Source organism: Astatotilapia calliptera, chromosome 22, assembly GCF_964374335.1.
Source record: "Astatotilapia calliptera chromosome 22, fAstCal68.1, whole genome shotgun sequence".
NCBI lineage: Eukaryota > Metazoa > Chordata > Actinopteri > Cichliformes > Cichlidae > Astatotilapia > Astatotilapia calliptera.
The window spans coordinates 35,730,289-35,802,377 of record NC_137442.1 but is presented as its reverse complement, the minus strand read 5'-3'; the positions used below and the strand labels follow the sequence as shown (position 1 = coordinate 35,802,377).

Sequence of the window (72,089 nt, the reverse complement as noted above, 5' to 3'; positions counted from 1 at the left end):
AAGGTTAGTGGTAAGGGATGGCATCCTGTACCGCTGCATGCAAGACAGCCAAAGGGGAGTAGTTGAGCAATTGGTGCTACCAGAGGATTTGCGTATATCAGTCAAGACTGCTCTCCACGATGACTCAGGCCACCTTGGTTTTGAGAGGACATTGCACATGATAAGGGAGAGATTTTATTGGCCACGGATGTTTCAGGAAATCAAGGCTTGGTGCGAGCAATGTGAGAGGTGCTGCCTTAGAAAATCTACAACCGCAGGGGTCAGGGCCCCCCTGGTCAGTATCCACAGCAGTGCCCCCTTGGAGCTAGTTTGTGTAGATTTTTTTAACTGTTGAGAAATCAAAAGGTGGTATCGAAAATGTCCTCGTTGTCACTGACCATCTCTCATGCTATGCGCAAGCACACCCCACTAAAGACCAAAGAGCCAGCACAGTGGCTAAGGTGCTGTATAGAAACTTTTTCTGTCGATTTGGCTTCCCAGCAAAATTGCATGCAGACCAAGGGCGCAATTTTGAAAGTGCTGTGGTGAAGGCACATGGTAAATGCACCGGAATCACTAAGACCCACACCACGCCCTATCACCCACAGGGCAACGGGACAACTGAATGGTTTAACCGCACCCTCATGAACATGCTGGGGACGCTAGAAGCTCACCTGAAGCCCCGGTGGCATAATATGTGGATGCAATGACATACGCCTACAACTGCACCCGCCATGATTCGACAGGGTACACACCATACTACTTAATGTTTGGCAGGCATCCCCGGCTCCTTGTCGACTTGGTTTTTGGGCTGTCAACCACTAATGGGTCGGGTGGATATAGCGAGTATGTCCAGACCCTGCATGACTGCCTGTCACAGGCTTATGCACAGGCTAATCAGGCCTCTCGCCAGGCTAAGGGTCACCAGAAAATATACTATGACCGACAAGCAAAGATTCAAAGCTTCAGCCCGGGTGACAGAGTCCTTGTTAAAGTGTGTCATGTGGAGGGGCGAAGCAAACTAGGAGATAAGTGGGAGTCACGTCCATACATTGTGGTGAAGAAACAGCCAGACATGCCAGTGTATGTGGTGCAATCGGAAAATGGTGATACGGAAAGAGTGGTCCACCGCAACTTACTCACACAGTGTATGTTTCTTCCCGTGGAGCAGGTGGGAGAGGAGACAAGGGAGGAAATGGAGCTCGACATGGAGGAGAGCTGGGAGATTGAGGACATAGAGGACAGTGGAGAGCAGGCTGGTGAAGTAATCAGACAGGGGGAAGAGTTGGACACAATCGAGGACGGGGAGGCTGATAGCCTGGAAGGCGGTGTGGAGGGAGTTTCACCTGAAACAGCAAATGGATCACTTGCCCCCACAGGACCAGAGGAAAGGGACACAGGGGCAGGACAAGAGAGTGAAGAATGGAGGGTAAATGAAATTGCCAGGGGCACCCACTCACCTCCCAGACCCAGTGAACCAAGGAGGAACTTGCCGAGGAGTCTGCATCCCCCAAGAGACTGACATGGGTCGAGAGTTAACAAACCAGTGGAGGATCAGAAGAAAATAGAAAGGGGATGGAAGCTGTGGCAGAGGGCCAAAGCAAGAAGGGCTGCAGGACACACGTAGGATGACACAGCCAATGTACCCATACTAATAGGATACACACATAGACATTTTCGCATTACACTGCACATCTTCCCACACCGTTATTCTTTTATACATAGTGAGACTGTTTTGTTTTGTTTTATTTTGTTTTGTTTGATGACTGGGACGCCATCACTTAAAGGAGGGGCGGATGTAAGGTAGTGACTGGAATAAGTCACAAGGTGTCGCTGTTGAGCTCCATATGTATGGTAGATCTAAGCAATTTTCACCATTTGTCCTCTGCAGGACACAGTAGTTCAGATTTCTTGTTCGCGCGGGCGCCATCTTGGTTCAGTGTTTACTGTGATTTGCGAAGGTAAGCACTGTCAGTGGTGTACTGCATTGGTTTTGTTGAAAATGAAGTGTTCCACTGTGTAAAATAGTGGTTTGTCATTTAAGCCAAGCATATATTTTGTTTATTGAGAGGTTCATGTACTGTCTGATGAGAGTATGAGCAGTTTGTGTGCATGTTCCATTTTGTAATATCTGCCGCAATTTCGGGCTACATTCCCGCTTGTTAGCAGAGCACTGTAATGCAAGATGAAGCATTAGCTTTTCAGCTACAGTTTGCTGGTAGTCCTGCTATGTTAGTTTTGTGTCATGCGCATTCCTGAGCCCGAGGAATTTTGACATGATTATTTTTGTTTAGTGTGTTTTTTTTATATATTTGTTGTTGGCTTTCACTATGTGTTGATAATCACGCAGTTTTTACTGTGATTTGCGAAGGGCCAGCAGCAGAGTTGGAGTGGTGTTTGCCCCAGCATCTGAATAAACAGCGCGGTCCGAGCCACAAATTGAACGCCTGTGTCCGACTGGTCTCTCTACTGTGCACCCCAATCCAACACAAACTTACACAACGCAGAGTCCGGGGTGTAGGGAGGCCCTGCACTGGTTGGGTTACATTTCCATCTCCTGTTTTAACCCTAGGCTCTCCTCTAATCATTTCTTTTAATTCTGCCATTTTTATTTCACAAATGTAATACTTACCGCCGTCCACCAGATGTCACCCTTGTTCTCTTCTGTCCTCCTCAATGCTCCTCCTCTGTTACGCCCTCACGCTCAACTCCACCCCTCTGAGTTGGGCTGCTCGCTCCTCCTTCTTCTGTCAGTCTGCTTCACCCCGCTCTGGGAGACACTTCCTTCTCACACACCATACAGAGCATGTGTCGAGCTCTGCAAAACCCAAACACACATTTTTAGACGCAAATTCACTTTAAGCCTAATTTCTAACCCAACTTTAACCCAAACAGTCTATAGGCGCTACAGCGGCCAACGAACCCAGCTACGGAATCTAACCAGCGAAAGAACTCAGCCCCACTGTCAGGCAGACTGTCAACTGCAACAAATTATTTTAACTTTTTATACACACTCACAATCTAAAGACACTGTAGCAGGATTCCACAATCCCTTACTCGGAATCTAACCAGCTAAAGAACTTGGGCCCACACTCATACAGGCTGTAAACTGAATTTACCCACTCGATTTCAATCAAGACACGAGATGCAACCTCTCGCGCTTCACACACACAGCTTAGAAGCGCTGCTACAGAGACTCTGCCTCACTCCCCTCCGTGGCCCATACGTCCATAGCAGAGTACGTGGGGGGGCCTATTCTCATACACACTTCAGCTGTGGCAGGATCCCCAACCCTGACTGGTTCTTTAAGATGCCCTCAAGTCCAGGTTACAACCCTAGTCCTCCCGTCCCATGGGTCTCGCCCTTGCATCCGCGAGCGAGTGGGGCAGCCAAGCCCAGAGCAATTACTCTTACTCTATCACTTTCAGCCGTCATCCACAACAACCAGTTCATTTACTCAGCTTATTACACCCCAATTTAGTTGCTGTAATGCACTGAGACGGATGATGCTCACACACACCCTCTTTGTCTACTGTAGCAAATTGACACTGAGAATTCGATCAACTTAGCGAACAGACAATTTAAATAAACTCCAATATGCACACTTACAGGCGGTGACTACCTTTATTTAAGATGACCCGGGTCGCTGTTCGCTTCGCTGGTCGAACCCTCAGACCACCCAATCCATCTTCCTTAGCCTCCTATTGGAATCCCGGACGAGCCCCCAATTATTAAGGTCAACAATTCACCGAGTTCTTTTGATTCCTCAGAGGCATCCAATGGAAGACAAAACACTGCTCAGTAGACCATTTAACACTTTATTTTACTTTCACAATACTTCTAGAAGGGAGATGTATCCTGCAAGACACACTGCCGCAGATCTCAAAATGGTGACGGGCACCTGACAGTTTTATTACCGGGCACCCTATTCTAGTCTAAACAACAGTATTTTTCAGTATTTGATCAAAAACTCATTTATTTAGCCTAGCCTTCCCGGCTTCCTAAAGTAAGTGTACTATAATTTATCTTTTTGCTCTGATTAATATTTATAATGATTTAACCTTCAGCCTTTTGGATTGTGCCTACTATGCCTGGTGTATTATTGGTTAGTTATGTCTCACACCTGTCAGCTTATCAGTATTTGTATCTGCTATTGCTCTTAATTGTTTCCTTGAAACACTTTGGCATACCTCTGGTTTTTAAATGTGCTATATAAATTGTATTGTATTGTATTGTACTACAAGAAGGCTTATGACTCAATGCCCCACACCAGGATCCTGGAATGCCTAGAACTGTACAAGATCAACAGCACCCTAAGAGCCTTCATCAGGAACTCAACGGAGATGTTGGATGTGGCAGTCAACACTAGAGGCCAACTTCAAGCCCATAGCACAAGTCACCATCAAGTGTGGGATCTACCAAGGAGATGCTCTGTCCCCACTGCTGTTCTGCATAAGCCTGAACCCCCTCGGTGAGATCATTGAGAAGACTGCCTACGGAATGGAGCATTTGTCAGCCACCTCCTGTACACGGATGACATCAAGATGTATGCCAAGGGTGCATGAAAGATTGATTCACTGATCCACACCACCAGTATATACAGCAACAACATCGGAATGTTGTTTGGATTGGAGAGGGAGAGGGAAGGACAGAGGGAATCTAACTACTACAAGGCAACATAGCAGACATTGAGGACAGCTACAAGTACCTGGGGATCCCACAGGCAAACGGAAACCATGAAGAGGCTGCTAGCAAAGCTGCAACCACCAAGTACCTGCAGAGGGTCAGGAAAGTGCTGAAGAGTCAGCTGAATGGTAAGAACAAGATCTGGCTATCAACATCTACGCCTGCCCGTGATCAGGTACCCTGCTGGAATAAAAAGCTGGCCAAAGAAGGAGAAAGGTGAGCATGCATTGGGGGTTTCACCTTTAGTCCAGCACCCTGAGGCTGTACACTAAGTGGAAAGAAGGAGGCCGGGGGACTAGTGAGTGTCAGTACCACGGTCTAGGATTAGACAACAAACATCCACAAATACATCAGGAAGATGGCCACAACTGACCGCGCGCTCAGTGAATACCTCAGGCAGCAGAAACCCAAGAAAGAGGAGGAAGAGGGGGAACCATCATGGAAGGACAGGCCTCTGCACGGTATGTTCCACCAGCAGATAGCGGAGGTGGCTGACATCCGGAAGTCCTAGCATTGGCTGGACAAAGCTGGATGGATAGACAACACAGAAGCACTAATCATGGCATAACAGGAATGAGCTCTGAGGACAAGATCCATAGAGGCTGGGGTCTATCACACCAGGCAAGACCCCAGGTGCAGTCTGTGTAAAGAAGCCCTTGAGACAATCCAGCACATAACAGCAGGGTGCAAGATGCTAGCAGGCAGGCAGGCATGGAACACCATAACTGAGTGGCCAACATAGTATACAGAAACATCTGTGCCGAATATGGAAAAAAAATGGAAGACGCCCCCTAGGGTGGTGGAGAATGACAAGCTAAGATCCTGTGGGACTTCCAGATACAGATGGACAAAATGGTGATGGCTAAATAACCGGACATAGTGGTGGTAGACAAACAGAAGAAGACGGCCGTAGTTATAGATGTAGCGGTTCCCGGTGACAGCAACATCAGGAAGAAGGAAGCCAGAGAAGTACCAAGGGCTCAGAGAAGAGCTCAAGAAGATGTGGAGTGTGAAGGTAACAGGGGTCCCAGTGGTAATCGAAGTGCTTGGCACAGTTCTAGGAACAGCTAAGATACTGTGCAGGACCCTCAATCTCCCAGGTCTCTGGTAGAGGACCTGAGCTTGAAGGATCGACCGCCCACAGGGGCGTGGATATTTAATGGTAAAAAACAACAGAGAAAATTATTATCTCATTTATCAAAAGATAGAGAGCAATAACACATCAGAAAATCTCTCAAGAAATTTCAACAAATTAAATAAAGAGTAGAAAAACACTTGAAACATATTTACGTATACCACTTAAAACAGGCTTAGGATCTTATTTTCCAGTGTCATCTCATATTGATTCTACAGTAATACAGAGAAAACATCAAAATCAGACAATGGCCTATGAGCAAGCACATGCCAAGAGTAAGAATGGAAAAACTCCCTTTTAGCAGGAAGAAACCTCTGCCAGAACCAGACTCAGAGAGTCACATCTGATGGGGGTGATGGGGTTGTCACATATTGTTGGCCATTTGGGATTTGGGCCCACATTTCCAATTGCCCCTACACCTAGAAGCTCAGGTGGTTGGACAGCTTTCCCAATGTAAACTTCAAAATTTGATCCTGTTGTGATTTGGCACAAAACAAATAAAGCTGGATTGGTCCAGCAAGGACTAATATCTTGAAACCCCATTTTCTTGGTGTACTGGGTAGCTATTCTTGTCCATAAATGGCACAATTTGCTCATCCACAATTTCTCTTGCATAGAAGGAGAAATAGTCTCATCATAGTCACCCATATTGAGATTGAGCAACTGTTGTTGCTGAAATGGAGAAATTTTTAATGCCCTCTCACTGTGCAAGAAGTATCACATCAGTATCAGCATGCGAAATGTGCACAAATCAACGTCTCCTTCAATATTGCACAGCAGGGCCCTGAGGCAATGAAGAGAAAAACTGAATTGCTTAACACGCAAAATAAAAAAAACAAAAAATCATGAAAACATCTCTACAGCTTCATATGCTCACGCTTGTTTTTTATTTACAGGTTATGTCATTTTAAATATCATTACTAGGGCAAATATTCTTACTTCAGTCTCACACCATATGTTCCTCCAACCATGTGTCAGAAAAAGGTGTCCCATCTTCAAATCATGCTTGATAGTGACTCCCACATTTTTTCTATTGGACTTTTTCAAACACTGATTGGTTGGCATCATACATTCACATGTAATATAGACATGTAATAGGCATGAGGCTTAAATAAACTTTCTGTTGCCCAACAGCAATGCTGTAAAGTCTATTTAAACGTAAATGAAACTTATAGTTGGACATTTTAGGATAATTTGTCCAATTGAAAGAAAATAATAAAATAAATACATCTCTTTTTAAAAATATTTATCCTTTTTGATTTACTTAAGCTTCTTAAGTCAAAAATATTCAACGTATTATTTGTTAAAATTATTCTTTTTCTTTTTAGTTCTAAATTAGTTTTCTCCACAGAAAGTGTCTGATTCTGTTGCTACTTTATGAAGGCCAAGTACATAGTTGCTAACTTAAAAATGATAAAATCTTTATTGAAATCAGTCCACATTTATCTATTTTAACTATTTTTCAATTTTATTTAACAACAAAGACAACATACATCACATAAAACTACAAAAAAGTATTTTTGGTTGCCCAACATTTTGTAATTTTGGGTAACAAAGAGTATATTTAAGCATCATGCCTCAAATTACTTTTGTAATTTTGTTATAGCAAGTTTCAAAATAGAGATATTGTGGTATAAAAACCACACACTCATCAAGGAAGGCATGAAAAGCTGACTTCAGAAATTCATGTCCGTCTTTTATACTGTCTTTGACTTAATCAGAATTTATTTGGAACAAAGAGGAGGTATGCCAACGTGGAAGCAGAGAACGCTTGTTATTTTTCTCACAGAAGCTGTGTCTGAATTCAGCGGCTGTTAAATTCGATGGTCTAGCCTAGCAACTGTGACAGCAGCAGCTACAAAGGTTAATTCTAAATTATAATTATAATATATATGATATCTATATTTTATATTTATTTATAAGAAAGGTCAGTGGTTGAATTTAACTCAGCTGTCTCAAATATTGGATCATGTTTCAGATAAAATGAAGGGTAAACCGATGTGGCGGGTCTAACAGGAGAGAGGTTATACATGACACGTGACATTCTTACAAAATATTATGCAATGTTGTATATTAACCCAGAAATATATCAAGCATATACCAATCTACAGCAGTAATATGCAACACCCACATACAAGTAGCAGCAATATACATCCAAAAAACACCATGTTTCACTTAACTGGAGAAAGACAACACTGTTTTCCCTGACATTTATATTTTAAGTACATTTTGGTGCTAATACCCGCACAGTTTAAGTTTTTGAATTTACAACTTTTTGCTGTCCTTGAAAGACCTCAGTACTCATTCTGCTGAAACCACTACAATCCCACTTTGATAATAAAATATTGTAATATGAGCTAAAATTACTATTACTATAATATAAATTAAACCCTCATTGAAGCTGTCCACAGTTCCCTTTATTATTTCGTCTTTCTATAAACATCCTGTCCTGCAGGATAAACCTTAGTGATTCAGGTTGAGCAGAGAGGTCTTGACAGTCTCTTGGAGCTTCCCAGCAGGCACAGGGACATGGACAGGAGGGCTTTGTATGTATAGTAGCACCAGGGAGTCACTGCTCTGTTAGAAAAATAAAAGGATTCATTTTCCAAAATAAAAATTACTTTCTTTTTCAGCTGCTCAGCTAAAATAGATTTCCAGAAAAATGAATGTGAATGCACAGGCATTTGTGGGCCGCAACTGAAGGTGCCTTTAAATGTAGACAGCCTTCATCACCTCACTGTAATGTAATCAACCTTCACATTCAACCTTGGGATTCAGAGGGTTCAGGGACATGGGAAAGATGCAAGAATATGTGGAAACTCACCCATTTAAAAGGAAATGAACTGCTTTCTCAGAGAAAAAAAGGGGTTGAACAAGAAGAGTGACAGAAGATAAAGGAGGAATTAAAACTGGATATTAGTAACAGACAGCAAGCTATTATATACTATATATTTCTACTCAGTGAGTTAAAAAAAAAACCTCTGCATTTATAAATGCAACAGTAATTTCTTATTTTTGTTTCATGCTGCTTAGATATAGGATTGTAATTCAAATTGGCATTCTTAGGACTTTTATTTCTTGGCACAACCTTGGTGGCTACCTGTAGACATGATGAACTGTCTCCTTTGAACAACCACCAACTCTGCCGTGAGTGCAGTTTGTTTATCTTCACCGAGACGTGGCTAACCGAGCTCACGCCCCAGACTAACGTAGACCTATGTGGATTTACATCCGTGAGACGCACAGGCCAGCGGGAAAAATCAGAGGTGGGGGACTCATTGTCTACATTAACAACAGATATTGTAACCCTGGACACGTCTCCGTTAAAGTTTCGGTATGCCGTCTGGACCTGGAGCTGCTAGCTGTTAGCTTGCGGCCATATTATCTATCTCGGGAGTTCAGTCATGTGATCTGTGTGTGTGTTTACATCCCTCCGAGGGCTGACACAACAGCTGCCTGTGAGGAAATACACACAGTTACAGCAAGACTTCAGACACAACACCCCAAGGCTTTCATTATTATATCTGGAGACTTTAATCATGTCATACTGAATTCTACTCTGGCTGCTGTTCACTGTCCCACACGGCACAACAGGACAATTGATTTGATGTATGCTAATGTGACAGATGCATGCAGAGCTACCCCCCTCCCCCCACTAGGGAAGTCAGAACACAACCTGGTCTACTTACAGCCACAGTACACACCCCTCGTCCAAAGGCAGCCTTTGACAACGCGTTCCATTAGGAGATGGACCCCAGAAAAGGAGGAAGCTCTGAGAGACTGCTATGACACCACAGACTGGGATGTTCTTCTGAGCCCACATGGCGAGGATATAGAGGGGGCAACACACTGTCTATCTCAACTTTTGTGTGGATGTGGTCGCCCTGCTAAGACGGCATGGTGCTATCCTAATAACAAACTGTGGGTAACACAGGAAGTCAAAGCTGTCCTCAACATGAAGAAGAAGGCCTTCAGAAGCAAAGTGAAGGAGGAGATGAAAGCAGCACAGCGAGAGGTGAAAGGCTGCCTAAGGGAAGCAGAAGACACCTACAAGAGGAAGGTGGAGCAAAAGTTGGAGAGGAGGTCTGGAATGGTGTGAAAACCATCACACAGGCCACAACATCAAGAACAGCACAGTGGGGGGGCTGTGGATAAGGCAAACGAACTCAACAACTTCTTCAACCGGCTTGACCCCCCCTTTACAGAGCCCTCTCCCTACTTTCCTATGTCCCTCAATTCTCCCCCTGACACTATGGTAAATAATAAATTGACTGATTCTTATATAGTGCTTTTCTACTCTCCCGGAGTACTCAAAGCTCTAAGCTGTATACAACATGCCACATTCACCCAGACTGGAGGAGCCAGGGATCAAACCACCAACCTTCCAATCAGTAACTGATCAGCTCTACCTCCTGAGCCACAGCCACCCCCTCCTCCAACCACTCTCTCAACAGCATGACAGCCCCCCCCCCCCAAAGTGTCACAGTGGACCAGGTCAGGAGACAACTGAGGAAGCTTCGCCCCAGAAAGGCAGCAGGCCCAGACAAGGTCTGTCCTAGGATGTTAAAGGTGTGTGCTGCTGAACTTGGGGAGCCGCTACAACGAGTCTTCAACCTCAGTCTGCGACTGGGGAGAGTGCCCACCCTATGGAAGACATCCTGCATCGTCCCGGTCCCCAAAAGGAACCGGCCCAATGAGCTGAAACACTTCCGACTGATGGCACTGACGTCACATCTTATGAAGACTCTAGAGCGGCTCTTCCTCAACCTCCTCCGACCACAGGTACAACATGCCCAGGACCCACTACAGTTCGCCTACAAGGCGGATGTCGGAGTGGAGGATGCCATCCTGTACCCCCTACATAGATCCCACTCACACCTGGACAAGGGAAAAGGCACGGTCAGGATCCTGTTTCTTGACTTATCTAGTGCCTTTAATACAATCCGGCCCCGTCTGCTTCAGGAAAAACTGAACAGGATGCAGGTGGACCCCTGGCTCGTCGCTTGGATCTCCGACTACCTCACTGACAGACCACAGTACGTCAGGCTGAAGGACATCACGTTTGACACTGTGGTAGTTTGCAGACGACACGGCCATCATGGGGTGTATCTGGGATGATCAGTAAGAGTACAGGAGACTGGTGAGGAACTTTGTCACATGGAGTCACACAAACCACCTGCAACTCAACACCTCAAAGACCAAGGGACTGGTTGTGGACTTCGGGAAGTTTAGAGCAGGGCCACTGCCAGTTCAGATAGAGGGAGAGGAGGTGGAGGTAGTCAACATGTACAAGTACCTCTGGCTGTGGGTGGACAACAAACTGGACTGGTCATGCAACATGCAGCACCTGTATAAAAAAGGCCAAAGCCAACTGTACTTCCTCAGGAGGCTGAGGTCTTTTAACATCTGCAGGAAGCTCCTGAGGATGTTTTACCAGTCGGTGGTTGTAGGAGTCCTGTTCTATGCTGTGGTGTGCTGGGGGAGCAGCACAACAAAGGACTCATCCAGGCTGGAAAAACGAATCAGGAAGGCTGGCTCTGTGGTCGGCATGAAGCCGGACACTCTGGTGACAGTGGCAGAGAAAAGGACATTAAAGAAACTGCTGGACATTATGGACAATGCTGGGCATCCTCTGCACATGGTCGTAAACAATCTGAGGAGCCTATTCAGCGACAGGTTGCTTCTCCCAGAGTCCAGAACCAACAGACTTAAAAACTCCTTTGTCCCACACGCCATCAGACTGTTTATCTCCTCGTTGGAGGAGAGAGGGAGGGGAGACAGGAGGACAAATGAGGGGGGAACAACTAAGCTGAAGTGATTTTTTTCACTGTGCAATATTTGCAATATTTTTTCTTATATTCGACTGTGCAATAATCACTGGACAATAGACTCACTCAAATGTGCAATCCACTGGTATTCCCATTTATCCCTATTATATATTTTTTATTTATATATGTGTATATATCGTATATTTATGCTCATATCCTTGCTCTCATTCCCCTTGTTTTATCTTTAACATGCAACTTCTGTCGGTGCTGTGCTACTGGAAACTAAATTTCCTGGAGCAACCCACCCGAGGGATTAATAAAGTTTCATCTAATCTAATCTAAAATCTTTTTGGTCATTTATTTAAATAGCCTTCAGGGATCAAAGCTCTTTGGATGTTGTCTGTTCTCTGTTGATGATACCACACTGTTTCAGTAAAACTGAGGTCTGGGCTCTTGGGAGGCATATGATAGCATGTTTGGGATCATTGCCATGCTGACAAATTTAGATTTTTCCAATCAAACGCATTCCAGATATTATTGCATCGTGTATCAAAAACTGACAGGACTTTTCTTTGTTCATAATTCCATCAGTTTTGACCTGACGTCCAATTCCGCTGGTGGAAACATAATAAACTTATAAACTTTATTTATAAAGTTTCCCCATATCCCCAAACTATCACAGAGCCTTCATCCTGTTTTACAGATAAACACTCAGGACTGAACCTGTCTCCTCACCTCCTCTGTACACAATGAGCCAAAAAGGTCAAATTTGAGTCATCACTCCATCAGCTGTGCTACCCCTGATTTTCAGTACAGTTCTTATGTACCTTGGCAGCCTTTTCTCCTAGTTTTTTTCTTTAAGAATGGCTTCTTGATAGTCACCATTCCAGTAAATGTACTTCTAATGAGGTTCTGGTAAATACTGTATGGATCAACTGAAGGGCTAGATGCATTTCTCAGTTCTTTGCTGCATTTTTCCCCCATGCTACTTAAGGATACACTACATACCATGCTGACATATGCCAACTTTTTCCAATGGCTCTTTGCGAGTACTCCTTGTTGCAAAAACAATGTTATTCCTGTTATAATGACATATTTATCTTTAGCATTTTTTGCAGATTCAGCTAAAGAAATTAGAAAAAATTATGTGTTTTTGATACAGCCTGCCAGTAACAAAGTAACTGAAGATATAGTTCTTTGCTAGGTTGTCAGATTAATTCCTTATGTTTGGTGCCATTTTTTATCTTTGAAAGATTAAAGCTGCTTAACAGAAAAAAAAGAAAAGAAAGAAAAACAAAAAGGACTCTGAGAAGTCCAAGGACTGAAGAACTGGACTGTAAATGAGTGAAAAAGTCCATGTCCAAAGAAAACGATTGAAATACTTTTAGAAAGTCCTGATAACTATTACCACTTTAATAAATTGGTTCCTTGGAAGCAGAATATTAAAAAATGAGTGGTGGCTCAAAAGCATAATGTAAATGACAAAAGTTAAGTGAAGAACATTGCAGTCCAGGCCTTGAACTGTCAACAAGCCTCTTCCAAGTAGAGGATCCCCCAAAATCTTGAGAAACATTTTATAGGCAGTACATAAAACATCACCTTATGCAGGTCCAACTTCCAATATACTATCACATACTATCTCACATACGCATAGACTTCCAAGGTTAAAGTGATCAGGATGCGCTTAACTTTGAATGACTTAAGTACCTGGGTAGCCTTGGATTCAGAATCCAACCTGAACACACTTATGCATCAGCTGTATGCGTGTTGCTCCCATTGTTATCCATCAGACCTCACAAGTAATTTTTACCAGCTCACTCAGCTTACATCATCCAATATAAAGGCTTCTATTAGAGAAATGAATAATATCAAATGAGCAAAGGTGACCTCGGTCTGCTCACGTGCTATCATGGCTCAGACACAATTGGCTGAGCTCAGCTTGTATCCGTGCTACCAAGTGTGCTGCTTGGTACTTGACAGATGCTTGAGTCTGAAGCAAGATGGGCAACAGAGACTGCAGTTTCAATCCTGTGATCTAATTTCTAACCCATCATCATCCCACTTCCCTAATGAAAGGAAATGCAAGCTCCCATCTGTCACAGGGAGATATTGCAAATGGAACCTCTCCATAGTGAAGGAAGTTCCTGAGGCAGAAATGCCTTCAACCATGTGCAAAAGGATTTGGATGATGTATAAAAATCATTTTAAGAGTTAAATTAATATCTGCAGACTAGGATATTGAAGACTCTTACTTTCTTTAGTTGCATCCCTGCTTTTTGCCACTCTGCATCAAAACAAACGTGTTCCTAAACCTGCTGTTGTGTCCCAGATCTTTCTGAGGATATGAATCATCTTCCTTATTGCTTTCCTTTAAGGGGGCAGTCCAGTGTGCATGCAGCATCATTCAACATGATTAAAAATCGTGCTCTCTCCTTTAGTTTGTGTTTTGTCCCATCTCCCTTTGCTCTCATCTTCCTGCCTCTTGTTTTCTTTTCCCCTCACACCCAATTGGTTGCCTTCCAATTGGGTTCAAACGCTCACTTTTAAAATTTTCTGTATGGAGGTTGCATGTTCTCTTTGTGCTTGGATGGGTCACTTGGTTAAATTTGGCACTAAAGTGTTCTGACTGATGAAGACACAGATGTTGGTCCACTTTCAAACTATCCACAGATTGTATTTATTTATTTTTCTCCATGCAAGGTAGAAGACGCTCTCAAACACACAACTTCAGAAACCAAAGTTTTTCAAAATTTCCAAATCCTACATGTTTTTAAAATTTGAGTTCCTTGCAATGGATCATGTAGACTGTAAAACAGTTTAGATTTTGACAGGTCACTAATTTGTAGTCAGTGTTGGGGAGTAACAGAGTACATGTACCGGCGTTACGTATTTAAAAAACAAAAAATGAGTAACTGCATTCCCTTACAGTTACCGTTTGAAAAGGTGGTATTCAGAATACAGTTACTTTGCTGAAATAAATGGTTTACACGGCGGTCTTTTCCTGTTTCATATGTTAGGCTAGGCCCTCTCTGTTTTTGGTAATTCCACGCTGGTGGAAACCCAAACAAAACACACATTAAGAGGCTCTAATGCCTGTGTCTCATCTCTACTTGTGGCCCGCAAAATGACGTGAAGAAATATTTTTAAAAATTATTATTCACAAAAATGATTTAATATGAAGGCAATATCAGAGTGTTACAAGCTTCACCCTAAACAATGTAGCCTCATGGGCAGTGTTGTCCGTGCTGCAGGGAGAATGGACTGCCATACCCGTGATGTGTCTGTGAGAGGGAGGGAGAAAAAGAAGAGTAGAAAAGTGCGAGTATTCACCAACCAGAAATGGGAGCTGGAAGCATGTAAATATAATAATTAGGGATTCACCGATACCGATACTGGTATCGGGTATCGGGGCCGATACTGTAAAATGTGTGTGTACTCATACTCGTAAAAGTTAACCAATACCATGAACCGATACTAACTTATTTCATTAATCAGAGGGAGGCTTGTGATTTTTGTTGTAGTTTTTTAGATTGGCCACTAGGGGGACATCCCGTGCTAAACAGGCACAGGGTTAGGCGAGTCAGACTGGCAGCTCCAGATAAAAAAAGAGAAACTGGAGGCTGCTGTAGCTAGGCTAAACAAAATGTCAGCAGTGTGGACCGGAACAGCCGACTTTAACTCAGGTTTTGGAAAAGCGATGAAAAATGTCAAGAGAAAATCCACGGGCAGTTAAAACAACAGAGGCTCTGACTCATTTTATCGCTCTGGATGACCAGCCAATGCCAGTCGTGGAAAACATAGGATTCTTCTCAGCACACTCGAGCTGCGATATGAAATTCCCAGCCGCCCACACATCAGGGAGATAATGGTGCCAAAACTTCCTAAAGAGGTAAAGACAAGCAGTGTGTGCGCGATGTCAGTCCTTGGTTTAACGGCACAGTGGACTGATGATCCACGGGCAGATGGGGAGTTCGTTCGTCAATGCCAAATACTTTCGTTATTTTGTTTGTTTGTTTACAATATGGACACTCTGCACTCTGCATTTAAAAGTTTATTTTATTCTCAAACCTAATTTGTATTTATTTTATTCCAAACAGAAGTGTTTATTTATTATTCCGAAAGCTCGAGACAGTGCCAATAGTTCAGTGATATTTTGTTAAATTACAACGTGGAGACTCTGCAATAATTTAACAGAAGTGCTTATTTTTCACTTGAAATTTTTTTGTGGTCATTTTTATTAAGATATTATTTATTATCGTCAGAGAATAAAATAAAACCTGTCTTCCAATTCATTGCATTTGTGTGTGTGTGTGTGGTAGAAGTATCGGTTTTTGTACTCTGTATCGGCAAGTACTCAGATCCAAGTATCGGTATCGTATCGGTTTGAAAAAATTGGTATCGTTGCATCCCTAATAATAATAGCCCAGTTGTAAGTAAGCTTACAACGCCTCTCTCTGTCTCTCGCTAGCAAAGTTGACCCAGACAACAAAGTAAAGCTAGTTTTCAGCTACGAGCCCAACACGAACCCGACGTATTAGCCAGAGGTAGAGCTGGGCGATATGAGATTTTTTCATATCACGATATGTTTTTTTCATTTCAGGCGATAACGATATCTATCACGATATAAGCCAAATAACTATATTTGTAAGATTTAAATGTGCCGTTGCTCACAAGTAAAATGTGAAATAATCAGCAGCTTGTTTTTAAATATTTATTTCCCATAATAAGTTCAACAGGGTAGATGTACTTAAGGAACATGAGACTTTTTCAGATAAATAAAGGCAAATATTGCAAACTACACAAAAGGCAGCCGCTAAAGCGTTTAAGTTTCAAAATAGAACAAATGAAACAGACTAAATTGTCAATTCCACTTAGAAACAAAGTATTAATTCTAAAAATAAATCTTAGTTTGTTTTACAGAAGAACAGACAAAACTGACTAACTTTTGTCAATATCAAATAAACTGAGAACTAAAAGGAAATTCTCAATCTCTCCTTGTTGTATAGCTGAGCTTTTCAAACAGTTTTAACAGTTACTTTAGTCTGACAAAAGCCGAATGACGAATCAGCGCTTCCAGTCAGAGACTGAGGCTACGTCCACACGTACACGGGTATTTTTGAAAACGGAGATTTTCCGTTTTCGTTTTAAAAAATAATCCTGTCCGCACATAAAGGCAGAAATGAAGGAAAACGCTGCTATGAACATGCCAAAGCAGCAGGTGGCGCTAGATTCCTAACCGTGCAGAAATGTTGGCCAATCAGAAGTCTAGAAGCCTCGGTGGGAAAAAGTAAACAAAGCTGGGGCATAGAAGCAGAACCGAGTCGTATGTGTGGACAGACAGTAACTGTGTGTATGTGTAAGCATTTAAACACTGCAGAGAGTAGAATTAACAGTATTGTAGAAATTCATTTCACCGAAACAATAACGTGGCGCACAGTGTGACGCATGCACCAGTTTATTGTATTTCCAGACTTGCTTTCGGCACAATTTACAGTGCACGCTACTCTGTTTTTTGTCAGACTTGAAATAGCCGAAATACCTTCAAACTACGGAACTTCTTTGGCTCTTCCGTTCGACAATCTCTCCGGCATTGGAACCATCATCTGTTTTCTCTTCGGTCACGCTCGGTTGATTTTTCTAGTCGGCACACTCATTTCCTCCATTATGCGCTGGCTCCATTACCCGCTGGCTGCTTCCCAAACAAACACACGTGCGGCTTGGCACTTGTGCTGTACGTAACAAGTCACGCGACGTGACACTGCGGCTGTGATTGGTTCGGCTCTGCGCTACTTTATTTGGATTGGCTGACCTTTTTTTTTTTTTTTTTTTTTTTTTTTAAAAGAGGACAAGAGCGGCGAGGTCTATCGCGATAGCTTAATTTCTCTATCGAGTAAAAGTTATATCGCGATACATATCGTTATCGTTCTATCGCCCAGCTCTAGCCAGAGGTCCCTTTACTACGGTTCGGAGCCGCGGACCTGTTTTATATACGCGCGGAACAGTTTTCTATACGAGATCGCTGCAAAAAGTGCAGCCTTACCTAATGTCCAGCTACTGTTACTCATATATATTAAGATTTAAACATCTAGCTGGTGTTGGTATGGAGTGTAACCTTCAGTAATAGTAATAAATCACACAGCAATAGTACATTCATGTAGTTGTAAAAAGCATGATCCAAAGTAATCCAAAGTGTTCAGAATCCGTTACTCTCATTGAATAACGTAACGGAATACGTTACAAAATACATTTTGGGGCATGTAATCTGTAATCTGTAGTGGAGTACATTTTAAAAGTAACCTTCCCAACACTGTATGTAGTTTGTCATATCTCTCAGCAAAAAGCATTACTACTTAGATCATCTGCTTCCATCTCACCCTGTCCCTAGGGACCTCTTCTCAGACACCAACCCTCTGCATGTCCTTGTTTACTACATCCATGAACCTCCTCTGACGTCTTGCTCTTTTTCTCCTGCCTGTCTGCTTCATCTTAAACATCATTTGTCTAATGCAGTAGCTTTGCACGTATCCAAATAAGCTTTACCTCTCTAACTTGTCTTGTCTTATAAGACAAACAGGACAAATTGTCTTATTTGTCTTGTCTATCTCAGTCATTCTCAGTGAAAAAGAATATTAACATCTGACGTTTTTCACTCCCAACATCTCCAAACCATACATCATAGCAGGTCTCACTACCATCTTGTAAACGCTCGCTCTCACTCTTACAGCTGTCCTGTCTCAAATCACCCTTGGCACTCTTCTCTCCCCTGCATTTTCTCTCTTCTGTCGTCTGTTTAAACTCATCTCTGTTTATTAGTTGTTCACTTTTCCACCTGCCTCCTTGTCATTCACATACATATTCGGTCTTGCTTCTTCTGACTTTCATTCCTCTTCTCTCTAGGGCATGCCTCCACCTCTCCAGGTCTTCCACCTGCTCCCCAATCTCACCACAGATCACAATGTCATCTGCAAACATTATAGGCCACGGAGACTCCTGCCTGACCTCATCTCATCTGTCAACCTCTCCACCATTGCAGACAAGATTTCCATCATTATTGGGGAAATTTAAAAGTCAGTGTGCACTGTAAATCAATACAGATTTAAGGTCTGAGTCTTATTACCCACTGGAGCAGAAACTGGGTTTCATCAGGACGCTACAACACAGTACAAACATCCCCACAGACACAGTGGCCAGGAAAGCAGAAGAGCATCATTTCAAGACGGCCCAGAGTAAATGTGGTTATCCCAGGAACAGCTGAGGCGCATTTTCTCAAGCCATAACATTTCAGTGGCTTTCAACGCCCCCGCCCCCCTCTCTGGTCCACAGGAAGGACTAGGTCCCCTGCACAAAAGGGTCATGTAGTGTATCCGGTTCAGTTCCAGGTGGATTACCATGATTTATATATTGGGGAAATCAATTTATAATGTACCACCATGGTACTTTGGTCAATGGTCACAAGAGTTTGCATATTAATGATGGTGAAATTGACCTCACGACCCATTGTTAGTCAGTTGTACCAGTTGCAGTCATGTAAACCTACAGTTTATAAGGTTAGGGAGACTGAGAAAGAGACTTGGATGAGTGATGAAAAGTTTCTCCCACTGAAAATGCAATGTCCACATGAACAGAATCTACTCTCTGGGGCCTCTTGGAGCCATTTCATAATTCATTTCATCAGTTCAAACAGTTGTACGTAAGTACTATTCACATATGTCAACACTTTGCCATAACCTGTCAGAAGACTCAGTTTCCACTATCAGATGAGTAGAAATTGGTTAGGATGTTCAGGAACAATCCAGGAATCACCAAGACTCAAACCTGCAATGAACTGAGAGCTGCTGAAACACCAGGGTCACTGTCCACAGTGAAGTGCAATTTACCTTGACATAGACTGAGAGAGTGCTGACCAAGAAGGAAGCCCCGGCTCCAATATTGACAGCTTCAAGTTTTACTGAGATTTACAGCTGCCCACATGGTAGGGCTGTTCGATATAACGATATATATCGGATGACGATATAAAAACGTCTATCGTTTCATTTTACGCTACCGTTTGTTTCGTGGTGTCGCAAAATAAACAGTTTACAGCAATATTTTTTCATTGTTTTGATGGTCACTGTAGTGGCTATATTCATTTCTTAAAGTTCTCTCTTTCTCTTATATTTAAAATAACCACACTACGGACGGACAAGCGCCTGTTTTTATGGGTTGTCGTTAGCAACAACGACGGTAAAACCATCGCATGTCCGCTTGTTTATTTTCCACATAAACCTTTCACAATAAAGCTCAAGATCCTGTTGAGACTTATGGTCAACCAAGACAAAGACTTGAGCTATTTGATTATATTAACAAGAGATATATAGGTAAATGGACTGGTTCTTATATAGCGCTTTTCTACTCTTCTGAGCACTCAAAGGGCTTTACACAACTTGTACATTCACCCAATCACACAAGCACATTTTTCTAAGTGCTTTCTAAGTAACATTCACACACACTTTCATACTCCAATGGATGCATCTGAGAGCAACTTGGCTAGTATCTTGCCCAAGGATATTTGGCATGCAGACTAGGGGAAGCCAGGAATCGAACCACCAACCTTCCGATCAGCAGATGACCCGCTCTACCACCTGAGCTACAGCAAGTGTTCATGGATTTCAAAGGTGAGGCTTTGAAATCCATAAACACTGTCAAGCATCGTGCTTTGGGGTTGTTTTGCTGCTAGTGGTATAAGCACAATGGAAAAAGTTGAGGGAATAGTGAAGAAGGGCGAGTACTTCCAGATTCTTTAAATTCACCTCATATCAATATCTTTACGATTGGGACACAACTGGGTGTGCCAACAGGACAGTGATGTCAAATGCATATCAAACTGGTTTGGGATGAATAAAGCAGGCTAATCATGAAGCTTCTGGAACTGCCTTCTAAAAGCCATGACCTCAATCCTATTGAATATTTGTGAACCATGCTTAACAGCCAGGTTAAGCATGGCCAGGAAACCAACCACTTTATATAAACTCTACCAAGCATCGTTTTCAAATATCAAACCAAATTATGCCCAAAGCTTATTGATGGCTATCAGAAGTGTAAATAACTAAAGGCTTTACAAGGAACTTTTAGAACAGCAAGATAATAATGTTTCATTTTTTTATGTTTGTTAATAACTGCATGCTGTAGAATAATATTATCACAAACTTATTTTGATGGCACCCAGCTGGGAAGGACTGTCTGTTCAGCTGCAAGTCAGAACAGTCCAAAAGCACTGAAGATGGTGGTTAGCCACTCTGTGGGAAAACTTTTAATTTAAACCAAAAATGCTCCTTAAAAACAAATTTGGCCTTTAGCTCGTTAACTTATATTTCAAACACAGCACAACACCAGTAATTTCACTGAGCATTTGAGCAGTAGTGTCCATTCTGTCCCTTCATTCAGTTTAGGAGGTCTCTTTGTTATTCACTTAAGATGCTGTAAGAGCAGCTTTTATGAAGGAACTCACTTGGAATTGTTAGTGCCATTTATGCAAGTAAATCATCTTCCTTTTAATCCAGCTCCTGTAGATCCCAAAGCAGAGTCTCTGAAATAGAAATGATCGTCTCCATCAACACACATCTTTCCACTAACCCAAGGTTTTTAGGCACTTTGTTGCCTAAAACTTTTTGGACAGACTCACAGATTGAGTTCATTTGAAATCCTCTAGTAATTAATTATTAGAACACTCATTTGGTCTTCTGCAGAAATTTAATGTTACTTTAACACTGGCAGTCCCAGGCTTCTACCTTTCTACCTTTAAAACCCGCCACCAGCCAAATGGCTGGTAGGCTTTTAGCTAAGCTTTAGCTTCAGGCAAGTGGAAGCTAAATTGGCTAGTCATTCATATGTAAATTGGGTTGTTACCTGGGAATTCTGGAGGGAGGGGAGTGGGGGTGTGTGGATGAGGGGGTGGGGGAGCTGCTAAAAGCGGTGAGCTTCCTTTTGTTTCATCTTGATGCATTCTTAATCATCCAGGGAAACAAATCTCCAAAAGTCACCAACTTGGAGTGTTTCAGTTTGCCATCTTAGGGAGAAATCAACACACATGGGTGTATGTCCTTTGTTGCTGAGATTTATTGATAAAAACAGTACAAAAAATCAACCATTTGTACACATTTTTACAAATAATTATAAAAAGTGAGTGAGTACATTTCAACATTTTCAGCAATCACTCACAATCCTGGCACTGCCATGGTATCTGTAGTCTGCATTTACCACATGTGTATCTGTTGCAGTGAACACATCGCACAGTGGCATGATTGTTCTTGCAATTGTGTTTGACCTGACACATGGCTCTTTTTCCAGGGCTCGGTGTGGAGGGTTGTGTCAAAGGCAACTGTTCTTTTCTTGCCTTCTTCGCAGCTACATGAGAGTGAGCTAACTCCCTTGCAAGCTCCACCAGGAAGTCCACCCGTCTTTCCTTCGTCCCGGAGCATGCTTGATACAGCACATGTGCATTCAGTGCTGCCATGTCAATCATGTTATAAAACACGGCAACTGGCCAGCGCCGTGTTCCTCTGCGGACAGTGTACTCCCGAACCATCTGGTCCATCTGGACCATCTGGGTTTTGTGCCTCGCCCCGCGCTGAAACACAAAAACGTGCTCCCCAGGATGGAAGCTGGCTCCAGCAGGTTTGTGAGGACCTCAGAGCTCAGCTTCAGGGCCTGCAGGGGGATGTCTGATCACAGCTACAGCTGCAGTTATTATATGATATAGCTGTTTACAACTAACATTTAAACTCTCCATTCCTTCAACCTCTGCTGCCACGCTGACGGCGTATGCGGCCAAACGGAAGAAGACAGTCTATATTCTTAGCAGCATGCACGGCGTGGTTCAGACTGATAACACTACCAAAAGGAAGCCAAACACTGTCACCCTTTACAACAAAACAAAGTGTGGCGTGGATGTGATGGACCAGATGGTTCGGGAGTACACTGTCCGCAGAGGAACACGGCGCTGGCCAGTTGCCGTGTTTTATAACATGATTGACATGGCAGCACTGAATGCACATGTGCTGTATCAAGCATGCTCCGGGACGAAGGAAAGACGGGTGGACTTCCTGGTGGAGCTTGCAAGGGAGTTAGCTCACTCTCATGTAGCTGCGAAGAAGGCAAGAAAAGAACAGTTGCCTTTGACACAACCCTCCACACCGAGCCCTGGAAAAAGAGCCATGTGTCAGGTCAAACACAATTGCAAGAACAATCATGCCACTGTGCGATGTGTTCACTGCAACAGATACACATGTGGTAAATGCAGACTACAGATACCATGGCAGTGCCAGGATTGTGAGTGATTGCTGAAAATGTTGAAATGTACTCACTCACTTTTTATAATTATTTGTAAAAATGTGTACAAATGGTTGATTTTTTGTACTGTTTTTATCAATAAATCTCAGCAACAAAGGACATACACCCATGTGTGTTGATTTCTCCCTAAGATGGCAAACTGAAACACTCCAAGTTGGTGACTTTTGGAGATTTGTTTCCCTGGATGATTAAGAATGCATCAAGATGAAACAAAAGGAAGCTCACCGCTTTTAGCAGCTCCCCCACCCCCTCATCCACACACCCCCACTCCCCTCCCTCCAGAATTCCCAGGTAACAACCCAATTTACATATGAATGACTAGCCAATTTAGCTTCCACTTGCCTGAAGCTAAAGCTTAGCTAAAAGCCTACCAGCCATTTGGCTGCTCTCCGGGTTTTAAAGGTAGAAAAGCCAAATGGCTGGGCTCTGGGCCTTCCTAGTGTTAAGTAACATTACTTTAAGTACAGATATGGCAAGTTGTTGGTTAAGTCTTTCATACTGTACGAGCAGCCTCACTTTTTGATACCATTAAATTCTTTAGTGTCTGTTCCTGCTTGTATTCAATTTCCCAGCTCAAAGCAGCATTTGAAGCTCCCAGCTGGGACACACTCTCTTTTTGCTCAGTATTAATGGCAATAAAAAAACAAAACATCCAGCACATTGTTATACACACTGTTGTGACGTTATGATATCCAGTGACCAGAGGATTTCAGTGGAGCTGTGTGGATGTTTTAGCAAAAATGCAGTTGCAGAAGATTAGAAGTGAAGTGAGGATAACTATGTGAGACGCTGCTTTTATAATGCATCCCCACCCTCCCCTGCCTTCCTATATGTATCTGTCTCTGCAGGGTTTTTTCCGCCGAAGCATCCAGAAAAACATGGTGTACACGTGTCACCGGGACAAGAACTGCATTATCAACAAGGTGACGCGGAACCGTTGTCAGTATTGCCGCCTACAGAAGTGCTTTGCAGTTGGAATGTCCAAAGAGTGTGAGTTTCTGACACAATTTACACAAAGTACTGATGTGAGCAAATTAAATACAGCTGTTGGTTTGAAATAAAGGATTTGTTGTGGTCTATATATTCCAAGCAATAGTAAAATCAGGGGTATTCAGTATTTATTTTTTCAAAAAATAAGAATTGCAACATTTAATTTGATTAACTTATGTAGAGGAGTAACTGTCTGCATTTGCATTAATATATAAAATGTCCAAAACAAGAGAAAATATGATTTTTTTAATACAGTGAAAAGATGGAATTGGAAACATTCTATCAGACACAAATTTTCAAAAGGACGTTTAGTGTCATTGTAGTTTTGTTGGTTGAACTTAACAGATTTAGTGCTGAGTAATCAAGCATTGTTTGTAAAAGATGGCTGTAAGCACTGGATCTGAGAACTGAAGTGCAATATCACTGGGAGCCGGCTATATAGTAGTTTTTCATACCTTCATAAAACATCTTGATCCAATAGTCACCCATTCCAATTTTTTTCACAAACCTCAAAATATTATGTTGAAATGAGCTAATTTGACTCCTTCTGCTCAGTGTGATGGTGGTCCTCGTGAAAATAAATTATTCCTTAATTTGATATTAGCCCTCAACCAGAAGTTTCACTCTTATGTTTCACTCTGGTTACCAAATGCAGTCACATCTTGGTTCTTAGTGCTTTTTTACTCTACCTGAGCACTCAGACTGTTTTATATAACACAACCATTCACACTAGCACTTTTTTCAACACCTAAGCACTCTATCTAACCTTCACACACATTCAAACTCCAGTGAACACATTATTGCCCAAGGATACTTAGGCATACAGATCAGAGCATCTGGGGCTCAAACCACCAACCTCCCGATTAGACTTATTCTACAAAGCTATAATTTATTATTTGATTTCTAAGATATAAACTAATACGTTTTAATTACAGACATGTGAAAATTGTGTTTTTCACAGGACTGTGAAAACCAGTACATACTTACTGCTTCTAGAAGTAAGAACTAAGTCCTGCTAATTTATCATCAGAACGTGTGACCATCTCTACAAAAGGTTTTGTCATGTTACTTGTCTGGAACTTATTTTCTCTAAGTTTATATAAAATCAGTGTTAGTACAAACAATGGCAGTAAGAAATATTGCTTTAAATAGCATTTTTATCACTTTGCCCATCAGAGCAGTCTAGTGATATTGAAGGAGAGGTCAGAGGTCAAATGTGATATTTTGTCAGTTTGACCATTTTTTGAATGAAATGCAATTTATAATCTTCTTTCTTCAATCCTCCAATCTACTGAACAAGACCAAACAAGGGTCAACAGCAGAATGAGCTGATTGGTGTTGACAGAGAAGAGTTGGAAAGCTTTTTATGGGCACAGCCCAAATACTCAATTCTGCTCTTTAACACACAAATGCTTTGTCCTTACAAATGCAGCTTCATTTAAAGGGATATTAACAGGCTTTCCAATGGCATAAGGTTTCTTGCAAAGAAGTATTGTTATAAAAAAGATAGAATCCACCACAGACAGTGCAGTTTGTTTAAATGAAGGGATGCTGCTGCAGGGCAAGTATTGCTACTCTGGCTTTACAGAGTAATTCCATAGTGACCTGTATTTTAGCCAATTCAATTCAGTTCAATTAAAATTAATTCAGTTCAATTTTATTTATATAGCATCAGAACAGCAGGCACTTTTTATTGTAAGATAAAGACCCTACAATAATACAGAGAACACCCCAACAATCAAGAGACCACACTTGGTGACATGGGAAGGAAAAACTCCCTTTTACCAGGAAGAAACCTCGGCCAGAACCAGGCTCAGGGAGGGGCGGGGCCATCTGCTACATCCAGTTGGGGGTGAGGGAAGGAAGACAAATAGGCGCACTGTGGAGGAGAGCCAGAAGTTAATGATGAATAATGATTAAATACGGAGAGGTGTATAAACACATAATGAGTGAAAGAAAAGGTGAGTGAAGAAGAAACACATTATGGGAAGTCCCCAGCAGCCTCGGAGCAGGATTTTGAATTCTGGATTTAACAGGAAGCCAATGAAGGGAAGCCAATACAGGAGAAACCTGCTCTCTCTTTCTAGTCCCTGTCAGGACTCTTGCTGCAGCATTTTGGGTTAACTGAAGGCTTTTCAGGGAGTTTTTAGGACATCCTGATAATAATGAATCACAGTCGTCCAGCCTGGAAGTAATAAATGCATGAACTAGTTTTTCAGCATCACTTATTTCTAATTTTAGAGACATTGTGCAAATGCAAGAAATTTCTTTAATCAAACTATCTGTACTTTATCACTTGCTGTTGTTAAGACCCTCAAGATCCTCTGCATCACAGACATTCATAGGAACAGTTTGCATTTCATAGGTTACTGGTGTCCCTTGACTGAATCAGAATTTATGGTTTAGGTCCACTTTACGTTCCATTAGTCTCAGTGGGGAGGGGGTCCATTCCCTTCTGTTATACACTCTAGTAGAAGTGGAAAATATGATATCGTGATTTCCTTAGGCTAAGCACCCCCACAGGGCCCCTGATTAAAAATAACTTACTCTATTTCCTATATTCCTGTTGTGATCCTCAGCCTCTTACCCTAACTACCCTAACTGTCTGTTTGTCAAATAAAGCTGTCTTTTTCAGCTTGGTTTGCCAATACAAACCAAAAACTACGTTCTTTGGTTTGTATTGCCAACTACTAGGAAATGATACTGGTATATGGGGATTCTAAATAACAGATGTATCCAAATATCATGTCACGTTTGAGCTCTGATGTTGCATCTGCCTTTCTTTCAAGGTGACTCCAATATGCATAATATCTTCAAAGAAGGTATTATCAAGACAAGGATAATGAGCTGCCTAGTTAGTATAATATTTTATAATAAGGTTCTAATGTCATTATTCACAAGTCAGTACCTATTATGCATTACCTACTGCTGCATAATGTTTGTGTAATCAAAGTAACCTTCTGTCTGAGTTTTGTCTGAGTTTTACTGCTTTACAAACTTCTTAAAGTATGTTTTTTTAAAGAAAGGAAAAAATGACTACATACACAACACGATTTTCTTAGAGTTAAATACTGCCCAGAGTGAGAGCTGCCTTTACAGAGGTTTGCACTCTCTGGAAGAGAGTTCTTTCTTGGTTGATGGTTTCAATTAGTCTTATGTATGTGTGAATCATCACAGTAATATATATAAAATTACTCCCAGTGTTGATCTTGTTACAGGGAATTCTTACAAAAAGTTACGACTGGCATCTGCTGGATGTGCTAGCTTGCTTAATTGTCCACAGACAGGAGTGTTAGCTAATTCCCGTCACTACTAGCTACGGTTTGCTCATCTCTCCTGAACCCAAATTTTAACCATAGATCAGCTGTCATACCAGTTACCCTCCAGTAAGGCGATCTTATCTGCAAGACTTTATTTGGATTGTACTAAGGACTTTCAGAGTAATTACCAGCTTTTTAGGCCTTACAAGGCAGGCCCTCGTAAGAGCCATAAGCAATGGCTCTGACTTTGGATTGTGGAGGTGATTGCTCTTTGGTATACTAGCCTGCAGCAGCAGGGACCAGAATGCCTGCAGGCTTACTCCACTCATGGTCTGGCAGTGTCCTGGGCCCTTTTCAGAGGAATGTGAATCCAGGTATCTGTGCAGCAGCAAGCTGGTCTTCACCTCTCACCTTTGTCCGGTTTTACAGGCTGGATGTCTCAGCTTCAAGCAGAGTCCTCACCTATCCAAGTGCGGACCCAGAGCCCAAGCAGTGCTGGGCTCTGGGTCCGCACTTGGATAGGTGAGATACTGGCTATTTCTATGACTGCTTGAGATAAGCTTGTCTAACAATACGGGAGCCTCCATTTTTCCATAGTGAGAAATGCTAGGAATGAGAACCTTAGGTTACTTTGTAACCCCGGTTCTCAGAGTAGCATGAGTGAGATGTCTCACCAGACGGCCCTTCTTGCTGGGATGAAGCAAGAGGAGGGGCTTATCTTGAATAAAGACTATGCAATATTTATATTTAACAGTGGGTGGCTTGGTCCGACATGTTCATTGCAATCACCAGCCAATCAGAACTGGCAGAATGAGATACATGATTATGATGAATATGCAGGGAACCGCATCCCATAGTGGACCCAGAACAGTATGTGAAGAACTACTTAAACTTTGCATAGGTTCTTTTTTGGGTACTCCGGCTTCCTCCCACAGTCCAAAGACATGCACAGACAGTGTTAGTCCTGCGACAGACTAGCGACCTCTCCAGAGTGCACTTTGCCTCTCGCCCTATGGCAGCTGCAATAGGCTCGAGCCCTTCAGCGACCCTGAATTAATAAGCAGAATAGGATGGATAGTTTGACCCCCACTGGATGGGATGCAGCTAGGCACCAGGGGGCAATTGAAGCATTTCGGCTTTCTAGAAGCCACTATAACATTTTATTCACTCTTTGCTTGCAAATAGGCAAGCACACAGATCTTCCCTTCAGCAGCTGAAGTAGTCGACATGTGAAGCCCTAAAAAACACTTTTTTGAGGATGTTAGCCGGCTTTGAATTGAACTGAAGTAAGGACACAGAGAAAGGTACTTTTATCTGACAACCACATTAGCAGTGTGTTAAGTTGTAATTATAATTAAGGTATAATTAATTATGACATTAATGTGGGAGATGGGCAGCAGAAGTTATCTGATGGGTAGGCAGGGGTTGGGTTCACCAGCTGGAGTCAAATGGATCTTGGTCTTATCAGTAGCAAAGCCTGTTAACCAATAGTGAGATCATCATAGAGCAATCTTTTATTTTTTAAGTTGTGTTTGAGTTGTATTTGACTGCTGAGGTGATTTGGTTTCTCTGTATTATTGTAGGATTATTACATGACAATATAAAGTGCCTTGAAGCAACTCATGTTGTGATTTGGTGCAATATAAATAAAACTGAAATGAATCAAATTAAATTGAATTAAAAATTTGCTCCAAGGTAATATTTTAATATTAATAATTTGTTATCCTGTAAGTCTCTTATAAAACCACTCTGCTAAGTGGTTTTATAGGACTTTTTCTAGGCTATTGAGAACTTGTGACTGAGGGAGGGCACGGCATATTGAGACACTTGTAACAGATCAAGAGCCCTTTGGGCAGACATTTCCTCTAATCTTTTGTAATACTTTCATTGTTGTAAAAAGAGCGACAGATTCAGACCTTGATTGGCAAATGCCTGGCTGGTTATTCAACCAGTTAGTCGTGGATGTGAGCAGACATGAGCAGACCAAGAGTAAACATATTTGTTGACACATAGATTCAGTAACATGACTATGAAGTGTCATATAACAAACTTATCACAAAATATATTTCAGAAATAATCTGAGGGACAGAATAATACTTTTTTAATAAAAAAGTAATGTAATAAATAATATACCCAATTACTTTCTCAAGCAAGTAATTAAGTAATACACTGCATTAATCTTCTTTTTTAATAAGGAGTTCAAAACAAAAGTTGCTGGAGTCCAGGAACACAGTTCAAAACCCAAAATCCTAGGAGCAGGAGTCCTAGGACAAACCAAAAACAGTCCAGGGACTGGCCATGTGCCCAGAAAAAACAGTCTGAGACTGAACAAGGGCCGACCCAGATGCCGACGGCACAACAGTCCATAACAGGCCATTTCAGGGGCCAACCGCGTGGAAGACTGCTGCAACAGAGCAGTTCTGGTGGCTGACCGCTTGGAAGGTGGCGGCGACAGAGCAGGTCTAGAGGCTGACTGCATGGAAAGCAAAGGCAAAGCAGATGTGGTTGTAGGCAACGACCTTGAGTTATACCGCAGCAGTATACTGTGTAGTAGTATACTGTGCTCGTCCCTGTTACACTTTTAACTAATATACAGTCAACATTCTCACAAATGACCTTTTGTTTTTTACCCCGTTTGTTGACAATGTTGATAATTGTCATCAGGACAACTGTCAAGTCAGCCGTCCTCCTCAGGATTGTGGTTGAATGTACTGAACTAGACCAAGAAGTAGAATTGTGGAAGTCTGCTGTCTAACATGTGTGAGCCCTCATTAGAAAACAATAGTAAATAACCAAATGCTGAGTCATTTTGGTGTATTTTCAAGAAACTGGTCCTTCTGCTGAATATGATCTGCAGACAGGTGTGTGAAAGCAACACACGCATTATTACGGACAAATGTAGTTTTTGGACTTTACCAATTGTACATTGGTGACCAAGAAAGAAGCTCCTGCTCCAAAATCGACACGTCCAAGCTTGACTGAAATTTGCAGTTCATATTTGAGGTGTTCTTCTTTGTATTAATATTTAAGTAAAAGTGAATATATATGAGCCTCTGTGGGTCCTACGGTCTATACAAGTGTTTCTGAGATAGCAGTCCTCATTCGTCGTTCCAGTTGTTTGTTCATTGTGACAGAATATGAAAACATTGGAAGACGTGCATCAACAGAAAGCCTGTATATATGTGACATTGCTTATTCTAAAGGTAGCCAGATCAACGCCTACTCACACTGCTACTATATTGTAGGGATGTACAGTACTTCCAAAGATCGGACAGCAATCCTGACTTGGGACAAATACTCATTAAAGATGATTTACAGAGCAAAATATTTTTATACTTTTATGCCTTGATGAAAGCTTTGCACTTTTTGTGTTTCGTCTATGAACTGTCCCCCTTAGGGGTCACCACAACACCTTTTTCCCTCCTGTCTGGCATCTTCCAAACTCTTTGGCCAATACGTTCACTATCCCGCCTCTGCACATGCCCGAACCACCTCAGCCTCACTTCTCTAACTTTGTCTCCAAACCACTTAACTTGATGTGCTCATTTTCCTGTCATCCCCAAATTAGCATCCTCAACTGAGCCTTGTGTCTTTTCAACTAGTGCCACTGTCTCTGCACTACTGATTATATCAGGTCTCACTACTATCTCGTAAACATTCACATTAACTCGTGCTGCTATCCTTCTTATACAAATCAGCCTGGACTCCATCTACTCCACCAAGCCATGGTTGGTGCCAGGTATTTAAATTCTCTCTACTCTTGCATGTTCAGCTTTTCACCTTCCTCACTCTCATTTACACACATATATTCTATTTTGCTTCAACTGACTTTCATTCCTCTTCTCTCCATAGAGTTCCTCCACCTCTGCAGGCTCTCAAAACAAATCACAGTGTTGTCTGCAAACATAACAGTCCATGGAGATTCGTTCCTGACATTATCTGTCAACCTGTTCATCACCACTGCACATGACACGGGGCTCAGAGCCAGTCCCTGATGTAATCCATCCCATGATGTGAACCCATCGGTCACTCCTCACCACTGTTTCACTGTCCTCACACGTGTCCTGCACCAGCCTCACATACTCAAATAACCTCACTACTCTGCCACTCCTGCCTTCCTCATACAGTAGCACAGTTTCTCTTTTGGGACTCTGTCATAAGCTTTGGTTGGATCCACAAAGACACAGAGCAGCTCCGTCTCTGTACTTCTAAAAACAAACATTGTATCTGCTACTCACTGATCGTCACCTCTTTTCTTAACAACTCTTCTCCAAAGCTTCATGGTATGGCTCAATTCAATTTATACAGCGCCAAATCACAACAGCAGTCATCGCAAGGCACTTTATATAGTACAGTAGATCGTACAATAATAGATACAGAGGAAAAACCCAACAATCATATGACCCCCTCTGAGCAGTTTGTCATATTTGGCGACAGTGGGAAGGAAAAACTTCCTTTAAACAGGAAGAAACCTCCGGCAGAACCAGGCTCAGGGAGGGGCGGGCTCATCAGTTTTATAGTTATTATACCTCTTGAATATCATTACCAGTATACTTTTCCATTCCACAGGTATCTTCTGCCTCTTTTGTTGAAAACTCAGTGCCTTTGACTCTTCATCATTTTCATAGTTGCCTTCACTTCCTCCTTACTCATCGTCTTCCTGATTTCGCTAGCTGTCCTCCATCCATCATTCTCTACATTCATCATTTACTCAAAGGACTCTTCTCAACACACTTTCTTCACTTGTTAGCACATTTCCATCTCATCAACTTGCTGCCAGAGATGGGCAGTAACGCGTTAATGTAATCCGATTATTTTTTTCAAGTAACGAGTAAAGTGAGGGATGCAAAAACGGTAATTAGATTACTGTTACTTTCCCGTAGGAACGCTGCGTTACTGCGTTACTAAAACAGTGATTTCTTTGCAAGAATGTCTCATGACAGTGACGTAGGCAAGTGTGACAACAGCTGTGCGCAGATCAACAATGGATAATATATCGAGTGCGGGAGAGAGTATGAGCGTGCAGCGTTTAAAGCTTAGAAGTACTGACCTTACTTTGAGTTTGATTCCATAAAAAGTGATAAAAACATTTGTGTCCGCTGTGCGTGGGAAGAAAACTTTTTACAGCGAAAAAAAACATTGAACAACTTCCAAGCAAGCACCGAGTAGCTACCACGTAATGGGAAACTCAGAGAAACTCGCGGCTTCTTCAACTGACCGCTGCAGCACACCTGCACCAGGGTAAACTTGCGCCTGCTTTACAGGTGAAAATAGAGCAACAGGACCGCTGAGTCTTTGACTTTATTTATTTTCTGCTGTGTTTCACTTGCATCTATTTGAAAGACTGAGTGTAAACACAAAAAACTATTTTATTTTATGTGCTGGAATGTGCAGAAAATACGTTTACATGTTAAACTAATTTCTTCCAGTCAGAGAATGTTGCATATAATTAAATGTTTGCTTGATGCATAAAGTTAAAAGATTAAAACTGATAAAGTTAAATAAAAGAGACTTTTCCATTTGATTACATTTTGTATGATGGATTATGCAGAAAAAGTAGAATTGGGCTGAAAGATCTATCGCTTTATCACCTACTCAGGTTGTAAATCGTGTTTTTAAAAGTAACTAAGCAATTAATTACTTTTGAAAATAAGTGATCAGTAAAGTAACGGGATTACTTTTGGGGGAAGTAATCAGTAATTAGTTACTTTTTTCAAGTAACTTGACCAACGCTGCTTGCTGCACATTGTTTCCAACTCGATCTCTCTAACTATTCGATTCTGTCCTGATTCACATATAACTCATGACAAACCTGTTCCTATAGACAAACCAAACAAGGAGCCAGAAACAAAAAAAAGAACAAACAACGGAGCCTGGAAAGCAACAGAACAAAACACAGGAACAACGTCCAAAACAACAGCACCAAGGCCCAGGCATAGTCCAAAAGCAAACAAACAAAAGAGCTCATGAAAGGCGCAGAGGCCCAGACAATAGTCTCAAAAAAGTTCAGGGGGGCCGGCCCGGAGGCTAACGGCACAACAGTCCAAACCCGGGCAGGTCAGGGGGGCGGCCCGGAGGCTGATGGTCCAATAGCCCAGAAAACAGGTCAGGAGGCCGGCCAGGCGGGAGGCACCGACGGCGACCGAGCAGATCAGGAGGCCGGCTGGGTCCTCCCGGACCCCCAGCTGACAAGGCAAGAGGCTGAACGGGCCCCTCGGACCCTCCAGCGGAGACAGGTGGCTGAACGGGCCCCTCGGACCCTCCAGCGGAGACAGGTGGCTGAACGGGCCCTTCGGATCCTCCAGCGGGAACAGATGGCTGAGCAGCTAAGTGACCCCGTGGCTGAGCAGCTGATGCAAAAAATATAGCCCCAGAATAAATAGTCCCATGGCCCGAAGAAAAAGAAAAAGTGTCCTTATTGCTCACCACAGCCGGTTGTTTTGACATCCCGGGGTCCAGCTGTGGGGTGACACGCCGGTGGTGCGGCCGCCGCTTCCTCCTCGGTGATGGCTCCAATGGGCCGGGAAACTCCAAGTCCGGCGGGCTGGGCAGCACATCTTTCTCCGAGTTGGGTAGGTGAGCGGTAGCAACAGGGGGATGCAGATCAAGCTCATTAAGGAAAAACTCCTGTATGAGTGGGTGAAGTGAGTCCAAAAGCCAGGGGAGACCAGAAACCAGTCGCCGTAGCCGGTTCGCTACAGCACGCTGAAATTCCTCCCCAGAATGATTCAGCCACAGGGCCCTGTTTCAGGAAGCCGGTTTGGAAAACTCAGAGTGAAAAACGACACTCACGGTTGAGTAACCCCGAACTGTCCAACTCGGAATATTCCGTTTCAGAAAGGCTGATAACAATTAGTTCAGTCAACGCGGAGTTGCTTTAACCCCAAGTGAAGCGCGCGGACGAGGATACATAAAGCCCTGATAAGCGGAGCACAGATTAAGCGAGTCACCATGGAGACGGAGGGAAAGAAGGCGCGGTCAATGTATCTTACAGCGCTTGAGGCCGAAATTCTGATGGCAGCATATGCCGATAACATGCAAATTCCGCGGAAAAAAGTAACACAGCCACAGCTGCAAAAGCATGCATGGCAAAACATAGCCGACAGAGTCAATGCGTGAGTGTTAATTTAAACATTGATCGAGGGATTTCCACCCATTTAACACGTTATTTTATCATATGTTATTTTATTTGTTATTTTATACATTTTATTTTGTGATGTGATGTGAGCGCAGGTGCAACCCAACAGGCCCCAAACGTTCCTGGCAGCAAGTAAAAATGAAATATAAAAATATAGTCCAAACAGGTAAGGTGTAATTGTATTATGAGCCATAGTGCTTGGTCTGTTTGTCCGATGTAAATCAATTGCAGTTAGAGGCTACATTAATTTTCTTTCTGTAAGCACTTATTGAAATTATCTGAGCACATTACAAGTACATATTTGCTTACTCTGTATGCTCAAATGTGGCCCGTTATAGCCAACAGAAAAAAAGCGGAGGCCCGAAAAACAGGTGGGGGTCCTCCACCACCACCACTCACAGAGGCTGAGCAGTTGGCCCTCAGCCAAAACAGTGGGCGCCCTGTGGCCGAAGGCATCTCTGCGGGGACATCCTCTGAGGCAATAACCCCGCAAGACACAAGTGCCTACATAGGGGGTAAATTCAAAATAATACATGATGTGCATACATCCTTTCTTCACAGTCACCTTTGCAGTGCTACTCATTCATCTGATAAACTCTTCACTATAATGGATTATTTTGTAGTGAAGTTATTTTCCGACTGATTTTGCCTTCCCTCAGCCTTGGTTGTCTTTGAGAGCATAATGACAATGAAGTGTAAGGTGATTGGTATGTTTGTTAATTGCCATTTGGTCCCTTGTAAGTTATAAGTGACCTGTATAAACCTCATATTCTATCAGTTGATGGTGGTGGTGTACTGCATCTGGTGCAGCCTCCTGTTGAGCCAGACCAACATGCAGTTGTGAGTAATACTCCACAGATTATATGAGTTTACAGTAGAACAGCAATGTTGTTTATTTCTTTACTACAGGAAAATAATGAAGAAACATTGACAGCTGTTACAGAGGAGGAAGCAACAGAGACACTTTATGAGGTTTACATCTTTTAATACTTTGTGTACAGGAAATACAGGCGACCAATAAAGCCAGTTGAACAAAAAATCTGTTTATTCTTCTTTCAACATGTTGAGGTGATGGGTCAAAGGAAATGATTGTGACATATGGTGTCTCTGACTGCTCTTCCATCTTGTATGTCCGTGGGAGGGTCAGGATGTTCATGGTTTGGATCACTGCTGATGTTTGGTTCAGAAGGACAGTGTTCTCCTCTAATTGTGGCAATGTTGTGAAGAATCACACATGCCACAATAATGTCACATGCCCTTTCTGGGGTGACCCTGAGTCTTTGCAGGCACTGGAACCGGGCCTTAAGCATTCCGATAGTCATTTCAATTCTGGCTCTTGTCCTGCAATTAGCCAGATTATATCGCTGCTGTGGGCCCGGTTCAGGGTCAGGGTAAGGGGTAAGCAAATAGGGTAAACATGGATACCCCCTATCACCAAGCAAGTAGCCAGTGAACTCTCCTAAGACAGAAGGGTACACTTCAGTTCAAATGTCCCTGAAGCAATTGGTCTTTATATATTTTAAAGTATTCTCAACTCACCATGTCCAAATTTTGTGCTCAGTGTACATTCACGGAATATTTGTGAGTCATGGACAGAGCCTGGCCACTTGGCTTCCACATTTGTGATAATGTTGGCAGCATCACATATGATCTTCACAGTGCAGAGAACACAAATTAGCATCCATTACTATAATGAAATAATTTGTTAGTTTGACATGCTACAGGGAACTATGTACCTGTACATTAATGCTGTGGAAAGACTTCCTGTTCACATAGTCTCCTTCATTTACTGAAGGAGCAATGATTGGAATGTGAGTGCCATCTGTACAGCCAATCACGCCTGGGAACCCTGAAAATAAATGTAAAATTTAAGTAGTAGTTCAAGTATCACCACATCATAAATTAAGTTTTGGTCATCCTGATACCTGCAATTTTGTGGCATCCCTCTTTGATAAATCTTGTGGGTCTATGACCGGGGAACACCACAGACGAGTACAGGAGACGTTTCAGTGCAACTGTAACATTCCTGACTGCCCGACAGACGGTAGCCTTGGAAACGTGCTCAGCGTCACCAATATTATACAGAAAGCTCCCGTTTGCAAGAAACCGAAGTGCAATACAAATAATATGCACAGAACTGAGAGCATGTCCGCGATGTGTCACATGCGTAATATATGGCCTGAGGATGTTATCCAAATAAATTATAGATTGTGCTGAGAAACGGTAACGTTCGCACAGAAAATCATCAGGAAATGATAAAATGTCCAAACGCGCTCTGATCACTCTCTCCCGGCGGAGAGCTCTGCGGAGAATTTGGGCTTCACGATCTACTGGCTCTTCAAGGAAGGGGCACGCCATGTCTGACACTTCCTACTGTCAGGTTTCCGACAAAGGGGCGGAGACAGTCAGGGTTAGTTGTAGTAAACCTGCTAGGGGGCAGGTTAGCTTCACGGAGTGTGTCGTCATAGTGACTCACTCAGGCTGCAGCTGAACTCGCTTTGTGAAACCGAAAACCCAGAGTTTTCGTTAACTCAGGGTATACTTACTCAGTTTTTCCACTAAACCGGCTTCCTGAAACAGGGCCCAGGTCACATAATTTATCCACTGAAATTATATCCTCCCTGAGCTCTTCAGACGGGGCGAGTGCTGCTGGGTCCATGTACTGGTCGCGATCTTCTGTTAGGTGTGGCTGTGTGCAGACAGGAATAGGACCCAAGGTGCAGACTCCGGAGACAGAACTTAAACCAAAACAGCTTTAATGCTGAACTCAAACATAACATAACTGGGGGAAAAAGGTCAAAAATAAACTAACACCGGCGGATTGACAAAACACACAGCAAAATAAACGGTAGATCACGACACGGACACAGAGAAACACAGGGCTTAAATACACAGAGGGAGCAATCAGGGAATGAGTAACAGGAGGGAAACACAGCTGGGGCAAATCAGGCCTAACGAGACAAGGGGAAGCAAAACCAGACACATTAACATCAGACATGGACTTTCAAAGTAAAACAGGAAACACATAACACAGACTGAACAAAGACACAGACTCGCATGCACTGCAACAGAGGGAACAGAGACGTGGGACCAGGGCAGACACAAACACTGACTGGACACGGGGATATAGCCACTAAGGACACACAGAGACGCGAACTAGACAAGGGGATACAGCTGACAGGGGAGACAGAGCAGCTAGAGAAGACAGAGACATAAACTATAAGAGAGAACTCAAACAAACCAAAGACTAGAAAGTATAAATAATTAGATTAGATTAGATAGAACTTTATTAATCCCTCGGGTGGGTTCCTCTGGGAAATTCGATTTCCAAAAAGCACAGCACCGACGGAAGTTTCAGAGTTACAGAATATTATATATATATATATATATATATATATATATATATATATATATATATATATATATATATATATATACACACACACACACACACACACACACACACACACACACACACACACATATAAATACAGAGACAATATAAATAAAATATACGAAGGGGATAAATAGAATAGATAGGAATAAAAAATAAAAATACAAGTGAATGAATTGCACATTTCAAGTATTGAGTCTATTGCACTGTTGACTATTTACAAAAGGTATTGCACAGTGAGGTGCAGAGGCACTACAGCTTAGTTGTTCCCCCCTCCTTTGTCCTCCTGTTTCCCCTCCCTCTCCCCTCCAGAGAGGAGTTAAACAGTTTGATGGCGTGTGGGACAAAGGAGTTTTTAAGTCTGTTAGTTCTTGTCTTGGGGAGAAGCAACCTGTCACTGAACAGACTCTTCTGGTTGTTAATGGCCGTGTGCAGAGGATGCCCAGCATTGTTCATAATGTCCAGCAGTTTCTTTAGTGTCCTTTTCTCTGCCACTATCACCAGAGTGTCCAGCTTCATGCCGACCACAGAGCTAGCCCTCCTGATCAGTTTCTCCAGCCTGGATGAGTCCTTCTTTGCTGTGCTGCTCCCCCAGCACACCACAGCATAGAAAAGTACTCCAGCAACCACCGACTGGTAAAACATCCTCAGGAGCTTCCTGCAGATGTTAAAAGACCTCAGCCTCCTGAGGAAGTACAGTCGGCTTTGGGCTTTTTTATACAGGTGCTCTGTGTTGCATGACCAGTCCAGTTTATTGTCCACCCACAGCCCGAGGTACTTGTACTTGTTGACTACCTCTACCTCCTCCCCCTCTATCTGAACCGGCAGTGGACCTTCTCTGGACCTCCCGAAGTCCACAACCAGTTCCTTAGTCTTTGAGGTGTTGAGTTGCAGGTGGTTTGTGTGACTCCATGCGACAAAGTTCCTCACCAGACTTCTGTACTCCTCTTCCTGATCATCCCAGATACACCCCATGATGGCTGTGTCATCTGCAAACTTCTGAATATGGCATAATTCAGAGTTGTAGCAGAAGTCAGAGGTGTACAGGGTGAAGAGAAGAGGGGACAGCACAGTTCCCTGTGGTGCTCCTGTGCTGCTGACCACTGTGTCAGACGTGATGTCCTTCAGCCTGACGTACTGTGGTCTGTCAGTGAGGTAGTCGGAGATCCAAGCCACCAGGCAGGGGTCCACCTCCATCCTGTTCAGTTTTTCCTGAAGCATACAGGGCCGGATGGTATTAAAGGCACTGGAAAAGTCAAGAAACAGGATCCTGACCGTGCCTTTTCCCCCATCCAGGTGTGAGTGGGCTCTGTGTAGGAGGTACAGGATGGCATCCTCCACTCCGACATCCGCCTTGTATGCAAACTGTAGTGGGTCCTGGGCATGTTGTACCTGTGGTCGGAGGAGGTTGAGGAAGAGCCGCTCTAGAGTCTTCATAAGATGTGACGTCAGTGCCACCGGTCGGAAGTCATTCAGCTCATTGGGCCGGTTCCTTTTAGGGACCGGGACGATGCAGAATGTCTTCCATAGGGCGGGCACTCTCCCCAGTCGCAGACTGAGGTTGAAGACTCGTTGTAGCGGCTCCCCAAGTTCAGCAGCACACGCCTTTAGCATCCTAGGACACACCTTGTCTGGGCCTGCTGCCTTTCTGGGGCGAAGCTTCCTCAGTTGTCTCCTGACCTGATCCACTGTGACACTGGGAGATGTTTGGGAGGAGGGGAGGGGGGGAGATGTCTTGCTGCTGAGAGAGGGATTGGAGGAGGGGGGTGTCATGGTGTCAGGAAGGGGGGAAGCGAGGGAGGTAGGAGAGTGGGGATTGGACTCTGTAGTGAAGGTGAGGGTGAGGGTGGGGGGGTTGTGGGCTGGTCAAACCTGTTGAAGAAGTTGTTGAGTTCGTTTGCCTTCTCCACAGTCCCCCCCACTGTGCTTTTCTTGGTGTTGTGGCCTGTGATGGTTTTCACACCATTCCAGACCTCCCTCATATTGTTCCTCTCCAACTTCTGCTCCACCTTCCTCCTGTAGGTGTCCTTTGCTTCCCTCAGGCAGCATTTCACCTCCCGCTGTGCTGCTTTCATCTCCTCCTTCACTTTGCTCCTGAAAGCCTTCTTCTTCATGTTGAGGACAGCTTTGACTTCCTGTGTTACCCACGGTTTGTTATTAGGATAACACCGTACCGTCTTAGCAGGGGCGACTGTGTCCACACAAAAGTTGAGGTAGTCCGTCAGACAGTGTGTCGCCCCCTCTATGTCCTCACCATGTGGGCTCAGGAGCACATCCCAGTCTGTGGTGTCATAGCAGTCCCTCAGAGCATCCTCCTTTTCTGGGGTCCATCTCCGGATGGAGCGCGTTGTGACAGGCTGCCTTTGGACGAGGGGTGTGTATTGTGGCTGTAGGTAAACCAGGTTGTGGTCTGACTTCCCTAGTGGGGGGAGGGGGGTGGCTCTGTATGCATCTCTCACATTAGCATACAGTAGGTCAATTGTCCTGTTGCTCCTTGTGGGACAATTCACAAACTGGTGAAAAGCAGCCAGAGTAGAGTCCAGTGTGGCATGGTTAAAGTCTCCAGATATAATAATGAAAGCCTCGGGGTTTTGTGTCTGAAGTCTTGCTGTGACTGTGTGTATTTTCTCACAGGCAGCTGTTGTGTCGGCCCTCGGAGGGATGTAAACACACACACAGATCACATGACTGAACTCCCGAGGTAGATAATATGGCCGCAAGCTAACAGCTAGCAGCTCCAGGTCCGGACGGCATACCGAAACTTTAACGGAGACGTGTCCAGGGTTACAGTATCTGTTGTTAACGTAGACAATGAGTCCCCCACCTCTGCTTTTTCCGCTGGCCTGCGTGTCCCTATCGGCTCTCACGGATGTGAAACCGCATAGGTCTACGTTAGCCTGCGGCGTTAGCTCGGTTAGCCACGTCTCCGTGAAGATAAACAAGCTGCACTCACGGTATAGTCTGTGGTTGTTCAGAGCGCACAGTTCATCAATCTTATTCTGTAACGAGTTCACGTTGCCCATGATCACTGTCGGGATTGATGGTTTGAATCGCCTCCGGTGATCCGCTCTCCTCGCTCCAGCTTTGCAGCCTCTGTAGCTCCTCTTTAGCTCGGCCGGGATGTTGTGTCGCATGCCGGTCTGTCCCTTTGTTTTTAGTGCCAGCAGCTCCGCTCTCGAATAGATGACGGAACTGGTTCCAGAAGTTTTAAAAAGTGCATTATCCATCTTGTATCGCTATATCTAAGAGGTATAAGTAGAGGAAGGTGAAAAAAAGTTTGAAAAGCCTAGTCTAAAAAAGTTAAAGTTAACAAAAAAGGTGCGGTGTTGCAGAGCTACTTGGAAAGGCTGCCGTCACTCCAGCGCCATCTTGTAACCAATATAATATAATAAACTCAAAACCCCTGGGTCAACGACCCAGGCATCCTAACACCTTTTTGAAGATGTTTTATCTTTTATAACCTTTCTTTAATGTGGGTTTTCTGGATTTTAGTTTTTCTTTTACTGTTCCTTTGTTCTGTCTCTCACCCTTAAAATTAAGCAATCATTAAATTAGAGACTGTTCATTTCTGACTTACAAATTCACAAAGTGATCAAATAGTTATTTGCCCATTTATTCCTCCTGAGAGTTTTCATAAAGCGGGACACTATCTTTAGAATCTAAAACCTTGTTTTTGTATTAGGCTGTTAATGTGGTTTTTAATATGCTAGAGTTGTGTATTTTACCATGGTTTACGGTGACCGACTCATTTTTGGAACCAACCTAAAGTGGCCTTAGAGGCCTTGAAGTTTCTGTTACTTCCACAATTACTTTATTTTTCACCTCATTTCTGGTCTGTCGCCTACAGTCTGAAAGGTTTTGTCCTTATATAAGGTCTGATTTGTTTGATTTGACGACTGGCTACATTTCTAAACTGTAATCAAAGAAATGCTTACTAGCAACACATTTCTACCTCTATTCAATTCAGTTCAATTCAATTTTATTTACACAGCGCCAAATCACAACAGCAGCCGCCTCAAGGCTCTTTATATTGTTAGTAGATCGTACAATAATACATACAGAGAAAAACCCAACAATCATATGACCCCCTATGAACAAGCACTTTGGCGACAGTGGGAAGGAAAAACTCCCTTCTAACAGGAAGAAACCTCCGGCAGAAACAGGCTCAGGGAGGGGCGGGGCCATCTGCTGTGATTGGTTGGGGTGCCTTATATGTTGTTTGCTTCACTAAGAGCTACATTTGTTTAGAGGATAATCCAAATTTTTGTGTTCCTCCAGCTGTTAGAAATGACCGGAACAAGAAGAAGAAGGAGAGCCCAAAGCCGGATCTGGCAGAGAGCTACGAGCTGACAACTGAGCTGGAGACAATCATTGAAAAGATCCGTAGGGCTCATCAAGAAACGTTCCCCTCCCTCTGCCAGCTTGGCAAGTACACGACGGTAAGTATGATTTAACAAGGTGCCTGAACAACGTCATTCTGCAACGAGCATTTAGTTGTATTATTTTTTTATGCAGTAAATGTTACATTGTTACTTTGACTTTATGCCCCTGTATGGCCATATCCCTGTATGGCAATGTGTTTCTGTGGTTTGATCCAGCTACTGCACCAGTACAATTCAAATTTAAGTGCATTTTATTTATAAAGCACCAAATCACAAAAAACAGTTGCCTCGGGGCACTTTGTAAATACCCTACAATAATACATGGCGAGTGAAAAGAGGTAAGAGAAGGACAAACAGAAGGAGCTCATTATCATACTTTTGTACTGTACTCTAAATCTCCCTGTAATGCAACTTGAGACCTCAGATGTATGCCTCTGATAGTCCTCACAGAACCTCAGTGACAATTGTTGTTCCCCTCTCAGCAGCCATATATTCGATATAAATTGTGACGAGTAGAATAAAAGTGCAGCAACCACATCGTGATTTTAGCCTCAGAGTTCGATGGTAATAGTGTTTGTTTACAGCAGTTTTTATAGAATGCAACAGATTGGAGAAACTAAACAAAAGCTGTAAATACTGGAAGACTTAGCCATTGTCAAAAGCAAATCCTCATCAGGGAGATTTTTGCAGACCAGCAGCTGCCCATCCGTCTGGCTGGGGCTCACTCCAACCTCCAGTTTTTGACATGTCTGAAAAGTGGAATAAATGTCGTAAACCCAACTTGTGTCCTTTTATCCTCGGGTAAATTAAACCACAGATTTGTGCACTGAGTTAAGCTGGGTGCTCGCAAGGCCTTTCTCCCCCTTCTGTCATCTGCCAGTAGACATCAAGGCCGAGAGTTATTTAAAGTTATTTAAATGCCAAACTAAAAAGCAATGAAATGCCAGATAGTTGGAGACTGCTAATCCACAAAGGGCCTTGTCAATCAGAAACATCAGGACCTGGTTTGTCCAGTCTGAAAGCAGATGAGCTTTCCCACTGAGGGAAGGTTCTGCACTCAGTGTGACATGGCAAAAAAGTAAGAGGTGATAGAAATGTTTAGAAACTCTCCAAAGTACCATCTCCTACTTGACGTCAGCTAAATTCTGTGATGCTTTCACAGGCAAACAGTAGGAGCTGCATTACAGCTGATACATTCATAGCATGTTGAGACAATATTGACTTGATTGTGTTTGTTTTTAACCTAACAGAGAGCGTTTGGTGGCAGGAGATTGGGGTGTATGTTTAATGAACTAGTGGTAGTACTAGTTTTAGTCATCACATCAGATTTCATAAGTGAGTATTTTTTTTAAATCCACTGGCAGTTATAATATGCCTCTCTTTTTGGGGAAGTGATAATAAACCTCTGGGTTGGATATGAGATCTTAAAGGGGAACAAACCAGCTTATAGTACAGCAATTTTGCTCCAATGTATGCAGTTGTATACTGATTCTGTTGTCTCAGTGTAAGCAGCGCTTGCTGTTTGTTGGAGTGGTTAGTGTGGTTTGTGCTAATTATACTTGTTTATAGATTGCGAGAAATCCCTCATTATTACAATCGATTGGATCCTGATGCGCCTTTTGATTCGTGCTTGTCTGAAAAGTAGACCAGCTCCCGCTCCCCTAGATTATGTTAAAGCACCAATTATGTGGTGAAATATTCAAATCCTGGTCTGCAGTTATTTAGGAGTTCATTGCTGGGTTAGCTGAGATAGCTGTGCAATTGAGAGGGCTTAGCTCAACAATGAATAATGCTTCATTGACAGTGATGGTAATGAAAAATGAGCCTGGCAGTTTCAAAGACAAAATAAAGCACTGAGCCACACTGGCTCCAGGCACTGATGGTGGTGGTATATGCCACTGCAATACAGTGCTCAGCTTGATGATATTTGCCACCTTAGAGTTTTGCGTGCTATCACAATCCTTCACATGTGGTGGCTGCTTTTACTGCCTTTTCCATCTCTGCATCTGCACATGAGTTTTTCTGATGTACAGTTTTTCACACTACTAGTGTATTTTGTAATGTTGCAACTGTCTTTGGATAAATGTTGGTAAATTAAATCAGAATTCCCCAGCAACTGTCTTGTTTGGTCCTATTGAATTATGGGACTGGTGTAATTAACTGTGCGTGTGTGTGTGTGTGTGTGTGTGTGTGTGTGTGTGTGTGTGTGTGTGTGTGTGTGTGTGGTGGGGGTGTTATTCTCCCGTCCTCTCAAGTTCCCCTTATTCTAGCCTTTCCCTTTACACCCAGAAGGAAGAGCAAGATAAGTTGTTTTAATATCGGCCATCAGCCCAACGTGCACTGAGCAAATGCACACACGTGTGTGTTGCACCGTCACATCCTCCGTCCCTATGAATCTGGATGTCAGTCAGTTTTATGTGTCTGTAATGCTGTTGTGTGGACTAGAGCTCATTGTCTGTGATTTAAGCACAGCCCTAATGTGCTGCTCACTTAACCCCAGATCATATTTAATGGTCTCTCTCTCCATTTATCTGACTCTCTCTCTCTTTATTGGCTTGTGAATAGATTTCTTGCTTGTGATGGTGTCCAGCATCTGTGCTAACTGCCTCTCATACAACCTCAGACGAATGAATGTGCTGTAAAGCCAGATTCCTCTGGTTGTCTGTGCCGTCTTAAACCGAACTCCACTCTTCCTTATGAGAGCTGCTCTCACTTCCTCCTCACTAATCCCCTGCAGTTCCTGATTCACTAACTGTTTTCTATTTGTCCTCCTCTTGCTCTCATTCATCAGATCTTCAGCCTTTCATCAGGTTTTCTCTGTATGTATTATTGTAGGGTGTACCTTACAATATAAAGCACCTTGAGACGACTGTTGTTGTGATTTGGCGCTGTATAAATAAAATTGAATAAAATTGAATTGAATCATCTTCTCAGTAGATTTTCTCTAATTGGTAGCACATTTTCATTTGTCCTCAATCACTCTAACCTGCTGCACATCCTTTCCAGCCTGATCTCTCTGCCTACATGTCCTTTGCTCCTTCCTTGGTGTCTTGCCTTACATACAACTCACTATACATATATAAATTATATATCACAAGTAGGGCTGGGTATCGTCGCTGATTTCTAGAATCGATTTGATTCCAATTCACAAGGTCCCGAATCGATTCAATCCAAGATTCGATTCGAATCGGGGAAATTTTGCCTCAGTCAGAAATATTATAAATCAGATCATGCATCAGTACATTCCCATATTTTTATATCTATAAAAAGAAAGCTGACACTTGTGAGCTTTTATCAAAAGTGTGAGCATCACAGCCTTTGTGTCAAAGTAACTGAGGATAAAACACAGAAAAACATGGAGGTGATTTTCCTGGCCGGGGATTTATAAAAATATTCTGCAGTAGATCAAAAACGAAAGAAAACCTTTAATCAACTTATGAACATTACCTGATGCTGCTGGAGTAATGCAGAGCAAAGTTACAGAGGTTTAATGAGAGACACAGCTGAGTGTTTTGCAATTTTGCATAATTAAAAAGTTTAAATTTGTTCAGTATTGAACAGCAGAAATGAGGTTTTCTTTTTCGGAAGTAAGTAAAAGGAAAAAACAGCGGCCGACAGCGCTGTAAACAACGGCAGACTTGTGATAGCAAGCAAGCGAATAATGCAGAAAACAGATTTTTAGACAGGAAACTGTTCTTGAAGTACAGAGAGAGAGAGAGAGAGAGAGAGAGAGCTGTGCATGAAGTGTGGTGGAAGCAAAACAGGAAAAGTCAGAGGGAATTCATGACGATGTTTATGTGAAGCGTAGTTTGGATCTTCTTTTGCTGCTGGTTCAGTCAATATTGTTTGGAGAGAGATCAAACTAACAGTTTTAGAATCAGCGCAAAAAGGACGTAAACACAAAGCGCGGACCTGCCGAAACATCAGAATCAGCAGCTGTCAGCTTTCAGCCCCGACCGTGTCCGTGCTGTCGGGTGAGAAAGTCACATCTCACTGATCCTGATCCGTCGGCGGTCCGAGCTTTGTGTTTGTGTCTCTGTGCAGAATCTGTGTTCCTGCTCTCATTTACTGTTTAGCAGTTTGGTGGTTGTTGAAATGTTGTGAGGTTTAACCTGAGGCTCTGGCGATTTAAAAGTCGATTCAGGATTTTAATGAATCAACTTTACATTATCCAAGCTAGAATCGATTTTAATCGATAAATCAATCATCAAAGCCCACCCCTAATCACTATATATCAAACTTACATGTTTCAGATCATCAAACAAACTGTAATATTAGACAAAGATAACCAGAGTAAATAGATGTGTTTTTCAAATGATGATTTCATTATTTAAGGGAGAAAGGTTATCCAACCCTGCCTAATCCTGTGTGAAAAGTCATTGCCCCTCTTGTTAAATCATGAATTAACTGTGATTAACCACATTTTTTGGAAAGCTGTGTTCAGTTTCACTAAACACACTCAGGCCCGATTACTGGCAGACCTGTTGAGTCAAGAAATCACCTAAATAGAACCTCCCTGATGCAAGCTAAAAGATCTCAAGAGCAACAAATATTGCTAAGATCGAAGGAAACACATGAGTCACTGGCAATCATCAGTCTGAAGAGGGTTACAAAGCCATTTCTAAGGTTTTGGGAGTCCAGTGAATCATGGTGAGAGCCATTATGCACAGAAACCTTGGAACAGTGGTGAATATTTTCCAGGAGAAGCTGGCCTACCAAAATGACTCCAAGAGCAACTGAGACTCATCCAGGAGGTCAAAAAAAGAACTGAGAACAACATTAAGGAACCACAGGCTTCACATGTCTCAGTTAAGGTCGGAGTTCATAATTCAACCACAAGAAAGAGGCTGGGCAAAAATGGCATCTATGTTCAACGAGAAAACACTTGCTGGAAAAGTAAAGAACACAAAGGCTCGTCTCACATTTGCCCAAAACATCGAGACAATGCTGAAGACATTTGGGAAAATATTCTGAAGAGACAAAAGCCGAACTCTTTGGAAGGTTTGAGTTCCATTAAATCTGGCATTAAGCTAACACAGCAAAGGGAACATCGAACCAACAGTAAAATATGTTGGTGGTAGTGTGATGGTCTGGGGCTGTTTTGCTGCTTCAGGACCTGAAAGACTTGCTGTGGTCGATGGAACCATGAATTCTGCGGTCTTTCTCCTGTCCAGAGGATACACCTTCTTGGCAGTTTCTCTCTTATTATGACAGTAATCATTTGAATAAGAGAAGCGGTAATATTAAAACCATTAACTTCTGCAACTACAAGGCCAGCGTAAATTATTGTGACCTGTCCAAAAATGGCATCCTGGGATCGAGCTCGGTTTTAACCACCCTTACCCTTCCACCCACTGTTCTTCAGTTAATCTGTGGGCCCCCATAAACAGACAAACAAAAACTATCACTATTTAACAATTTAACAAGATAAACAACATCAGATTAATTTATACAATCTGATCTTTGTCTGCACAATACATGGACATGTAGCATGCAGACATGTTTCTGCATTCCTTGCTGGCTTAAGATTGTAAAATATAAATGCCAATGTAGTTAAATACATATCTGTTGTTATTATTACATGAGTATGACCAATGGTGGAGTCATTTTGAAAAATATTCCCTTAGGAAAAGAAGCAAGAAAACATCATGAAAAGACCACAGTACACATAAAAGTCTACTATTTGAAATGTGCATAAAACATCAAAACTAAGAATTATTATTCTGTACAAAAATGTCCTCCAACAGCGTCAAATGGATTAATATTACTGCAGGAGCTCACTTTAAATACTTTCTTCATTTCTGTTTAATGTTCAGCAAAATATTCCTTACATGAGTGTGTGCGGTGACAGCGAGGACCAAGTAACACTGAAACTAAATCAGCTAAAAACACATAAAAATATTAGTTAAAAAATCAACTGAATTAAAAGACTGAACAGTGTGTGACATAGTTAACTGTCAATAAAGATGAAGGTGGGGTGTTGGCAAACAGGTAGGTAGACTTATTTCTGTCATGGACAATCTCCAAAAAGCCCTGAACAACAGCATTTCAAACCATTAATCGCGTTCTTTAATAAAATGTCACACTTTAAAAGCCGCTTAACTGTGGGCCACATCAATTCGCACATTATGAACATTACACAAAAAGACAACGAACACAAGGCGGAAAAATAAAATAAGCTGACTTTCATGTGCTTTGTGAAAATGCAGTACTGCAAACGATGTTCACGTAAAACTTGAAAAACAAATCAACTGCGACTAATAGTGTGTCACAGTGCACTAAATCTAACAGCAACACAACCATGAATCATCATCCCTCAAAATGAGTAACAACAGAAAACCCATTAAAAACAACCAGGCTTAGATTAAGAGGGTTTTTGTATGTTTGTTTGTTTTATGTGTGTACTCCCTCAGCTGAAGTAACATTTTTGTTCAGGTCAAAATGTCAACATGAATGATGAGATCTCAGTTTATTTCAAATAAGTCCAGCAGCAGAAGTAAAATCTTTCAGCTGGAACAGATGTAGCAGGGATGGAGAGATCCCAAGCTGACGTAACCGTGGGAAGCACTACATCTGCCATAGTCGCCGCACGAAGCAGCAACTGCTCACCTTTCGCCACTGAAGTGGGTCTTCATTAGGTGAAAGACCAGTCGAGTATCACTCCAGCTCGTCTATGGGCTCTTTATAGACATCCCCAAAAGAGGAAGTTAAGCAAGTGACTGCACATTTCTCTGTTTAGTTCATTTCCTGCTATTCTTGGTAGATACAGAAGGAGAAATAATTATTCGATCCCTGATAAATTTGTTTGCTCACTTACAAAGAAATGAGCAGTCTCTATTTTTACAGTAGTTTAATTTTAACAGCGAGAGACAGAGTATCAACCAAAAACCCAGAAACAGCACGTTACATAAAAGCTCTGAACTGATTTGAATGTTGCTTCGTGTATATGTGTGCATTGGATTGGTAATAAAGAAGGTACCTAAAATTCATGAAGTTATGGTGTGCACCCCGAGCAGTTCATCGCATGGTTTAACCTGGTGACTGTCTAGTTCAATAGTATTCTTCTATTGTACTGTAGGTTGCTGTTGTTAAATATATTATCATACGTAATATAATGTTCATTTTTCCTTCTTCGAGCACAACAAAACCTGAAAGTAGGTTTTATTTTTCAAACAAACATTTTAAATATCACCTCTGTCACTGACATGAAAAATACACAATAATGAGTCTCTCTGGTTAGTCTGTAAATCTAATGTGAACTCAGATGCTTTCTGCTCTTGACTTTATAATAGTTATTTATGGAGAATAAACAAGCTAATTGTCCAAGGAGTTTGCTTGGTGAGACAAAGCCCTCTGTCAGCATCTCTGAGCAGTTGCATTTGTGATTGGAACAGCAACAGTCAATTACAGTAACACAAAGGCTTTGTGTCCATATCTCCTGAGGTCTGTGAGTCACACTGTGTGCACTCCTGCCACATCACAGTGCTTCTGTAGGCCAGGGCAACTACACAGACATCTTTAACGTGTCATTTTTAACACAGTTGTGCGAGCTGTTGTGTGAAGCAAAAATCCAGATAGATGGATAGCCACTCATTCTTTCTTGACTGTCAAACTCCCATGTCCCATTTTTGCTGTCAGTTAGTGTTTCCTAGTACAGCCTACTAGTCGATACTGTTATACTTCTTTGAAGTCTACCAGCTGGAGCGCATGCGTATTGGTGCGTTGAGATTTAAATTCTCCATGGATGAATTTACAACAGAAAACAAGCAAACAGAATGCAAAGAAAACAGACGAGGCTCTATGTGGATGTCTGCACGCCTGTCTTATGGTGGGTACCCTGCTGGACTTGCAGACGTGGAAAGTATAATGGCTTGTGGCCCATTAATGATCACCACGTTAGTTCCTTCACGGGCAAACAGTGACATTGCCACAATCCCATACCATTTACACCAGTCCTCATAGTATGATTGTTTGATTAATATGCATGTTGTTGTGAGGCTGGACCTCGGTCTGTGGGACAAGTTCAGCGAGGTGGCCACGAAGTGCATTATCAAGATTGTGGAGTTTGACGAACGAGTGCCTGGCTTCATGATTGTTTTATAATCATGCACGTTGTTTTTCCTTGTTATTTTTGCTTTCGCTCTTTGTTTCAGCGCCCGTCATTTGCGATTACTGCTCCAGGTTGCATCACTTTGCTTTCAGTCTGCCAACCAGTTCACACTTTGCTGGTATCCTGCCGTTTCCATTTGTATGTCTTCTGTTTTCTGGTCTGCTCCTCGCCTGATTGGTTTGCCACACAGTTTGCCTATCCATGTAAAAGTTGTGATCCAAAAATTCTGAAACCAATCAACAGCCATTCATGATTTACACTCAACAAAAATATAAACGCAACACCTGTGTTACTGCTCCCATTCCCCATGGGATGGACGTAGAGACCTAAAATTCATTCCAGATACACAATATAACCATCCCTCCCAAACAGTGGTCACAAATCAGTCCAAATGTGTGGTAGTGGGCACATCTGCTATATTGAGATAAACCATCCAACCTCACAGGTGTGCCACATCAGGATGCTGATCTGACATCATGAGTAGTGCACAGGTGTACCTCAGACTGCCCACAACAAAAGGCCACCCTGGAATGTGCAGTTTTTTGCGCTATTGGGGGTCTGGGGACCCAGAACCGGTCAGTATCTGGTGTGACCACCATTTGCCTCATGCAGTGCAACACATCGTCGCATGGAGTCTATCAGATTGTCAATTGTGGCCTGTGGAATGTTGGTCCACTCCACTTCAATGGCTGTGCGAGGTTGTTGGATATTCGTGGGAACTGGTACACGCTGTCGTATACGCCGGTCAAGCACATCCCGAACATGCTCAATGGGTGACATGTCCGGTGAGTATGCTGGCCATGCAAGAACTGGGACATTCTCAGCTGCCATCTGCCCTGAACAATGTGAACCATGATTCATCCGTGAAGCGCACACCTCTCCAACGTGCCAGACGCCATCGAATGTGAGCATTTGCCCACACAAGTCTGTTACGGCGACGAGCTGGAGTCAGGTCAAGACCCCGATGAGGACGACGGGCATGCAGTTGAGCGTCCCTGAGACGGTTTCTGACAGTTTGTGCAGAAATTGTTTGGTTGTGCAAACCAATTGTTCCAGCAGCTGTCTGGGTGGCTGGTCTCAGACGATCTTGGAGGTGAACCTGCTGGATGTGGAGGTCCTGGGCTGGTGTGGTTACACGAGGTCTGCGGTTGTGAGGCCGGTTGGATGTGCTGCCATATTCTCTGAAACGCCTGTGGAGACGGCTTATGGTTGAGAAATGAACATTCAGTGCACGGGCGACAGATCTGGTTGACATTCCTGCTGTCAGCATGCCAATTGCACGCTCCCTCATTGCTTGTGGCATCTGTGGCATTTTGCTGTGAGACAAAACTGCACATTCCAGGGTGGCCTTTTGTTGTGGGCAGTCTGAGGTACACCTGTGTCATGATGTCAGATCAGCATCCTGATGTGGCACACCTGTGAGGTGGGATGGATTATCTCAATATAGCAGATGTGCCCACTACCACACATTTGGACTGATTTGTGACCACTTTTTGGGAGGGATAGTTATATTGTGTATCTGGAATGAATTTTAGGTCTCTACGTCCATCCCATGGGGAATGGGAGCAGTAACAAAGGTGTTGCGTTTATATTTTTGTTGAGTGTACATTCAATCATCTTCCATTCAATGCCACCTGCTCAGGTACAATCTGTGCAAAGGTCTTTAGTTGCCTTTCATTTCTTTTTCCATTTTGCTGAAATGGGAATTATGTAACCAGTCTGTAAAAAAAACCCTCATTCTTTAACACAGACTGAACTCTCTTTCTTTAGTCATTATTATTCAGGCATAGTTCTTCAAGGACCGTTCTTAAAGGACAATCCAGAGCTCTTCTTTCGATGCTCACTGTCTTTTGTCCTTTCTCTGTCACAGTAATCTCACACTGCTTCAGTAATGTTAAGGTCTGGGGCACAACTCCTCATAGTGTTTCATTGTGTGTGTTTTCTATCCAGGTGTCCTTTTACTGCACTGGCAGTGTATTTGGGTTGACTGTCATACTGGCGAATAACATTTTCCAACATAGCAAATTGGTATGGTCCGGATCTGGCCCACACAATGTGCTTACACATGGCCCACATACCGCAAAGAACAATGGCCCTTTGGTGGCCCAGACCTGGTTTGCCAGAGGTGGCCCATACATGGGCCAGCACAAGCCTGTTGCAGACACAATGGTGGCCCTGTGCTGGCCCAGAACAGTTTCAGCTCTGGCCCCAGATGTCAGCCTAATGTGTACCTTAATCAAGCCATGTAATAACAACATGTGCTGGAACACAATAGTACAAAAGTAACATGACAAATCTCTGTTCACACAGTGAATGGACTGATTCTTATATAGTGTTTTTCTGCTCTCCCGGATTACTAAAAGTGCTCTATACAGCACACCACATTCACACACTTTCTCTAAACTGAGTGCTTCCTAACTACATTGACACTCTTGACATGCAGACTGGAGGAGCCAGGGATCGAACCACTAACCTTCCGATCAGTAGGTGACCTGCTCTACCTTCTGAGCTTCAGCCACCTGGTGGTAAACATGAATAAACTGTCACTAGGTTTTGGATAAAGTGTACACTCACAAACCTGTCAAACCTGCATTTGAAACGTTGGCCACCATAGCAGTATAGTACTGCAACATGGCATTTGGGTCTTCTAACTAAAATAGGAACATAAATAGTGCCATCATTGCCAGACCTGGCCCACATCTGGTTGACAGACACCCTGCCATGACACCGGTCAGTCAGAAGTGCCAGCTTGATGCCGGATCCAGGCCAGACCTGTCTGCTATGTGGGTTTGTATATTACACAGTGGATCAAAATCTGATAGTGGACGTTATGTGAATAAACATTCTCTGTCATGATATTTAACAAACACACATGATCTCTGAGAGACAATCACTCGTTCACATTTTCATCTCAAATATTAAACCTGACTTGACTGCATTTAAGCCCTAAACAGAGTTCTGCTACTGAACAAGAAAAAATAAAATCATAAAATAATTAAAGAAAAATAGAAAAACAATGAGTCTAGGATTCATCTTGGCCAATAACTCAAGAAATAATCAGAACAAATCACAGCAGAGGTGAAAGTCACAGACTATGTTATGATTTGAAGTTAAATTCCACAAATCAACAATCTGTTGTAATGATTCTCACTTTAACGCACTGGTCCATGAGACATTATCTCAGGATTGCCTTTCCCTCTTACAGTTCCCGACTTTAGCCCTTCATTTGCCATTACTTTTCTTTCTTTCCTCCCCTGAATCACTTTTACTCTTTCCTGTTTTTATTGCTCTATGGATTCCAACCATCCTTGCCTCCCTGTCATCTTTGGATAGATTCTGCACCATATAGCTGTATTAATGATACCCTGGCTTCAAACTGCTCTGCACTATCTGTCACTGCTCCATTGCTGCATCCCGTCATTGCCAAAGCATCCCTCTGACACTGTTAGGCTCATTATCGCAGGGCCTAGCCACCAGGCTCAGTACAGCATATTCACAACAACAATCTTTGTGTTTTTGAGAGCTTGGGTTTTATGGTGAATATATTCTATATGCACGTCTGAGACATGTGGAGCAGAGTGAAGAGATCATTAGCAGCAATGACGACAGTAGCTGTCTCTTGGCCTGACACTGCTCTCTGTGTATGCGTATATATGTGTGATGCAGAACTCGAGTGCAGACCACCGTGTGAGGTTGGACCTAGGACTGTGGGACAAGTTCAGCGAGCTGGCCACTAAGTGCATTATCAAGATTGTGGAGTTTGCCAAACGAGTGCCTGGCTTCACGGGGCTGACCATTGCAGACCAGATCACACTACTGAAAGCTGCCTGTCTCGACATTCTGGTGGGTGCTTTTATTTTGAAGAAGCAACGTTATTATTTAGTGATTGGACAATGCTTTCTTTTGTACTGGCCTAACATTGATGCGTCTTTTGTCAAGGTGGAAAAGACTTGGATACATCTCAGCCAATCATAATTTTCTTAATATACGAGGCATTGTTCGATGCCAACAATGTATAGCCAAGATCAGCTTTATTGTCAATACTACCATATCATCTCCTGTCTCACAATGTGCAAAACAAATATGTAAATTATAAATGGGGAAAAAAGAGAATAAAAATATGAGATACAAATTCAAAAATATGAATATTGATAAAGAAATATAAAAATGTATTAAACCCTATTATTATTGCAGTCTATATATAAAAATATGATGCATGCTAGGATGAGTATACCCTATACACAATACTGCAGTTTCTGTATTAAATCATATGCAGAATATAGGCACTGTGTCCCTGTCCAGGAGATACTTCTCATTTCCTAATGTGGAAAATTCTTCTGAATACTTTTGTAGGGCTGAGGCAGCTGAAGCAAGCACTAAACATAGAGCACTGGCATTTCCTTTAATGTAGGACAAATTGTGTTCTGGTTTGTGAACCTGAATCATAGCGAGGTGCTTTATATTGTAAGATAAAGAACCTACAATAAAAGAGAGGAAACCCCAACAAACATCCCCTTTGAGCAAGCGCTTGGCAACAATGGGAAGGAAAAACTCCCTTTAAATGGAACCTTGGCAGAACCAGACCTAGGTATGGGGCAGTCATGAGGAGAGGGAGGAAAAAGAAGAAACTATATAGGAGAGACAGACATTAATAATATGTAATGATTACATGCAGAGAGCTGTATAAACACAATGTGAAAAAGGTGAGTGAAGAAGAAATACTCTTTCTTACATGGGAATCCCCGGCAGCCTACACCTATTGCAGCATAACTAAGGGAGGATCCAGGGTCACCTGGTCCAGCCCTAACTATATGCTTTAGCAAAAAGGAAAGTTTGAAGCCTAATCTTGAAAGTAGAGATAGTGTCTGTCTCCTGAATCCAAACTGGAAGCTGGTTCCACAGAAGAGGGGCCTGAAAACTGAAGGCTCTGCCTCCCATTCTACTTTTAAATACTCTAGGAACAACAAGTAGGCCTGCAGAGCGAGAGCGAAGTGCTCTAATAGGGTGATATGGTACTACAAGGTCATTAAGATAAGATGGGGCCTGATTATTTAAGACCTTGTATGTGAGGAGCAGGATTTTGAATTCTGGATTTAACAGGAAGCCAAAACAGGAGAAATCTGCTCTCTCTTTCTAGTCCCTGTCAGGACTCTTGCTGCAGCATTTTGGATTAGCTGAAGGCTTTTCAGGGAGTATAGAGGACTTCCTGATAATAATGAATTACAGTCGTCCAGCCTGGAAGTAATAAATGCATGAACTAGTTTTTCAGCGTCACTCTGAGACAGGATATTTCTAACTTTAGAGATGTTGCGCAAATGGAAGAAAGCAGTCTTACATATTTGTTTAATATGTGCATTGAAGGACATGTCCTGGTCAAAAATGACTCCAAGGTTCCTCACAGTGTTACTGGAGGCCAAGGTAATGCCATCCAGAGTAAGAATCTGCTTAGATACCATATTTCTAAGGTTTTCAGGGCCGAGTACAATAACCTCAGTTTGATCTGAATTAAGAAGCAGAAAGTTAGCGACCATCCAGGTCTTTATGTCTTTAAGACATTCCTGCAGTTTAACTCATTGGTGTGTGTTATCTGGCTTCATGGACAGATAGAGCTGGGTGTCATCTGCATAGCAGTGTAAATGTATGCTATGTCTTCTAATGATGCTGCCTAAGGGAAGCATGTATAATGTAAACAGAATTGGTCCTAGCACTGAACCCTGTAGAACTCCATAGTTAACCTCAGTGTGTGAAGAGGACTCTCCATTTACATGCACAAACTGGAGTCTATTAGATAGATATGATACAAACCACTGCAGTGCAGTACCTGTAATACCTACAGCATGTTCTAATCGCTCTAATAGGATATTATGGTCGACAGTATCGAACGCTGTATAAATAAAATTGAATTGAATTGAATACAAATGATTGTGATGTCACAATCGCAGAATAATACAATAACAATGTGCTGTAATTTCTTTATGTGAAGGGTTCGAAGGATTAGGATTTAACCAGAGACTATAAACCTGAAATCTGTGTAGGACAGCTGATCTGGACAAATGCATTATTTATTTCCTATAAGAGATCACAAGCTGTTCCAGTTCCTGTGTTACTGAGCAGATCCACGTTTCACTCTTTTTAAATAGCACATTGCAACATTTAACACTTTTATTTGTTACAGATTCAGCAGAGGGACGTCACTCACGGTGTGTTCCCTGCTGAGAAAAAGGCAGCTTGTTTCAGTTCGTTGCTACTGTTTGATGAAAATACCGGCGTTATTGAAGAATGATAGTTGTGGCTCACCTCTAGGCACAGGCTCTAAGTCATACAGTTTTGGCTCTGTGATAACAGTTTGAACCATCCAGTGCTGATTATGCATTCATAAACTCTTCTAGTAGCAACTTTCACAACCATAGTAGGCATACGGCATGTATGTAAAAGCAAACAGCACAGTAAATTGTGTGCCACAGACATTGCATTTCTCATTGACTCATTTATATAGTCTCCTCCTGAAAGTGAAACTCTTACAAATACAGGTACCATGAGGCCAGCAGCAAAAATACTCCAAAAATACTAGTTGTGACACTGAGCCTCTTTAAAGCGAGGTAGCTTTTTACTGCTTAAAGAAGGTTTTTGGGTGCCTCGGTAAATCTTGACCTAATTGTTCCTTTAAAATTCCAACCTTATTTTTTCACAGGCCGGCCTGTGTTTATATGACCTTTGTAGAACAACAAGGTTCAAACATGTGGCGAAGTCAGATGTGAGTTTTGTGGTCCATCTTCTGCACATTGTAATTTCAACAAGGCGGATATCCAGCATCACATTGTTAAGGAGACAAGTGTAAGGTAGTTCCAATTCTCAGTGCTCCGCTCTTCTCTTTCCTAAGCCCTTATCGATTTTCCTACCCATCAGAATTTGGGTAAGAGGTTAGGAAAGATAGGAGGTGTTTTTGGAGCAATGATCAATTCCAGCTGTGCCTGGAAGCTGTCAATCAAAGAGGTCAGACATCTTCCACCAGGATCTATTTGGATGAGTTATCAGAAAATTCGCCAGCTGAGACTTACGAAGGGAGAAACAATCAATGTGTCTTTTTTTATTTCTATTTGTAAAATAAATATGCTTGTCGATTATGTAAAGTTAGCAATTTCATCATGAGTCTGCAGTGACTGATTTGCTTTTAGCCTCAGGTGGCCAGTGGACAAACTGCACTTCAGCGCTGCCTTCATTTTTCTCTATAGAGGTTTCCATGTAGTCACAAGTGTAAACAAACGTAAAAGACAAACCAGCCACTGGAATCTGAGAGCAGCAAGCTGCCACACTGTCATGTGACTCCGCCAAGTGAGAGCAAGAATGTATGATCTTAACTGATACAAATACATCTGCTATAGTCTTTATTAACCACTAATAAACCCAACTAACATTATAGTATAAACATAAACGTGGTAAATTAAACTGAGAATGTAAAATCCACCATTGATGGCTATTGATGTAGTTGCAACAGAGCTAAATCACACAGGATTTCAGGACTTGTTGGTCGCTACCACATTATTTATTATTCTTTATATGTATTTGTTAACAGGTTAGTTTTGGGGCTATTGCTGTAGTTGAGTTTGAGACTTTGTACTGGCCTGTCGTACTTGTCAGGTGTGACAAAGCAGTGTAATGAACTCACAGGGACACACGCGAGGTGAGAAGTTGAAGGCCGACCACGATGAGTTTCTGGCTCTGACTCAACCATCAACATCCGCTCACCCGCACGTTTTTATGGTGAAGGGCGTAGATATTATGCACAAGGACTGGGTGAGGGAGTGTCAGTAGAAAGATCAAACACTTTGTGGGTAGATGTGTGTATGTGTGTATCTAAGCGCAGGCCTGGCCAGCCGGTGCGAGTCACCGCCAGTAGCCATGTTTTATTCTTTTTCATGTTGCAGACATGCCTGCCACTCACTGTCAGAGTCAACCCACTCAAATAGCTTCAAAGGCTACTGTAAGCTTCACATCCACCATCAGTTGCTTCATTAGGTGAACACACACACACACACACACACACAAACATGCAGTGCAACAGGGAGATCCAAAGGTTACTCTCTTCGGGTCTTTGGAAGGTCACTGTTTTTCTGGTGTATTGTGTCTGCTGGTTTATGTAAAATGTGTTAGACCTCATAGAGTCAGCTGACTTCTATTAAAATCAAACAGAGCAACATGTCAAGGTAAATAATGGTCTGTAAATAAGAACAGCAGCCAGGTGTTAGGTAGATGAATGTGCATTTAACTCCTTGTTTTAGGTTGAACATGTCAGCAAATCACTGGCTCGTTCAGCAGCAACAATACACAGAACAACTATAACATTTCAAGTGTCTTTAGGATCTCGTCTGCATTTAGCCCTCTCTGTGGTCTCTAATTTATATATAAATGACATTTGTGATGTGTCAGAAATGTTACATTTTGTTTTGTTTGCAGATGATACAAATTTTTATTGTGAAAGAATTGGCTAAAATTATGGTTATTGAAATGAAAAAAATAAAAAAATGGTTTGATGTAAATGAGTTATCGCTGAATTTGGAAAAAACAAAGTTTATGATATTCGGAAACCGTGTAAAGGAGGAAGAGATAGTATTATCTATAGAGGGAGTGATAATTGAAAGAGTGACAGAATTCAGTTTTCTGGGTGTAATAGTGGACAAGTTACCATGGAAACCTCATACTGAACATGTTAAAAAAAAGATGGCTAAAAGTATTTATATCCTGGGTAATGTTAGATATATATTAGATTACAAGACAATGAGAATATTATGTTTTTTATTGTTTCTACCCTATCTGAGCTATTGTGTTGAAGTATGGGGGAATACATACGTGACTAATATGAAACCATTATATTTATTACAGAAGAGAGCGCTTCGAATGATGCATAATGTTAAATATAGAGAACACACTAATAGTTTGTTTATAAAATCGAAATTATTAAAACTAGAAGACATAGTGAAATTACAGACTTTAACTATTATGTTTAGGGCGAAAAATAAAACACTACCTCTCAAGTTACAAAGTTTATTTGTATTGTGTTCAGAAAATGGGGACGGCAGAAGGAAGTTTTATTTTAAGCTCGAACCACACAAAGGCAAATGTGTCCAACAGTCACAGGCATAAGAAACTGGAGTTCTCTCAGTGATCATCTTAAGTGTTGTACAAATGTTTCTCAATTTAAAATCTGCTATAAGAATAAAATGATGAACCAATATGAAGAAGTTGAAAAGAATAGAATTTAATTGTAGAAAAATGATCCTTTTAGTTTGATACTTAGTGGTATTGCTCATTGTTGAGTATATTGTTCTGTTTGCTTTGTTTTGTTATGTGCAGAAAATTGTCATAGTGTAATTTTGGTTGCCTACTTGTATTATCACAGATAGGGGGCAGGTGTCAGTAAGAATTTATTCTTCTTCCTGCTCCTTTTCATGCATGGAAACAGTGCTACTTTAATTGAAAGGAAGGTTGTGTATGGGAATGCATTACTGCTGTACCATGTGTGAAACAAAAAATAAATAAATACTAACTGCAAGGAGAAACATCCTTCTCTCTGGTAGTAAACTACACTACACTGCACTCCACTACAGTTTATATTATTGGACAAATTGTGATATAAAGCTAATCACGTGGAGTCTCAGAATAAAGATGCAGTCTGAAAGTGAGCAGAATAGGTCCCCTTTAAACTTGCATTTCATTAAAAACCTGCCAGCTGTGAATCTCTCACAGTTTCTGCCTTGTTTGCTTCTCTGTCAGATCCTGCGCATCTGTACAAGATACACCCCTGACCAGGACACCATGACCTTTTCAGATGGGCTGACCCTCAACCGGACGCAGATGCACAATGCTGGCTTCGGCCCGCTTACTGACTTGGTGTTCACTTTTGCCAACCAGCTCCTGCCCATTGAGATGGATGACACAGAAACAGGCCTCCTCAGCGCTATCTGTCTCATCTCTGGAGGTGAATAAAGGACAGAGCATCAGGCGTTTAGTGAGAATGGGAACCGTTGGTGTTGATTAGTGTTGGTACCAAAGAATGACGAGAAACTGACAACGTGTACCTCAAAAAATAAGGACACGAGGACACAAATTTTGAGCAGACCTCATCACATTTCTGTCGGTCCTCAGAGGGATTGTATGGTTACACCTGCTTGTGCTTGCTCAAAAGAAGGAATTACCCACAAATGTTATCTAAGCAATCAGATCTTGGCTGTAGTCACAACTATACTTAGATCGTTTTAGTCAAAAACCACGTGGTGATTGAGTGGATCCAGATGCAGGACTCAAACAGACTAGAACTCAAATCACAGCTTTATTTGCTAAATACAAATACAACTGAGCACATGAAGCGAAGTGAAACATTACAGGCTGCCAGACCAACAGGACCACACATAACATGCTGTTTGCAGCCTGATTGCATCATAGTCTAAAGACATACACTAAGCAGTTTATGGTGAAATGTTGGAGTACGTAAAGAAAATGATTCAGTCCACATTTAAACTCTGCCTGACTCGTATTCGTTCAGCACAGTTAGCCCGTATTGACTCCAGCTGAATGTAGTCTGAAAGTCAGCCACAGGTTTCTTTGAGTAAGGCAGCAACGATCAGACTGTCAAACACATGAAGGAAATTAGAGAGTAATAATGTTTCATTTACTGTATGTCCACCAAAAATCATGCTTCAGTTGTCTTAATCACTCCCACCCGCCATCAGCACTCAGATTTCATCACTGCTGGGTTTTCATTCAGAGCTCTATACGTATATACTCAACCCACAAGGTCTCGCTACATATTACAGGCTCTTGCATAACCCATGAAAGGCACAAGACACCTCTGATCGCATTTGTAATCACATATCTTGACTACAGTTTCCCCAGGTCTAGATCTGAGTGTAAACACTGCCACCTTATGACTGGTTTGTGAAGTACACATTACACCATCAGGTCATCAACATCCGTTCACATTTTTATTTACATACCACGTAATCTCATCTTGTTTGCTCGCTAATGTTTCAGGTAACTGTAAATATTTCAAATGAGTTCCATCACATTACTCAAACACACAGAACCAAACAGCAACAAAATATCAACTAAAATCACTTTTGTTCAAACTAACAAACCTATTATAGAAGGTTAAAGGTTAAAGGTTAAAGATTCCTTGGCTGCACTGCAGGCACAGCGGTATCGTTAACTTACAGTGTCAGTAGAATACTGCACATGTTATACTTTAGTTTTTTCTCTTTAATGAATTTGCAAGAATTGCAACACAGTGAGCAAACAAACAGTTCCACTGTTATTATGGGATTTTGAGGTGGAAATGAATTTGACCTATTTTGAAATAAGGCTGTAACATGACAAGAGGTGGAACAGGTGAAGCTCTCTGAATACTTTCCAGATACACTGTATCAACCAAACAAACAACAACAACAAAATATTATTATTGTTGAGTCAAACAAGTATTTGAACCCTCAAACAGAATACGATTGAGTACTTGGTGAGGCATTTCTTGTAGTTGTTCACCAGGTTTGCACTCATCTCAGGAGCGAGGAGTCGGTGAACTCTAAATCCTTTCTTGGCTGCCACTGGGCAACTTGAAGCTTCAATGACCAACACAGATTTTCTGTAGGACTGAGGTCTACAGACTGGTTGGGCCTCTCTAGACCTGCAAATAATTATTTCCCCCGCTGTATAGTGGAGGTAGGTGCACACATATGGACTACATCATATGCAGACGGTGTAATCTGAAAGACAGGAGACTGCAAGGTGATATGAAGAGTCAGCATCGAACAGTAGTCTGCAGGATAACTTTGGATGTCCGGAAAAGGACGCAAGTGAGAGCAAATGCTGAGTTGTTCTCTTTTATATTAAAGGGTTTTTTAACTTTGCAATTTAAGGTACACTGAGATCATTGCTGCTATTGAAAGACAACACTGAACCCGACTGAACAGCTCTGTTTGCAATGTTTTTCTTCTAAATCAAACCAAACTTCATCACATATAATCGCCTCAGTTTTGTCTATATCATATAAAACCAATATATGAATTTGTCCTAATTGAGCCTCAAGTCTGACGTGTTTTGTGCATCTGTCTGCGTATCAGATCGTCAGGATCTCGAGGAGCCCTCTAAAGTGGACCAGCTGCAGGAGCCACTGCTTGAAGCTCTCAAGATCTATGTGAGAAAGCGTCGGCCAAGTAAACCACACATGTTCCCCAAAACCCTGATGAAGATCACCGACCTGCGCAGTATCAGTGCTAAAGGTAGGGTGGACATTAGCGTACCGTGTGGTGATGATTGAGCTTACAATCAGCAAAGTGATGTTTTTAAAGTGCTGTGTGGTGACAGCTACAGGAAGGCATTATTAGTACCACTGTAGTTAAATAAATATCTGCTATATCCCCAAAGATCATTTATTATTAGCTGAAAATTAGCTGGAAATAAAAGTGGTTTTAAATAAAACATCATGAAAACACTTCAGGACACATAAAACTCTGAAAAGTAAAAAGAATAGAAGATTCCCCATATTACTGCTGCACATGTTTAAGGTTGAGCTGCTTTACTTTCATATAAATGTATTTGAATATGAAGTATTTGCTGAATAATGCATATGCTGTTTCATGTCCAGCCTACATCTTATGTATATTAAAATATAATAATAATAAAACAAATTCAACCTAATTAAAAGGCTTGAGCCGAAATGGTTAACGGTCCAAAGGTAGGTTATTAACTGATTGCTCACTCTCCATCTCTTCATCACTAAGGTGGTTCAGGCTTTGTTGTTGTTTTGGAGACAATGATGATTAAAGCTGGGTTGAGGTGCTGTTACACGACACAGCTTTGATAGTAGCTCTTTGGAAAGTTTTGAAATCCTTTGGTGGAAAGATATAAAGATATATACAGCTTACAGTAGGGGAAATAATTATTTGATCCCATGCTGATTTTTCTAAAAGACTGAGGTCTGGACACTGGGTAGGCCTCTCCACACCTCCAAATAATTATTCCACCCACTGTGCAAGAGTGGAGGAATGTGCACACATGTGAAGCATCGGCTAGTTGTCTCCAGGATCACGTTGGACGTCGAAGAGGAAGCAGAGGATTGTCTAATATTGTGATGTCTTTATCTTTCAGTATAAACTGCACTGAGATGAGCTTTTGTGAATTGCTGCCATTTAAAAATAAAATTGAACTGAATTAAACATAATGATGAAATGCTGCAAATAACTATATTTTAGGAAATTGTAAATATGTTTGTGAACATCTTTTTATTTTGCATATACACGACAAAAATAACAGATTTCTTCTATATTGGCTTTTCTTCCTGTTAAATCCAGGATCTAATTTAAAATCCTCCTCAACAATCTGGCCCCATCTTATGATGCTCGTAGTACCATAGCGTCCCAATAGAGCACTTTATTCTCTTCTGCTGGCTTACTTGTAGACTATAGGGTCTTTAAAGGAAAAGGAAAAGCTGATCCTTCAGCTGTCAGGCCCCTCTTCTGTGGAACAGCTTCCAGTTTGGATTCAGGAGACAGACACTATCTCTATTTTTAAGATTTAAAACTTTCTTTTGTGCTAAAGCATGTAGTTAGGGCTGATCAGGTGACCACGAGTCCTCCCTTAGTTATGCTGCAGTATGCTTATGCTGCTAGTGGCCTGCCATGATGCACTGAGTACTTCTTCACTCACCCTTTTTACTCACTATGTGTTTTTTTGTTATTTCTCCCTCCCCTCACTCCCAAATAGTCACGACAGATAGCTGCTCTGCTTCTGCTCAGGTTTTATTTTGGCCAAAGGGGAGTTTTTCCTTCCCACTGTTGCCAAGTGCTTGCTCAAAGGAATCATTTATTGGGGGTTTCTCTCTACTATTGTTGTGTCTTTATTGTACAATATAAAGTGCCTTGAGGCAACTGCTGTTGTCATTTGGCGCTGAATAAATAAAATAAAACTGAACAGGACTAAATTGAAACAGCTAACCATCCAATTTTATATCTTCAAGCTTTTTCAAGCATATATACAAAACAGAGCACACACACAGGAAGGAAAATACTATCTTCTACTACAACAGGTGCTCAAAAAGCAGTGGGAAGAAGTAACACTTATGCACTCCCACCCCTCCACATGCTTCACAGAACTGTGCACCTACCCTTGTCTGCCAGAAGGATGATGATGTTGTTTTATTACTAAGTGATGTCAGTGCCTTCGTTCATCCAACAGATGCCCCCCGCACCTGTTGGATGCTGGGGGCTTTGCATTACTGCAACAGGCTGAAAATTTCACCCGTAGTTGCTCTGTTTCCACGTCTGCAATGTTCCATCCATCCACCCATCCACCACCTCCTCCAGCTTATCCGGGGGAACACCAAGGCGTTCCCAGGCCAGCCGAGAGATATAATCTCTCCAGCGTGTCCTGGGTCTGCCCCGGGGCCTCCTCCCGGTGGGACATGCCCGGAACACCTCACGCAGGAGGCGCCCAGGAGGCATCCTTGTCAGATGCCCGAACCACCTCAGCTGGCTCCTTTCGATGTGGAGCAGCAGCGGCTCTACTCTGAGCCCCTCCCGGATGGCTGAACTTCTCACCCTTAGGAGGAAGCTCATTTCCGCCGCTTGTATTCGCGATCTCGTTCTTTCGCTCACTACCCACAGCTCAGCACAGCATTGGTGAGGGTAGGGACGTAGATCGACTGTTAAATTGAGAGCTTCGCTTTTACACTCAGCTCTCTCTTCACCACGACAGACAGACAGTGATCGGGCGTACAGCATCCGATCACTGCAGCCGAAGCAAGTCTCTGTTGGATCTGCTCCTCTTTAGATTTTAGCACATCGATGGTAAAATTTGTTTGTTTCACTCATTCATTGAGCAGCTGGTGCTGTGCCTCCTGGAGGATTTTAGTTGTAACAGCAAGGGCCAAACTGTCTTGAGCTATCAGAGTGCGTGCATGGCAGAAGAATCCACAGCCACTTCCAGGACAGCGGCGACATGTGGCGCATATGGCAGGGCATCCAGGCCATCACCAACTACAGGAAGACAACACCTGCCTGTGATGGTGACGCCTCCCTACCAGATGTGTTGAACAACTTCTATGCACGCTTTGACCCTCAGAATGATGTGTTGGTAAGGAAGTCCACCCCCCTCACAAAAACCAGGTTCTGTGTCTGACCTCTGCTGATGTGAGGAAAAATCTTCGCAGAGTTAACCCACGGAAAGTTGCTGGTCCAGATAACATCCCTGGGAGAGTGCTCAGAGAATGTGCAGACCAGCTGACAGCTGTCCTCACAGACATCTTCTGTTGTCCCAACGTGCCTCAAGGCCACCACCATCGTTCCCGTGCCAAAGTCCCCAGTGTCCTGCTTCAATGACTACTGCCCCGTTACACTCACGCCCATCATAATGAAGTCAAGACGCTCATCATGAGGCACATTAAGACCCTGCTGCCATCCACACTGGACCCACTGCAGTTCGCTTATCGGCCCAACCGATCAACTGACGACACCATCGCCACCACCTTACTTCTCGCCCTCACCCACCTGGACAATAAGGACACGTTTGTATGAATGCCATTCATAGACTTCAGTTCAGCATTCAACACAATCATTCCTCAGCACCTGATTGGAAAACTGAGCCTATTGAGCCTGAACACCTCCCTCTGCAACTGGATCCTGGACTTTCTGACGGAGAGACCTCAGACAGTCTGAATCGGCAACAGCATCTCCAACCACACTGAGCACTGGAGCCTCTCAAGGCTGTGTGCTCAGCCCACTGCTGTTCACTGTGCTGACTCACGACTGTGCAGCAATGCACAGTTTGATCCACATCATCAAGTTCGCCAATGACACGACTGTGTTGGGTCTCAACAGCAAGAACCGACGAGTCAGCATACGGAGAGGACGCACAACAGACTGGTGTAGAGTCAACAACCTGTCTCTGAACGTGGACAAAACAAAAGACAGGATTGTTGACTTCATGAGAGCACGGAGAGATCACTGTCCACTTAACATCAATGGATCCTCTGTGGAGGTCGTCAAGTGCACCAAATTCCTTGGTGTCCACCTGGCAAAGAACCTCTCCTGGTCCCTCAAAACCAGCTCCATAACTAAGAAGGCCCAACAGCATCTCTACTTCCTGAGGAAGCTGAGAAAAGCCCATCTCCCACCATCCATTCTTACCACCTTCTACAGAGGGACTATTGAGAGCATCCCGAGCAGCTGCATCACTGTCTGGTATGGTAACTGCACCGTATTGGATTGCAATACCCTACAAGCCACCAGCGTTGTACACACACCCCTCAAACACACTCTTCACCCTGCTGCCTTCTGGAAAGAACTACCGGAGCATCCGGGCCCTCAATGCCAGACTGTGGAAGAGTTTCTTCCCCCAGGCCATCAGACTCCTGAACACTCAGTGACTGGACTGACACACTCATACCTTCATACACGTCACTACCAAGCACTTACCTGCAGTATCTCATACACACACACACACACACCTTCAGACACCAAGTTACTTTATGCACAATACTCAGTATTTTGCACATTTCCATTGCTTGTGTCTGTATCATTCTGTTCTGTTTAGTGTTGCACTGTCTTGTCTTGTTTTCTTGCAATTTTTGAACTTCACACTCTACGTAGTCCTGTGTTTGTCCGTTATATGTCATATGTAGCACCAGGGTCTCGGAGGAACGTTGTCTCTTTTCACTCTGTGCTGTACTACTGCACATCCCTGAAATGACAATAAAGCCACTCTTTTTTTGGCCATCACAAGGGATTTTTGACTCATGCTAAAAAAGAAAAATGTTCACAAACAACCAAATTATCCATTCATCCAGTGCATCTTCAAGGTTTTTAATAGATATGTTTAGGCCTTTAAAAGGAAAAGACAAAAAGCCAGTATTGACCCCTCAGTGAGGTGAAGTAGTCCTACAGCACGTTTCCACCGCTGTGCTTGACTGTGGGGATGGTGTTCTTTGTGTATTTGTACAGCGGGTCAAGTTGATGGCAGAGAGCTTGACTTTGGTTTCATCTGACCGGAAGCCTTCTCTGAATCATTTAGATGTTCACTGTGTCCAGTGTTGGGGAGTAACAGAGTACATGTACCGGCGTTACGTATTTAAAATACAAAATATGAGTAACTGTATTCCGTTACAGTTACTGTATGTCCAACAGCAGCCTTTCAACGCCGCTCTCTGTCTCTCACTAGCAAAGTTGACCCAGACAACAAAGTAAAACTAGTTTTCGGCTACGAGCCCGACACGAACCCGACGTATTAGCCAGAGGTCCCTTTACTACGGTTCGGAGCCGCTGACCTGTTTTATATACGCGCTGAATAGTTTTCTATACGAGATCACTGCAAAAAGTGCAGCCTTACCTAATGTCCACCTACTGTTACTCATATATATTAAGATTTAAACATCTAGCTGGTGTTGGTGTGGAGAGTAACCTTCAGTAATAAATCACAGCAATAGCACATTCATGTAGTTGTAAAAAGCATGATAATATATTAAGTAATCCAAAGTATTCAAAATACGTTACAAAATACATCAGGTGTTGTTGGTGACTGTGGTTCCAACTGCCTTCAGATCATTAACAAGCTCCAACTGTGTAGTTTTGGGCTAGTCCACCACCTTTCGCCCCATGAAGTGAGATCCTGCATGGAGCTCCAGACCAACAGCATTTTGTATTTCTGCTATTTCTATTTTAATCAGGAATTGTGGGAATGGGTCACTTAATACTGACATTTTTAATGTGTTGAGCTTCTGAAGTGCTGATATTTCGAAACACTGTGTCACGTGACCATGGCTAAGTAAGGTTTAGTGCACAAGCATTTACAGTTAACACTCACCTTTTCACTGAGCTTAGTGATTGTTTAGTAGCCCATTCCAACTTTGTGCAGGTTTCCTTGTCCCTGATTGATTGATTGATTGATTGATTGATTGATTGATTGATTGATTGATTGATTGATTGATTGATTGATTGATTGATTGATGCCATAAGATTGGGGCATCAATCAGTCTTGGTTTCAATGGGATTATTTATTTATCAGTCAATTACATGCAAGTCAATTTATAACTTTTATGCAGCGTGACCCAGATGGGATCTGCGGGTCTTACCTGGGGTCTACTTCCTGTAGGACATGCCTGGCTAGTAGAGGCCAGGAGGCAACCACCTCAGCTGGCTCCTTTCTATGTGGAGGCTCAGCAGCTATACTCTGAACCCCCCACACGACTGAACTCCTCACACTATTAATAAGGGAGAGCCCATCCACCCATTGGAGAAAGCTAATTTCAGCTGCTTATATCAGCGATCTCATTCTTTCACCTTTAGAGAACGATAGCAGTGTTAACATGATGTTCAGGCCTGGATTAATAGATTTATGGCGTTTCCTAACATAGATGCTCTATCTGGTAGCAAATGGCTGCATAACATTTATGAAACAACAATCTACCAGCATCGGCATCAGTTACAATGTAAAACCATCAGATTAAACGACTCGTACATAACAGCAACAATCAGTCGACTACTTGTGCACATCCCTACTGCTAGTATTTTAGGTATTATATGGTTTATATTGAGAAAAGGACTATAGATGTTAAGGATTTATATTCCAGTTTCAAAACTGTTTTTCTCCTACCGTGGTCTTGCAGGAGCAGAGCGAGTCATCTCTCTAAAAATGGAGATCCCAGGTTCCATGCCACCGCTAATCCAGGAGATGCTGGAGAACTCAGAGGGCCAAGATAGCCAGAGCAGCAGCAGTACTTCAGCTGAGGTGGGGCCCAGACTCAACAGCAAGGGAAGTCGCAGCAAGGATGCTGCTACTGTGGAATCCCCTAATTCCTCAGACAACGAGGAGGGTGCTGCCACACCACCCAGAATCGAGCCCTAGGAGGCACCCCGGGAAACTCTCTGGCATTACTTTGCTCAAAAACATGGGCAAGATGTACATCCCTTAAAATCTACCTAACCTGACTCCTAAGCTTGATATTCCATTTTCCGTCCATTTTGTCCCTATTTTTCTCTCCAATTTCCCCAAAATTCTTTCATTGAAAAGAATATAACACAGAGGTCTCAAAGGATCCCTGCTTTGTGTACATTTCTGAATCGAGCTCTTATTTGACATGCCTCTGGGACTGTGACAGGAAGGGCATCGCTCTCACAAACCAGCAGAGATAATACTCCTCAGGTCTCCTGTGTAAATTCGTATCTGCATGACGGGAGTTTGATAAGTGTTTTCTCTGGTTCGCTCGGTCTTTCTCTGTCATCTGTTTTCTTCTCTTGTATCGTTGTCACATATGCATTGTACATATCATTGAATGGTTAGGTCTCTGTTTCTAAGATGAATTTTGTGGTGCTTTATTCATTGTCTCTGAGGTGACACATCGAGGATTAAAGCGGGGCTCATTTTAAGTCCTTCAAAAGGTTATCTAGAAGGTTACAGCATATAGACATCATGGAAGTCTAATATTTTATATTTCTTATTATATTTAAAACGTTTTATCTTTTATAACCGTTTTGGGTTCACATTTCTCCGTGAATAAGTGTACATCCAGACGTCGAGTTTGTTCGTTTGTTTCCTCGAAGGAGGAAAGCACAAGAGCAGAAGCCTGGAGATACACGCTGATCAGATCGGTCATGTCTCTTCTGCTTCAACCTTCCAGGTAAACTGCTGAGACCTAATGTAGAAGGTTAGATTGAGAATGCACCAGTCTATGAAATCAACTCATTTTGTGGCTCTTGTCAGAACTGATTGGGGAAATTAGGCTGATGACAGATACCAGAGGTTTGATCACATAAGATCCTTTTCCCTGTTACAGTATACTTCAGGTTTACCAAGATTCTCTTTTATTGTTTGCACTTTGGAACTGGGAGAGAATAACTGGAAAACGTGGAAAAAGATTCCATGTGTTCTCGCCATCTGTTTCCACAGTGTCAGATTAGCCTTCTGTGTAGAACAGAGAGGTAGTTCCTGGCTTTAACTGAGTCTATGGCTGCAGTTCCACCTCAGATACTTCAACAAGATACCAGGAACATTTGAAGAAAGTCAGTCCGGACAGAATCTATCACAGATTATTTTATTTTGGTGTTAACTTGTACTCACTGATGAAATCTGAGAATACAAAGAATTACTGTCATTAAGTTATGCTTTAAATAACTAGCTTTGTTGCTAACTTTATTTGGAGCTAAAGCTGAAAGTTAGCACAGTCGAAATGTTGGCAGTGACCTTTCATTGCATAGGAAAGCTACACAAACTACTTGCTTAACTGGACTTTAGTTGTGGATGATAATGTTACTTCTAATTTTAATGTAATTCCTGCGTCTGACCACTTATTTTAAGTCAGGTGTTAGCAGGTAACTTGGTGATTGAAATAGGATAGAATACCTACTTTATTGTCATAAAATAAGCTAATAAGAACCACAGTGCAAAACAAGCTAATAAGACTTCCAATGTCTCTTGCCAGTCCCTGTTTTCCCCGTCAGCAAGCTGTGCTAACATTTGTGCTTAACCCTCCTGTTTGATTCCAGCCTACATTAGCTTAGCAGCGATGAATGATTGAATGTCAGCCTAATCAGTGACTCCAGTGCTAGCAACATGCACTGCCAAGTGTGCGTGCATCTATTATGGCCTTATGAGAAGAGCTCCATAACCTCTTTTTCTGTCCCTTGCTTGAATCAGTGACACACGGGGGTAATGCTATACACACGACAACTGTACACTAATGTAAAAAGCACACAGTGGGGTGAATTGTGGAAAGACCCCAAACACTGACCGAGCTCTTTACATTGATAGACTTTCATTTCATCCCTCTTAAGTCAGCAGAGTAAAGACAATTGATCCAATATTAATCTCACTGACTGTGAACATAAACATGGTGAAGCTTTGATGAGTAGCTGTAACTATATAACTAAACAAAACGACGATTAAATGGCCTGTATTTGTATTTGTATAGCGCTTTACTAGTCCCTAAGGACACCAAAGTGCTTTACACATCCACACACTGGTGATGAAGCTACATTGTAGCCACAGCCACCCTGGGGCGCACTGACAGAGGCGAGGCTGCCGGACACTGGCGCCACCGGGCCCTCTGACCACCACCAGTAGGCAACGGGTGTCTTGCCCAAGGACACAACGACCGAGACTGTCGGAGCCGGGGCTCGAACCGGCAACCTTCTGATTACAAGACAAACTCCCAACTCTTGAGCCACGATCGCCCCACAAACACAAACACAGCACAATGTTCAACTTTAAAACAATTAAGTACAAAAAGTATATAACAATTTTTTAAAGAAAAAGATGTGTTTCTTCATTTCAAAGAGGATGCAGTAAAGATGGAAAGACATTTTTGTTTTAGTTTCAGCAGTAAATACAGTTTACAGGCAGAGTTTTGTGCTAGCAGGCAAAATTCATGCAGAAAATCAAGTTTCAGGTTTGATTTAAACAACTCTGCATTGATCATTTTGAAACCAGATTTTACATCTAGACTGTAATTAAATATTATTATTATTATTAATAATAAATTATTTCAAGTCAAACAGGTTTAAATAAAGCTTTAAGTTTGCATTGAGCTGAGCAGTTAATTTGTCACATTCTGAATAAAAGCACGCAGAGCTTCACAGTTCTTGCTTTGACACGCGACATGAAGTTTTTCCTGATCAGCGCACAGACGCTGCACACGCTGCATCTTATCTAACATGGGTTCGATAACGTGGAACCTTTGGGGCTAACTTTTCAGTTTGGGGCAATAGCAGTTTCTGCTTTCTTGTTGATAGCAAAGTGAGAGCAGCAATACCATCCTTGTGTCTTTTCGTTAATGAAACTAGAGCCTTAAGTACAATAACTGAGTTTACCATGAAGACAGAAGTGTGTCTTACAACAAACCTCATTCATTATAACATTAAATTTGCCTTCTTTAGACAGACTG

The 72,089-nt window shown here is 42.4% G+C and overlaps 1 protein-coding gene across 1 annotated transcript; it reads left to right on the top strand.

Annotated features, from left to right (window-relative positions):
* Nucleotides 1-23,584: 23,584 nt before the first annotated feature.
* On the top strand, nucleotides 23,585-69,506 carry LOC113014142 (retinoic acid receptor beta). The gene is made up of 6 exons (XM_026155468.2): nucleotides 23,585-23,886; nucleotides 41,957-42,117; nucleotides 53,837-54,013; nucleotides 59,942-60,146; nucleotides 62,281-62,439; nucleotides 68,817-69,506. Exons 1-6 carry the CDS (start codon nucleotides 23,697-23,699, stop codon nucleotides 69,053-69,055), a joined length of 1,131 nt encoding a protein of 376 aa, XP_026011253.2. The 5' UTR covers nucleotides 23,585-23,696; the 3' UTR covers nucleotides 69,056-69,506.
* The last annotated feature ends 2,583 nt before the right edge of the window (nucleotides 69,507-72,089 follow it).

Bases quoted from the DNA above. Each gene is read 5' to 3' on its own strand.
- LOC113014142 (XM_026155468.2), top strand. From the start codon at position 23,697: ATGCATCCCCACCCTCCCCTGCCTTCCTATATGTATCTGTCTCTGCAG. The intron at 42,118-53,836 runs GTAAGTATGATT...TGTGTGATGCAG, and splicing joins AGCTTGGCAAGTACACGACG to AACTCGAGTGCAGACCACCG. The intron at 62,440-68,816 runs GTAGGGTGGACA...GTGGTCTTGCAG, and splicing joins GCGCAGTATCAGTGCTAAAG to GAGCAGAGCGAGTCATCTCT.